The 68,089-nt window shown below is 45.7% G+C and overlaps 3 protein-coding genes across 3 annotated transcripts in view; all 3 read right to left on the bottom strand.

The window, feature by feature from the left end:
* P3H3 (prolyl 3-hydroxylase 3) overlaps window positions 1-4,152 on the bottom strand; it is a 25,804-nt gene extending 21,652 nt beyond the window's left edge. The window contains exons 1-3 of the mRNA XM_033173166.1: window positions 3,583-4,152; window positions 1,031-1,183; window positions 275-461 (exon numbers count right to left, since the gene is read on the bottom strand). Of these exons, the coding sequence (XP_033029057.1) occupies window positions 275-461; window positions 1,031-1,183; window positions 3,583-4,080 (838 nt within the window). The 5' untranslated portion in view covers window positions 4,081-4,152. The remainder of the gene's footprint in view (window positions 1-274; window positions 462-1,030; window positions 1,184-3,582) is intronic.
* A 4,056-nt stretch (window positions 4,153-8,208) lies between these two features.
* On the bottom strand, window positions 8,209-24,670 carry GPR162 (G protein-coupled receptor 162). Its single transcript, XM_033173167.1, has 4 exons — window positions 23,530-24,670; window positions 13,970-14,159; window positions 10,673-10,824; window positions 8,209-9,151 (listed from the first exon to the last, which is right to left on the bottom strand). Exons 1-4 carry the CDS (start codon window positions 24,439-24,441, stop codon window positions 8,606-8,608), a joined length of 1,800 nt encoding a protein of 599 aa, XP_033029058.1. The 5' UTR covers window positions 24,442-24,670; the 3' UTR covers window positions 8,209-8,605.
* A 14,853-nt stretch (window positions 24,671-39,523) lies between these two features.
* Window positions 39,524-47,419, bottom strand: LOC117061220 (T-cell surface glycoprotein CD4-like). Its single transcript, XM_033173920.1, has 7 exons — window positions 47,310-47,419; window positions 46,900-47,157; window positions 45,259-45,558; window positions 44,198-44,431; window positions 43,738-43,868; window positions 43,557-43,624; window positions 39,524-40,250 (listed from the first exon to the last, which is right to left on the bottom strand). Exons 1-7 carry the CDS (start codon window positions 47,386-47,388, stop codon window positions 40,220-40,222), a joined length of 1,101 nt encoding a protein of 366 aa, XP_033029811.1. The 5' UTR covers window positions 47,389-47,419; the 3' UTR covers window positions 39,524-40,219.
* Window positions 47,420-68,089: the final 20,670 nt, after the last annotated feature.

Raw genomic sequence — 68,089 nt, 5'->3', positions numbered from 1 at the left:
GCTGAGGGGCTCGGCGGCAACGGATAGGGGCTGATGCAGGGGGAGGAATACACCCCCCTGTGAGACCGGGAAACGGCTCCCACTTGCTTTGAGGGCTGAGGCTTTTCTCTCCAAGTAGGCGAGGTCTTCCCACCCAGTCCCTGACCAGCAGGGGAGGAGCTGCTTCCATTAAAAACGGGAAATTTAAGGGAAATAAAAAATAAGGGAGAGCAGCGGGAAACTGCTTGAAATAAGGGAGAATCCCGGGGAAAACGGGATACTTGACAGCACTGACCTGCAATGGCTTCGTAGAGGCCAAGCTGCGTCTCTTCCTCCTTTTCCTCATCCTCCTGAGGCCCTTCGCAAAGGGCTCTGCAGTCCTCCAGCGCCAGCAGCCCTTCTTTGAGCGATTCCTCCAGCTTTGTCACCGCCTGCTGGTAGTCATCCGTCTTGTAATGTTGAATTCCAGCTTCGTAGGCCACCTGCAGGTCACAGACCCATCAGTCTCCTCTCCCAGGACAGCCCAGGTTGTGACTCTCTCATAGGGCAGTGATGGGGGGGGCTGTGGTAGCAGGCCTTTGCAACCAGAGGCTAAGCCCTCAGGGCCAAACCACACGAGGCATGGGAGTCTATGGCTAGATGTATCTTCTAAATCCTAAAAGCAGCATGTAGGGGTGACAAGAGTTGTCTAATGGGTCTTTAACCCTTCCTTTGTCAGTTTGCATTTCTTAGTGCAGAAAGTATTGATGTAGAGATCTTTCCTAGTCTAATTAATTCAAGAGGGTTCTGGAAGCTTCTCTGTGTGAAAGAAACAAGGAGCACCTCTACCTTCAATCCTTGGGAGGTTTTTAAGCAGAGTTGGATGGCCATATGTCACTTAAGATCTAGCTGAGATTCCTGCATTGCAAGGGGGTTGGGCTAGATAACCCTGGCGGTCCCTTCCAACTCTATGATTCTGTGAATTCTTTACCACCCACAGGCCCCAGTAGGCTTCACAAAGCAGCCCTTCTAAATCCGCCAAGTAACATCCAGTTTCCCAGAAGTGTCTTACCCAGTGTGGCATGGCTTCAAGATCCCGAAAGCTTTCCGCTTTCACCCCTGCCATGCGCCGGTATTTCTCCATGTCCTCGCGCATTTGTAGGTGCTGTGGATTGGCCACGAAGAACGTGTGAGCTGAGGAAACGGCTTCATCGAGTTTCTTTAGCTGCAGCAACAAAACAATACCATTTAGAAATAAAATGAGGGCCACAAGGGCACCATTCTCAGACTGAAGTGGCAGAGAGCGTGGACAAGCCCGCTCTTGGATTTAATTGCACGCACACAAACATACCCGCAAAGCAGTGCAAGTTAAAAACATTTGTTACAGATTTTTTAATACCTCATAGTATTAGGCCTTGTTATTATCAGATGTCAAAACAGATGTCATAGAATTGTAGAGTTGGAAGGGACCCCCGAGGGTCATCTAGCCCAACCCCCTGCAATTTCGGAATCTCAGCTAAAGCTTCCCCAACAGATGGACATCCAGACGCTGCTTAAAAACCTCCAGTGAAGGAGAGTCTCTTGAGGGAGCCCATTCCACTATCAAACACTTTTTGTTTGTTGTTAAAAGCAAAAGGGATTTTTGCTTTAAAAACAAAGCTACTCAGCATGTAGACTATGGAAATGTAGGTACCCGAAGGAACGTCTCCACCCTCACCATTCTGCCCGGACAGAGGTCCAGCTCTGAGGGCCTTCTGGCGGTTCCCTCACTGCGAGAAGCGAAGTTACAGGGAACCAGGCAGAGGGCCTTCTCGGTAGTGGCACCCGTCCTGTGGAACGCCCTCCCATCAGATGTCAAGGAAATAAACAACTATCTGACTTTTAGAAGACATCTGAAGGCAGCCCTGTTTAGGGAAGTTTTTAATGTTTGATGTTTTATTCCATTTTTAATCTGTTGGGAGCCGCCCAGAGTGACTGGGGAAACCCAGCCGGATAGGCGGGGTATAAATATTATTATTATTAATTATTGTAGGTAGCCCTGTCAAATAAACACTTGCCCTCTGTAACACAGGATATGTGTGTCTGTGGCTACTTTCCCTCTCATAATGGTTCCTGACAGAACACCATTTCCCCTGTTTTAAAGCTCTTGTCAACCTCTGTACACAAACAACTTCAAGATTTGGACAAAGGCCTACTTCAGATTACAAATGATTGGAGTCTGTGAGGGAAAATATGAGCAGGGGCAGACTTTGCTTGTACGGCTCCCTGAGCGAGGCCAACATTTGATGCCCCCAAATGAATCTTCTCAATTTTGCACCCTCTTGGATCAGCACCCTCTGCGGGGCAACCGTCCGCAATATCCTAAATCCGGCACAGATGCAAGCACCGCCAGCCCAAGGCATTTTGTTGCTGGAGGTGCATATGCAGCCCAGTCCATATGCAGAACCCTGCAGAGTCAGCAGCATCATTCTCATGCTAGCGACTGCCCAGCATCCTCCACCATCACACCTGAGGGAAGAAGGTGAGTTGAGGCAGCGAAGGGCAGGCTGTTTGGCACACCAAGCTCTGCCAGCTGAAGAGAAGAAAGCATCCATTTCCCAAGGGAAATCACCTCACTGTGGCTCATGGCAGGGCCTGCCCTGAAGGCACGAGGCACCCATCACCACTCACTTGGTACAGCATAAGACTCTTAATCTCAGGGCCGCAGGTTCGAGCACCACATTGGGCAAAAGGTTTCTGCATTGCAGGAGGTTGCACTATGATTCTATGATTCTAAAGTGTGTTGCAAGGGGAGGGGGAAATCCTGAGTTTTGTGCGCATAACCCTGTTTTAGAAATGCTTGTGTGTGGCAGCTAACTCTGCTCTAAAGCAGCCCAGGCATGGAATGGGAAGGCAGGAGACGTAGTAGAACAACAAAATGGATAAACAAGGACTTCTGAACTGAGTGCCAAGGACCTGCCAGTTTCACTTGCTTTTGTCCATTCTGCACTTTTTTTTTGCTGAGTAACTTTGCACGGCCTGAATGTTTCTTAACTGCACTCTTCTGCTTAGGCATTTTTTCTGCCCATAGAACAAGGCACATGGTTACTTTTAATGTAAAGACCACAAGGTATGATGGAGGGTGGGACTCGAACCAATGGCTTCAAGTTACAAGAAAGTATGGTAGATTCTGACTAAACATCAGGAAAACTTTCTGCCAGTGATAGTTCAATAGTGGAACAGTCCCCCTCGGGCGGTTGCGGACTCTCCTTCCTTGGAGGTTTTCAAGCAGAGGTATCATCTGCCATGGATGATAGCTGTCAACTTTTCCCTTTTCTTGCGAGGAATCCTATTCAGAATAAGGGAATTTCCCTTTAAAAAGGGGGAAAGTTGACAGCTATGCCATGGATGCTTTATCTGAGATTCCTTCATTGCAACTCTACAATTCTATGAATTCCCATCATCCCTGACCACTGATCCTGCTAGCTAGGGATGATGGGAGTTGTAGTCCCAAAACAGTGGGAGACCCAAGTTTGGGAAAGTGAAAAACAAAGTTTGCCAAGTTTTTATTTTTAAAGGCAGGCAAGAGAGGCAGCCACACGTCAGCAGCTGCGGGCGCCTCTTCCTCGCCGTCCTGCCCCTCACCTTGAAGAAGGCGATTTGCAGGTAGTTGTAGGGCTCCCTCTCCTCGAAGTCCTGCCGGATCTGCGCGCTGGCCCGGTGGAGGGACGGCTGCCCGCCCAGCCGGCGCCCCAGGCACTCATCCAGGCACTCGGCCCGCTGCAGCACCCGGTCGAAGAAGCCCGTCTCCCAGGGCCGCGAAGGCGGGCGGCCCGCCGCGAAGCCGGCCTGGGACTGGCACGCGCCCTGGCACTCCCGGCGCACGCCCTGCAGCCGAGAGTAGCTGTGCAGGCAGCGCTGCAGCAGCTCGGCCGCCCGAGGCCAGTCCTGGGCGAAGTAGGCGCGCACCCCGTCGGCGTAGAGCGCGTCGTAAGGCGCCAGATGGCCGGAGGATGGCGAGAAGAAGAGGCAGCTGCCGAGAGCGGGGAGGAGGAAGAGGAGGACGGAGGAGAGGAGGGGGACCGGGAAGCGGAGCGAAGGGGCGACGGGAGAGGAGGAAGGATGCCGCGAGCGGAGAGCCATGGCAGAGGGCAAAGGAGAAGCAGAAGCAGCAGCGAAGGGGAGAAATTGCAGGCGTCGCCTGAGGAGTTTGGGGGAAAGGGGCGGGCAGGAGGCGGCTGGAAAAGGGGCCTCCGCTGCTGGCGGAGCGGGAGAGAAAGGCGGGGAGAAGGGAGGCGTAATCCAGAACTGCTGCCCGAGGCTGGAAATTCCTGCCAGGGTCAGAGGAGGCCCAAACAAGCCGGGGAAGGACGTGGTGGCGGCGGGGAAGGAAGGTGGGGTGAGCGGTAGTGGAAGGACGCGCTGGCTCTGCCCTAGCCTGGAGCTAATAAAGTACGTTTTGCTGCTTAATTCCTGTGCTTTAAGTAGGGTTGCCACCTTTGGTTGGGCAAAATAGAGGACAGGTGTGTGTGTGTGGGGGGGGTAATTGGGGGGCTAAAAAATCCCTTTACACTTAGCAATCCATCACAAGGATCCAATGGAAGCTCTCAGTCACTGCAATCGTTCCAGCAGCACTATTGAAAGGAAATCCTCCCCACCTGCTGGATTTCTGCCTGCCAGAAGGATGGTAGATGTAGAAACACAGCCAAAAAAGAAAGAGAGGAAGGGAGAAACAAATTCTGCTTCTTTTCCTTAAAGAGCTTTGCCTCCAACATCCTAACAGGATTCGCAGAACCCCAGGGCACCTTAACACAACACATTTTTCGGTCATGGTAGGAGTGCCTGTACATTAAGGAATGCAGTCAACAGGTCTGCCAGCCAGCCATGATTGACTGCATAAGAGCCAACTCCTAGGGCCAAGTCTCTTTGGCTCCCCCCATAAAATATTTGAGAGGGCTGGCCTCCCCCACAAGTTAATGGGCATTGCCATTCAAATGGTGTGTGCACACTGAGTCTTGTGATCAGTTTTGCAGGGCAGGGTTTACCTGGGTCCATGGGCATAGTTGCCAATGGGGGGCAGCTGCCCCCCATGAAGTAAATAATAAAATAAAATAAATACTTAACTAACTGAGATCCTGCTTCCCTAACATAAATCTTGGCTACGTCCATGCATGCCCCCCAATATATTATTCAAGTTGGCACCCGATTGTAGTTCCCTGTGCTGTTCCCTGCTGCTATGATTATGATTATTTATTAAATTAGTATCCCGCCCTACATCCAAAGATCACAGGGCAGTTCACAACATAAAAATGCAAAATGAGAACACAAAATGCATAATAGAACAAAGACAAACCAATGATCTCTCCTCCCACTAACTTATTTAAAAGACCATAGAATGTTAACCAGCCAAAGGCCTGGTTAAAGAGAAACATTTTTGCCTGGCATCTAAAGATATTTAAGGAAAGCACCAGGCAAGCCTCCCTGGGGAGAGCATCCCACAAATGGGGAGCCACTGCAGAAAAGGTTCGTTCTCATGTTGCCACCATCCGGACCATACAAAGAAGGGCCTCTGATGATGCTCGCAAGGCCCGGGTTGGTTCATATGGGGAGAGGTGATCCTTGAAGTACTGGGCCATTTAAGGCTTTAGAGGTCAAAACCTCAGGGGGCCTTGGGTACTATGCACCTTGGCTTGGGGGAAGCAAAATGTCTTCTGTTGGAGTGCTGACAGGAGCGAGCCAACAGTAAATCACACCAAGCACACAAAAACTCTTTATTAGCAAAACATGAGTGTTAGGCCAGATGAGCACAGCAACTCGGGTCTTGCCCCCATGAAGCAGTTGCCAAGGCTAAAGGTCCCTGCCTCCCCACAGCTGGTGCTGTTCCCTCCTCTCCAGGGTGTTTTTCAAGCAATCGGAAACTGCGTCTGCCACTGTTCTGCCCTTTTCACGCCTCTCCTGGTTCTAGGAGACCAGGGGGTAGGGGAGCTTGTTGCAGCAGGAAGAGGAGACCCCCATGCCTCTTCCCAAGCCAGACCTATCTCTGCCCCTTGGCCTCTTTCGCCCCTGCTTCTCTGATTCTGCACTTGTCCCTGCAAAGAGTCTCCCCACTCCCTAAGCCCTGTTACCAATTCAGCTTCCGACACCTCCTCCTCCCGGTCTTCCTCTGACCAATCATTGTCCCACCACCACTCCTTGGGATCTGAGCCTTCTTCCCTTGGGGGTATGACCTTCAACTGGTTCCTCCCATTATTCCTCTGTGTCCAACCAGTCCGTGCTAGCCTAGGGCTATGATGAGGAGGAAACCCAGGTTGGTTTAGTTAATTTATACATTGATCTCCCCCAACAAAAATGGGGCCCAATGTTCAAATTCCGTTAGGATTGCAAGGCTTCTGTTTCAGATTCCCAGGAGCCCTGGTGTATCCTTTATTTATTGCATTTGCATTCCACTTTTCCTCCAAGAAGCTTGAGGTGGTATGCATTGGCTCTCCCTGCCTTCATTTTATTCCCACAACAATCCTGTGAGTCAGGTTAAGGGGATGCAGTGACTGGTCCAAGGTCACCCAGTGAGCTCAATGGCTGAGTAGGGATTTGAACCCGGGCCTCCCAGGTTCTAGCCCGTCACTCTAACCACTGTGCATGTATAGATGTACATACATATGTATATGTTGAAAATAATTTAAATCCCGCTCTTCCTAAGGAGATCGGCATACATTAAAAATAATAAAATGGGATGAACAAATTTTTCTTCCCTTAAGACGGCGGGGCTACATTTCGACAATGTGTATTATAGGTCTTATTTTTTAAAAAAACATATACGACCCTCCTGAAATTTTGAGATGGCCTGAAAGTTCAGTGAAATAAATGAGTTGTGTGATGTGATTATGGGTGGATATCTTTTTATATCTCCAAAAAGATATGCGTGAGATCCAGTACAAACTCAAAACACTTGAGAATAAAAAAAATTAAGTAGCCAGCTATGGAAATCAGCTTCAAATAAATGGCCTGAGGTCTTAAAGAACTCCAATGGCTCACACTTTGATAGAATACATACCTTTGGAATTTCAGTTCTTCCCAAGAATTCTGGCTTCAGTGCAGGGATGGCTGAGTGAATTTCTGTGGTCTGGGTTACGTAAGAGGGCAGACTACATCAGACTAATGGTTCCCTCTGGCTTTAAAATCAATGAGAATTGGACATTACTAGCACAAAATAATCTGATGTTACATTAAGGATTAAAAGAGGGCATGAGCTCTCATATATTCTAAGGTGTTTGAGCTAAAGTACAGCTTGTCTTATCTCAATTAAGTTTTGGCTGAGGTGATGATTATTATTTATTTGTTAACTACTCTCCCCTCCAAATGAAGCTCAAAACAACTTACAAAAAGCAAACATTAAAAAGGGGTAAGGAACAAGGGCAAAGCAGCCTAAAATACACAAATTTTATATATATATATATATATATATATATATATATATATATATACACACACACACACACACACACACACACACACACACACACACACAGATCCAACTCTGCCTTACCCCACTAAAATTAAGACCCAAAATCCTGGGTGAACAAGAATGTGTTTGCCTAGACAGTTAGCAATGGCACCAGACATGCCTCCCTGGAAAACACTGCATAAATGGGGGGGCCACCCACTGCATCACTCTGAGGGGGCACGTGCAGAAGGGCCTCGTGGAGAATGCGGGGTCTAGTTTGGTTCATGTGGGGAGAGGCAGTTCTTGAGGTATTGGGGTCCAAAACTGCATAAGGCTGCCCAGTCTACCCAAAGGGTGCAATATTTTCCTTGCCCTGGGCACCAGCAACCTTCGCTACACCACTGCAAAGGCTGCATATGGAGAAATCGTGCTTTCCTTATGGCTAGAAGATTTCCATCTTTCTACCTGACAACCTCTGTTAAGACAGCCAAACTCATCTGTATCATGGGGGTGATGTTACCAGCCCACCACAGCATGCCTGCTGCAAGTAGGACTGAAATAGCATGTGTGGAGCATTTTGAAATTGAGCGCTGCATGCTCAATATTACATGCATGTGTCATCTCTTGGCACTGGGACACTCCGTCTTGAAATCCTCTCTTCTCAGTTGGCTGTTGAGTCTCTTTACGTAGTACCTACTCAGAAGAAGGTCTCAATTGTTTTCAGTGGGGCTTATTCCTAGATAAATGCATGCCCAAATCACTTAAAAACAAAACCCACAAACATTGTGAACACACTTTAGAAAGAGAAAGAAGAGAAAGCCAGGCACATGTGACACTCCAAATATAGATTTCTTTTTAATACCTTCCTGTCCCACACTTGGCAACCGACGACAAGCGTTTCTCATAATGGGTGGAGCTAAGAAAAGGGAGGGGCTTGTGGCACTAACAATGCTACTGAGGGGGTGGAACTGGAGAAAAAAGTGCCCTCCGATGAACTGTGGTGGTCTGTGCTCACATTTTGCCACCTGGATGCAGGGCTCCGTGGCTCCTTCGAACAAAGCCGGTTCTCCTTCCCCACCACATCAGGACCCCGCCGTGGGCACCACCCCCCTCCTCTGCCAACATGGTGAGAAACACAAGGACCTAAAAACACCCCCTTGGGTCCTGGGGAGACACGTCGAGTTTTGCTTAAAAATCCAGAGCCCAGCAAATGCTTCCGCTGCCGTTTCATAGGCCGAGCTCCTGGAAACCCTGCGCTTCTTGAGCTGCCAAGGTCCGTCTCCCGGGCTCCTGTTCTCCGCTGTAGAGGTATAGGTTTTCCCCACCAGTCAGTGAACACCGCCGATCCCTCTCGGGGCCGCCTTCCTGCTCGGTGTCATCCAGAGAGTGGCGCCTCTCCCTCTGAGCCACGAGCGGCAGGCGCGAGTGGCGCGGGCTGCTGTGCGGGGAGGGCACCGGCGTCTCGTCAATGAAGGTGGTGATCTCGTCGCGAAAGAAGCAGGCGGTAGACCCCGAGGCAGGTCCCCGGGACACCAGCCCAGCTTCCAGGAACTGCCGGAGCGTGGCGAACTCGTCCTCGGGAGGCCGGTGGCGGCGGTGGTGGTGGTGGTAGCTGCGGAGCTCCGGGAGGAGGAAGCTGGGGACGCCTCCGTGTTTGTGAGGGGTAGGCACGCGGATGTCGTCGGATGAGGACCACTTGTGGAGGAAGGAAGGCGAGGAGCGGTGGGAGAAGATGTTGGTTTCGTCGTGGGACATCCTCCGGGACAGAGGGACCTGGAAGGAAAGAAGGAGGTGAGAACCAGGGGGCAAGGAGGTTGGACGGCATGCAATGTATAGGAATTTTTTTTCTCCTCAGGTGGGTGCTATTGCCATTATAAGAGAACAAGGGAGGTGCTCATACTGAGTTCCAGCACCTCTTTTCTAGAAAAATAGCACTGTGTAGGTGCAATGCCTGAGAGAGAGACAGAAAACACTTGCCAGAATTGCTTATGCCAGGGGTACACTGGGTTGCTAAGGTATCGGTGTTTCCCCAGTTCTCAAAAGGGAATTCCAGGCAGCTGGGAAAACTCAGCTGTCCCAACAGGTAATGCCACTATTTCTGATGCATTTGCCTCGAGTACTGCGGCTATGCAAATTTCATAGAAATATTCTGGGTATGTGAGTCTTGGCGAGCAACACACACCTGCCCTGTAACACCACTTTGTAAAGAAAATGTGAAACACACCCCTCCCTCTGGCTTTTTCTGGTTTTGTTTTACTTTATGTGCTTTTTGGGCTACAAAACTTCCAAAACAAAGAAAACCCAAGTGTTCTACCTACTAACACAGATTTGTGGTCCTGAACTGTGTTAGTGAGGGAGTCTGGAGTACCTTTTGGCTGCTCGGTTCTTCCTTGCTCGGTTTTTCTTTTTTTAAAATAATTTTTGTTAAAGATCTTCTTGATTTACAAAAAGCACGTGCATTGTCTCTTTTTTTTCATGCTGTGAAGTCTTTTCTACAGATCAGTTACATTGCTCTGTTTTTCTAAGGAGAGAAGGGGTCAATAAGGCCGCCCTCACACTCCTAAAGCAAAGCAATCTGTCAGCTCTCCCTCAAATGTTCACCCCTACATAAATCTCCGCGTTGGGTTTTTTCCCCCTGTGGCGCACCCAGAAATAATGGTATCCCCACCATTTGTGTGTATAAACACAGACCAGGTAATGTGTGGACTGCACACTATTATGACCTGAAGTTGATAGTACAGTTGACCGTTTGACCCACTATGGATATTGTCCGCTTAATATGCCAGCGCCTGTCTTTGCATGCAGGGGAAGTCCCTAACTCACCTGCTTTAGCCAGTCAGTCAAAGCCATTTCCCGGGGTGTGGCTGCTGTTTCATGCTGACAGCTTCCAGGAGCCACTTCTAGGAGGGCTGAATGCAGGGTGAGGACCAAAGGTGGGCAAACTACCCCAGAAGGAGCATGGTGTGTCCCCCACCGGAGGTACTGCCCCTTCCCTAACACCCCTTGGGTAAGTCCAAACTTTCTCCCTTTTCAATTCTGGATGGAAGTCTGCTTGCATGTGGATCTTCTGTTCCCTAGCATCTCAGGGAAGAGGGCTAAGGAAACCATCTGCCTCTGCTAGGTGGATCCGGTTCAAGGCAACACCATGCATAGAGGAAGTTTTCAGTGAGCAATATATAAATGTGTTAAATAAACAGAACGTTGGTTTGTACATTTCAATGTTGGCAGGAGTGATCTGGTCATGCCCCAGACCGACAGCCAAACCCTCACACCAAGAAAAAGAGGACTGCCTACCTGCAGGTAGTGCACCCTGTCATGGGGCAACAGCATGTGATGCACTGGCAGCAGCTTAGCATCCCTGGGGTCCCGTTTCATAGATGCAGCACCATTGGCATCGAATCGCACTTTGCAGATCCTCCCGTCACCGTAATCGTCACCAGTGCCATCTAGAGGACGACAAGAATGTCTTTGCCACATTTTCGCTCCTCCTCCTCGTTCCCCACCTCAAACAGACGGAGGGGCAGACCTATGCAGGCGCGGAACATCTGGATTCTTGCGCTTTGAGGAGGCTATAGCGCTCATTTGTGGCGAGCTGGTTTTCTAAGCGGTTCGTCACGACTGTGGCGTCTATTGCCGCAAGCCTGTAATGAGCTGGGCTTGCATGTCAAGTTCCCCACAATGCAGCCTTGCTTGCAATCTGTGCTTATGGGAAATAGCTTGCAATTTCTAGTTGACTATGTGCACAAGGAAAACCCGTGTGGATTTGACCGTGCCACAGTGATGGCATGAATCTGCTGTCACTTTTATTGGTGCTTTTAAAGGAAACACCACCTGGATTTTGGACCGGGATGCCATATTCATTGGGTAAGTTACCTAGGAGCACTGGGATGGGCAATGTAGCGTATCTGATTCCCCTCCCCCTCCCATTTTTTTTTAGGAATCACTGTTTAAGGAAGAGGAAATGGACCGTCTTACGGTTAAAGGCAGAGCCAACATTTTTAGTACAGTGGGGGGAGTTTAAAAGTGGCCTTATCATATTAAGTTTAAATGCACACATTTCTCTACTGGAATAAGCTCTGAAAGCACTTTTCTACAAAGGTGGTGAAAGTGACTGAAGTAACATCCAGCTAGCATCATGAAAGTTCCAATCTGAACGTACAATTCAGCAATGTTGCAACGGGTTGTTTGTTTGTTTTTTTAAAAAAAGAAATGCGATTGTTTTCCTAAGATGATGGAGATATAAACAAACCAATGTACATGTGCTACTTTAAAACAAAAACCTGATGCGTGAGAGTAAGGGCAAAAGTGATGGCTGATCCGTTATGCAGCTTGTTGGGAGTGTATGTCTATAATGAAAAACCAGGCTTACACCTGTGGCCACTGGCGGACGAAGGCGGCGGCGTGGGGGGCAATCTGCCCCGGGTGCCATTGGGGGAGTGTGACATCGTGGCCACCCCAGCCCCCGGGACACTCGGCACTCGCCGCGCACCCCCGGGACGCTCGCCGCTCGTGGCCTGGGATGCATGCCGCTTGCCGCGCACCCCACCGATGTGTGCCACGCCTCCCACGGGCGGCGCACCACACCCTCTGGGATGCGTACCAGCCACACGGCTGGATGTTCACCGCTCCCGGTACCGAAGCAAGTAGCTTCGCCACTGCCTGTGGCTGTTGTTAAGACTCTTACATGAGTCTTCACTTTTATATTCATTTTAAATAATGAAGACAGGTTCAAAGCCTTTATCTCCTAGTTGGTTCATTGAGAGGTCAAGTGATATAATCTGACCCATGGTTTTAAAGATAATAAACTCTGGGTTGGGAGAGCAGCAGACAGAGCAGGGACACAGCTTACCTGCTCACAGCCTTCCCTACCATGCATCACACTGTATTTCTATTCGAATTATAGTAACTACTTCCAAATTTGCATCAATCCATGTAAGCTAATATACAAAAAATAACAGTGCAAATCTGTGTCCTCTTTTGCCTCTTTTTGTGATGCATTTCCCCTTTTTGATGATATGGTAGTAGCCCCTCAAGAAGAAAACCTCTGCAAACACAATTTTTTTCTTTGCCTCGATACATTCAGTTTTATCTGCCGATACCTACTGCTATTTAAACTGCCTGATGCTTTTAATGCTGTTTTTCTGGTATTGCAACAGCAACTGATGCAATCACCATGAACGAACACCAATTTAACTACGATTCTGGCTCGTCTGCAAGATGAACCCATTTTGTTCCAACCATCTTCCATTAGCTAGGGACTAGACTGGCTGCGATGCTGGATGATCTGCGATCAGATTTATGCTGTTTTCAAAAAGGTAGATGCAGCTGGAGGGGGGGGCGGTGGCGGCAATATGGTATCTGTATGTTTTCCACTGTATGGATTTACAGGTGAAACTCAAAAAATTAGAATACTGTGGAAAAGTCCATTTATGTAAGCAATTGTTTTCATTAGCTACTGGAGTTTAATATATGAGATAGACTCATGACATGTAAAGCGAGATGTGTCAAGCCTTTGCTTGTTATAATTGTGATGATTATGGCGTACAGCTGATGAAAACGCCAAAGTTGAGATTGTTAATTTGGGGTTCTCATCAGCTGTACGCCATAATCATCACAATAATAACAAATAAAGGCTTGACATATCTCACTTTGCATGTCGTGAGTCTATCTCGTACATTAGTTTCACCTTTTAAGTTGAATTACTGAAAGAAATGAACCTTTCCACGATATTCTAATTTTTCGAGTTTCACCTGTATATTGGGGAGAATGTGCAGGGGGGGGTGATGAACCCCTGAACCCTCAGTTCTGCAGCCACACACATGCCTGTGTTTATTTTTCAAAATGCAAACAAATATGGGAAGTTCATTCATGGATCTCCTAACTAGTTTGCCCCCAATTCCAGCTGCAGATCCCACAAAGTGTTGCCCGTTGTTCTTTTTCCATCCCCACCCGCTCCAGAGTTTTGCCACTTCCTCCAGCTATAGAGAGAGAATGCAGAAAGAAAGAACACAAAAGGTATTTAAGGAGATAACAGAAATCACTGGGTTAAAGCTGACCAAAAGCCCTGAGGTAGCATTATTATCAATTTACGATGGGGTGGAACGTTCACAGGCTATGAAGGACTTGCTCACAAATTTACTGACCGCTGCACAAATTATTATAGCCAGGAAGTGGAAGGGGCAAGCAGAATATAAAATGGAAGAATGGTATAAAGAGGTGTGGGATATAGCTATTAATGATAAATTAACATGTGCTATTAAGGCAAGACAGGGAATATGCAGGAGAAATTATTTGTAGAATTTGTACTGTTAAAATGGAAAGGGCTCAAACCATTGCAAGAGGTGTTGAAATTTGGGGATACTTACAATGGAATGGTCTCGGGGGGTGGGGTGCACATTTTTATTCTTATTTATTTATTATTATTACTTTGTCAATAACAATATATTTTAAAGAATGTATAAAATGTAAATAAAAGAATGAAATGTAAATAAAAGCCATAGCTGCACATGAAAGAAAGAAAGAAAGAAAGAAAGAAAGAAAGAACACAGAGCATCCTCTAGTGTGAGAGAACACGGGATTGGAGCAGCTCACCGTCTTCCCCGTCTTCCTCTGACATTATTGCCACGCATTGCTCCCACACAGTACGGACGTCAGCCCGGTAGCGTTCGCAGGACCAGATGAAGGATGGCAACAGCAGTGTCTGCACCATGGAGCACCAGAGCACAGCCAGCACCATCCAGGTGGGAGCCGTGTCGTAGCGTAGGCTGAAGAAGCTCACCACCTGAAAACAGAGAGGAAAGGGGGATGGGGACATTGTGAGTAACATTCCACAATCAGGCTCCCTCTTCACAGCTAAGTCTGGAGATGTGGGTCCCCACCACCCAATACACACAGGAGAAAAGCTGAAAGAGCGATCGCAGCTCATTTGCCCAAGCAGCAACACTGCTGCACTGTAGCATTTAATGCCCAACGTTACCTACCAGCAAGTGGCCCCTTATAATACTTGATATGGCCCCCGCCCCGCCTCAAAGTTAGTGTAGTATACAGGTATTTTCTATACATGCCCCAACTGTGCCCAGAAATGGCACATCACCTAAATAATGTGATATAAAGCAAAATGTCTTGCTCAGGGCCAGCCCACTCATGAGACAAGGTGAGGTGACCGCCTCAGGCGGCAAGATCCACTGGGGCAGCAGATCCTGGTGTAAATCTTCATCCCCCCCCCCTGTTCCTGATACAGATCTTCATTCATCCCTTCTTCCCCGGCGGGGCACCATTTTGCAGTTCACCTCAGGTGGCAAAATGTTTTCAGCCGGCCCTGTTATTGCTGCTTAACCCTCTCTCCCCCACACACTCATCAAATAACTCAGCTTCATATGTGCATTAGGCTCGTGCTCCATGTTCCTCACCATCGTCCACATAAGTGATTTACACGACTTGACATTTCCACACATATTCGCTTCCTTTCTTCCACACCTTCGCAAAGTGTTTTAAGCATCTGTCTTTTTAGGCATGGGAAAGAAAACTACATAGGAGAAATGGTTGCCCTCTTGAGTCTTTGGCTTCTGTGTATTTTGTACATTCATACATTTGTTTGTTTGATTGCATACATATAACAAGCAGTGATCATTTTTTAGAGGCAATAGAAGTGGAAAGTCACTCACTCTGTTTAAAAAATCTTGACTTGTATTTTGAATGTGCTTATAAATAATGGCATTATAAATAAGAAACCATTGCTTGCATAATCTTACTCATTTATGCATTCCATTACGTTAAATCATGTGAACTATGTTACAGAATGTACCAGACAAAGCTAATATTCATAATAATATTTGAGTTAATTGATGGTGGTTTGTAAAGGTAAAGGGACCCCTGACCATTAGGTCCAGTCGCGGACGACTCTGGGGTTGCGGCACTCATCTCGCTTTACTGGCTGAGGGAGCCGGCGTACGGCTTCTGGGTCATGTGGCCAGCATGACTAAGCCGCTTCTGGCGAACCAGAGCAGTGCACGGAAACACCGTTTACCTTTCCTCTGGAGCGGTACCTATTTATCTACTTACACTGGCATGCTTTCAAACTGCTAGGTTGGCAGTAGCAGGGACCGAGCAACGGGAGCTCACCCCGTCACGGGGATTCGAACCGCTGACCTTCTGATTGGCAAGCCCTAGGCTCTGTGGTTTAACCCACAGCGCCACCCGCTGTGGTGGTTTAGGAGCGGATTAAAGAGAGGGTTGTTTTGCTTCATGGTATATCCTTTAGTCAGTTTTACTTTTGTTACCGTTTTATGCTTCTTGGCATATAAATTACTGTACACTGAAATCAGGGCCGGTTCAATAAATTTTCACACCTGAGTTAAACCACAAAATGTTGGGGAGGGGCGTGGAAGAAGGGTGAGTAAAGATCTACATCAGGAACCTGGGAACCAGCAGCAGCAGGTAATGCATTCCTTGGAGGCCAGATCTGCTGCCACTATAGTTCCTGCCACCTGAGCCAGCCTTGCCTCATGGGCGGACTGGCCCTGATGAGAATTCTATACAGTCATGTCTCTTCTTGTGAACGCTTCATGTTGCGTTTTTTCGGGTTAAGAACGCAGCAAACCCGGAAGTGTTTACTTCCAGGTTTCGCCGTGCGCACACATGCAGAAGCATTCTGTGCAGTTTGCACATGCGCAGAAGTGTTCTATCGCGCTTCGCGCATGCGCAGAAATGCCACTCTGGTTACAGACTTTTCAGGATGCGAACGGCACCCCTGAATGGAACGTGTCCGCAACCAGAGGTACCACTGTATGTTCTAAAGTAAACTGGAAAAATCCATTTTGGGGTTTACTGGGGATGCTGAAAAGATGATGGATTCTCCCACCTAACAGATCAGCATTTAAACACTAATTTCCCATGGCCATTATTGAGAATTTCCCTTAACTTCTATTTGGGCTGTGTGGGAGGGTGTCTCTAGGACGTGAGAGGTGTCTGCAAAATGCAGTTGGTAGCTGAAAAGTGAAATATTTTTGGCAAAGCTCCTGCATTAACATGGGAGTCATTCCTAACATTAATGGGAGCATTGTAACTTGTGAGCTAGTTCACATATCTGCCCCACTCACAGCAGAGACTTTATTCTGTGCCTGGCGCTCACTGCAAAAAGCTCATTCAACTAGTTCACTACAGGAAGAACTGAATTTGCGCACCTCGGTGCAATCAGATCAATGAGTTGAATGCTGTCTCGCAGCATTTCAGCTTCTGCACGTGGCAAGAGTCAGGCAACTTGATTCGTTGCAAAAAAGCACTACTTTAAAAACAGACAAACGCTAATCATTTCTAGAATAATGTAAAGAGCAATGGCTGATCAAAACCTTGTCTTTGGGCATGGGTAGGCAAGCTAAGGTCCAGGGTCCGGATCCGGCCCAATCGCCTTCTAAATCCGCCCCGCAGATGGTCCGGGAATCAGCGTGTTTTTACATGAGTAGAATGCGTCCTTTTATTTAAAATGCATCTCAGGGTTATTTGTGGGGCATAGGAATTTGTTCATTTTTCCCCCTCCAAAATATTGTCCGGCCCCCCGCAAGGTCTGAGGGACAGTGGACCTGCCCCCTGCTGGAAAAGTTTGCTGACCCCTGTCTTTGGGAAACGACGATTTTCAGCAACTCCACCATTCTAAATCACAAACTAGGTGTGGAATGTGGTTACACAAATGTTACCAAAGTAGTGCATCAAAATTCATGTCCCCAGACATTTGTGGTATTTTTATTTGAAATGTACGTGTGTGTGTGTGTGTGTGTGTGTGTGTGTGTGTGTGTGTTAATTTGCAGTCCATATATTCTGCTGATGTGCCAGACAATTGTAGATATTCTAATTGCTAAGCCCTGGTTACCACGTGCCCCAGGAGTGCTCTTACGTTTGCTAAGTTTCTGCTACTTAAGAGAGAGAGAAAACAGTACGTTTCCTAGCACAATTCAAAGTGTTGGTGCTGACCTTTAAAGCCCTAAACAGCCTCGGTCCTGTATACCTGAAGGAGTGTCTCCACCCCCATCATTCAGCCCGGACACTGAGATCCAGCGCCAAGGGCCTTCTGTCGGTTCCCTCACTGCGAGAAGCAAAACTACAGGGAACCAGGCAGGGGGCCTTCTCGGTAGTGGCGCCCGCCCTGTGGAACGCCCTCCCATCACAGGTCAGGGAAATAAACAACTACCTGACATTCAGAAAATACCTGAAGGCAGCCCTGTTTAGGGAAGTTTTTAAACTGTGATATTTTAAATGTATTTTAATGTTTGGTGGAAGCCGCTCAGAGTGGCTGGGAAGACCCAGCCAGATGGGCGGAGCACAGATAATAAATAATAATAATAATAATAATAATAATAATAATAATTATTATTATTATTATTATTATTATTATCATCATCATCATCATCATTAGAAGCTCTGTCTTCCCCTCTCCATTGCTGGAATGTACATCCATGGGTGGGAAAACATAACTCCAGGGGCATGAACTGTGCCTGAAACTGACAGGGATTCTAGGGACCTTTGCTGAAACTAACAACTGCAGTCCTGTCTCTTCCTGCCACTCTCATGAACAGTCATACTCCACCTACAGTGGTACTTCGGGTTACAGACGCTTCAGGTTACAGACGCTTCAGGTTACAGACGCTTCAGGTTACAGGCTCCACTAACCCAGAAATAGTACCTCGGGTTAAGAACTTTGCTTAAGGATGAGAACAGAAATTGTGCTCCAGTGGCGTGGCGGCAGCGGGAGGCCCCATTAGCTAAAGTGGTACCTCAGGTTAAGAACAGTTTCAGCTTAAGAACGGACCTCCAGAACGAATTAAGTTCTTAACCCGAGGTACCACTGTATTCCTTGTTGCCCCCAGAACACCGGCTAGAGAAGCAGTTCTGGGCTTTATACCGACTCAACAGGGACCCGAGAGAACATTTTATGACAAGGAAAATCCAATTCCGGTTTGCTCTGAAAGGTCAGGACTTCTGAAAAAGTATCTGAGGGCAAACGTTGCAAAACTGATTTTCTACCTTGATGCTTGTTTTATTTATTAATGGTATTTATTTATTTATTTATTTATTATTTTCACGTTGGAAGCATTATTGCAATGCATGTTTGTATCTCAGAAACACATACACACAAGTTTTGATCACACTCCCCAGGAAAAAAAGCCAAACTCATAATGGAGCTGTACCTATGAAGGCCATCGGGCAATGCAAGTAAGTGAGGCTCGGCCTGCAATGCGATATATATGAGAACACGTCGAACCCGCCTCTTGCCCAGATTACTAGGGTCACCAAGGCAAGTTTAGCACCCACCCAGGGGTGCCCCATGGGATACACCTCTTTACTTTTTTCTGAACAATAGTTCCCATTCACTTATATAGAGGAAAGTGCTGCTCACGGGCAGGGGCGTCGCTAGGGGGGGCGGTGGGGGCAGTACGCCCCGGGTGCCAGGGAGGGGGGGGTGACAAGCGGCGGTCCCTCCCACCACTCCCCAAGGGGAGCCCCGCCGCCCAGCACCATGCCTGTGCAGCGCTGCTGCTTCCGGGGCGACGGAGCGAGCGGTGGCGCGTGGAGAGTGGCGGGAGGGGCCGCCGCTTGTCACCCCCACGTGCCGCCGCTCACTTCATCGCCCCGGGTGCAGCAGCGCCCGGCCCAACGACGGAGTGTGCCGGAGCGACATTTTGCGTAGGTGCACTCCGTCGTCGGACCGCCGCTTCCGCAGCCCCCTTTTAAGCCGCAGAGCGAAAAGGCGGCTCCTGGGGCTGCTGTGCACGATCGGTGGGGAGCTGCCGATAGTGCTAAGCAGCCCTACGAGCTGCCTTTTCTCTCTGCGGGTTAAAAGGGGGCTGCGGAAGCAGCGGTGGCCCCCTGATGGAGTGTGCCTGCACGACATTTCGCGCAGGCGTACTCCGCCGTGACGTCACAATGTGACGTCATGGCGCCCCTCCCCTGGGGCGTTTCCTTTTGCTGCCCTGGGTAGCGCAGAGCCTTCCTCCGCCACTGCTCACAGGGTCACAGCAAAGGTTAGGGCACCCTCTAATTCTAGTACACGCTGACCTATATTCCACTAGACAAGGATCCTGCAGAATCTCTCACCCCAGTTGCCTGTCCTTGCATCCCCAGTGCTCCTTGTACTTTAAAGGGCTTCCCTCCACACCCACCATGCCTTTTGTCAGGCCTGGTGCCAAAGGTTCAGCTTCAGGTGGCTTGGGCGTTGGCTAAGGGCCCCAGGAGCTCCAAAGGGCCCTGCTGTGCTGCTACTTAGCATCCTTCCGAGGGCCGGATTTAGGTTTGATGAGGCCCTAAGCTACTGAAAGTAATGGGGCCCTTTATATGTCCAGCTGTCCTTTTGTCAACAACAAATTGCCGCTGTTTTTTGTGTTGAATATATGCTATATGGAAATTTATGGACCTAATAGGTATCTCAAGCCATTTGCACATGCCGTTTACCTTTCCGCCACAGTGGAACCTATTTATCTTCTTGCACTGGCGTGCTTTCAAACTGCTAGGTTGCCAGGAGCTGGGACAGAGCAACAGGAGCTCACAACCTTCTGATCGGCAAGCCCAAGAGGCTCAGTGGTTTAGACCACAGCGCCACCTGCGTCGCTTTGCAGAATGTAGGCACCCTATATATAGAAATGAGCAAACCAGTGATATTTTAGGGAGCAGACTAGCAGGTGGGGCCCATTACAGTTCTTACATCACAAAAGCCTACACAACACAAAACACTGTTGCTTTTATGTAGGTTTTAATTTTATTTGTTTTTTATCTTATATTTTGGAAATGTACATCCAGGGTTTTTTTCCCTTTAAATTTTTTTGGGGGGCCCGAAGACAGTGGGGCCCTAAGCTATAGCTTGTTTAGCTTATACGTAAATCCGGCACTGATCCTTCCCACAAGGCCCCCCAGAGGTGATTTCGGTGCAGGGCAGGCAGCGCTGCCACTTTCAAATGGAAGCCCATCCTTGGTGGCTGCTCAACATATTTAATTATTTAATTTTACCAGAAATTCAGTAGCCCAGCCTATACAGCCATAACATCTATATATATTTATGGAACCACAGTTCCAGTAGGACCAAGATTACAGATGGATCTTTCCCTAGTTGGGAGGCCTATTGACAACCCCTGTGCCAAAAGCCCCCTAAAGTCTAGCACCAGCTTTGCATTTTGCTAATGTATAGCAGCTCCTTCATGGATCACTGCCTTGTCGTGGCGAAGGGGCTTGAATAACTCAGGGAAGCTATGAGCTATGCCATGAAGGGCCACCCAAGATGGACAGGTCATTGTTGTTGTTGTTGTTCAGTCGTGTCCGACTCTTCGTGACCCCATGGACCAGAGCACACCAGGCACGCCTATCCTTCACTGCCTCTCGCAGTTTGGCTTCCAGCGTCATGACTTTTATATGCCTGTTGTCTTTGTCCATGGAGTTTTCTTGGCAGGGATACTGGAGTGGCTTGCCAGTTCCTTCTCCAGGTGGATCACGTTTGGTCCAAACTCTCCACTATGACCTGTCCATCTTGACCTGTCCATAGCTTCCCTGAGTAATTCAAGCCCCTTCGCCACGACAAGGCAGTGATCCATGAAGGGGTGGACAGGTCATAGTGGAGAGTTTAGACTAAATGTGATCCACCTGGAGGAGGAACCAGCAAGCCACTCCAGTATCCCTGCCAAGAAAACTCCATGGACAAAGACAACAGGCGGAGTGCCTGGCGTGCTCTGGTCCATGGGGTCACGAAGAGTCGGACACGACTGAACGACAACAATAATAATGTATAGCAGGCTCCTTCTGCAGCAGAAGTATGACACTTGGTGCCTGCTTGGTACACTTTGCAGGTCCAGCAGATGGGGCCTGAGGACAGAGACTGCATGGCTGTGTGTGATGTGTGTGCAGTCACCGAAGCATGTAAGTTAATTTGTCAAGGGGTGCCAAAAGAGATGGACATCAAAGCATAGAGAAGCTGAACAGGTTGCGGGGGGTGGGGGGGGAATAGCTTAGGTACCTATGATATAATCCACAAGTCCTTTAGGCTGCCTGTTGTTTCAAGATAACGTTATTTCAAAATATCAAAGGCCGGCGTTTCAGAAAATAGCATCTCTTTATGTGTATGTGTTTGCTCCTTTCTTAAAAGTTCTTTTGATCTGCCAATCCTAACAGGAACTGGGGAGCCAGGACAGAGATTATGCCCTCTAGAGGCTAGTTGGAGGAGTATATAAATAGTTTTAAAAGCAACACAACACATGTACTGTGCCTCGTGGTGTACGCATCTCACTCTTGTCTTTGGTAAGCAGTTTTTGTAAATTTCTTCAGTTCTTCAAAATCCCCCTAAACCTGTTTGATCAGAGGCAATGGCGGGACACAATAATTGTGTGCGTACATCAAGGTCTAAACCACAGAGCCTAGGGCTTGCCGATCAGAAGGTCGGCGGTTCGAATCCCCGCGATGGGGTGAGCTCCCATTGCTCGGTCCCTGCTCCTGCCAACCTAGCAGTTCGAAAGCATGTCAAAGAAGAAGAAGAAGAAGAAGAAGAAGAAGAAGAAGAAGAAGAAGAAGAAGAGTTTGGATTTGATATCCCACTTTATCACTACCTGAAGGAGTCTCAATGCGGCTAACATTCTCCTTTCCCTTCCTCCCCCACAACAGACACTCTGTGAAGTGAGTGGGGCTGAGAGACTTCAGAGAAGTGTGACTAGCCCAAGGTCACCCAGCAGCTGCATGTGGAGGAGTGGAGACGCGAACCCGATTCCCCAGATTACGGGTCTACCGCTCTTAACCACTACAGCACACTGGCTCTGCAAGTGCAAGTGGATTAATAGGTACCACTCCGGCGGAAGGTAAATGGCGTTTCCGTGCGCTGCTCTGGTTCGCCAGAAGCGGCTTAGTCATGCTGGCCACGTGACCCAGAACCTGTACACCGGCTCCCTTGGCCAATAAAGCGAGATGAGCACCGTAACCCCAGAGTTGTCCGCGACTGGACCTAACGGTCAGGGGTCCCTTTACCTTTACATCAAGGCCAACAATGCCTCTGTCGTACTATGCTCATTTTTCTCTCTAAAACGAGGCAGGGAGGTTGTTGACTTTCTAAAACTGTGGTTTTCAAGCTATGTTTCAGGGAACATTGGTGTTCCTTGGAAGCTAACTGGGGATTCCTCAGTGGGATGATCAATAATGGCAATCACGGTTCTCTGAACACACCCTGTGCACCACTACTGATCTTCCCCTGAGATGCATGGATGCAGTGGAGTGTTTTGGGGTGAATTCTAGCGGACACATTGCAATGGGGAGGGCTAAGATACTTGGCCACATGCCCTACATGAGTTATGTCCCCAAATCCTCTGCAAAATACAGGGAGCCCATTTTGGAGTCTCAAAGGTCCACTGCATACATGTCAGTGCAGAAAGTGTTTCCTAAAGGTTCAAAGTCAGGAAACTGATGTTAGAATCTGTCTGTCTCAAGAGACAATGGAGTGCACCTCCAGGGGTGAAGTGACCTCCAAGGGGTGCAAGCTTGGGTGGTGCATATGGAGGTCCTGGGATACCCATATGGCAAGACCCCCCCCCCTCAGACTCACTTATGTGGTCAAAGAAAAGCAGAGCAATAGGTTTGGCACTAGCTTGTCTGCAGGAGTTGCCAGAAAGAGGCATGCAAGGTGCCATCCCACTGGCTTAGGGGATCCACTCCGGATTTGTGTAGGGTTTACTCCTTAGCCTTTTCTTCAGCCAAAGATATTCCCCCAAAGCAGTGAAGGTTTAGGATCAGAGTTTCCTTCTCCTAAACGGGCTACCTTTCCAGGTTGACGAGCCCCATCCGCCCCTCATTTCCTTTTATAGTACAGTAACCGCTTTCTTGACCGTTGGACCCACTATTGTTCTCATCCACTCAATCTGCTGAAACCTGTCTTCGCATGCAGGGGAAGTCCCTAACTCACTAAGGGTTTGAGACCCACTGGCTACCCTCAACTGGTTTAGGCGGCCAGTCGAAGCCGTTCCTGGGGTGTGGCCGCTGTCGCATGCTGGCAGCTTCTAGGAGCCACAGGTGAGAGAGTGCAGAGTGGGACCAAAGGTGGACAAGCTACCCCAGAAGGAGCATGTACTACCCCTCCCCTAACACCCCTTAGCGCTGCTCTAGGACAATGGAAAAGAGGAGGGAGGGGTATTTCTTACCAAAATGGGCACCCCGGTCAGTGTGTCATAGAGGAAAACGATGGCGCTGATGAGATTGGTCATCTGCATGGAAGTCTTGGCAGATTCAGATCCATCCAGCGACGACCGCCGTTTGCCCCTGACGTCCTCCACCACGATAGTTGGCACGTTGAAGGTGCTGTGAGCTGAAGACGGGCAAGCAGAGGAGGCTTCCTCCGCTCTCAGGTGGTGGCATCTGTGGTGCCTCCGGTGAGCCCACAAGGTCTGGTAGAAAGTGATGCCCACGCAAACCAAGCCCATGACGATGCCTCCGAGGAGGAGCAGGCTGAAGCACACGCCGAAGCCCAGGCCTATCTTGCTGACGATGAACTGGCATCCGCTGGCGTAGTACCGCTCCCCGTTGTTGTGCCAGCCGATGGAAGGCAGCGTGGAGAGGATGAAGGACACCATCCAGATCCCCATCACGGCGTGCAGGGCCTGCTTCTTGGCGTTGCTCAGGCGGTAGTTGACAGGCCACCTCACCATCCACATGCGGTGGTAAGACAAGGAGGCGACGGTGAAGCACGTGGCCAAGGCCAAGGTGTAATAGGTGGAGACAAAGACCTTGCAGATGCTCTCGTTCCAGTCGTAGTCGGAGGACTCGCGGCGCAGCTGCACCACCGCGTAGGTGGTGAGCGGCACGGCAGCCATGAGGATGTGAGTCCCTGCCAGGAAGCACAGCAGAAGCTCCAGGGGTTTGTGCTTCTGCTGCTTGGCTGTGATGCTCAGGATTATCCAGGAGTTGGCCAGCAGGGCCAGGAGCCCGCAAGCCAGCCACCACAGCGAGTTATTGTGCAGGGTAGCCTTTGAGAGTTCCTCCATGGGGCTGCTGCCTCCGCCGCGATTCATTGTGCCTCCTCCACCTTGGGATCTGGAGGCAGTACGGAGGAGCATGCACAAGGCCGCTGCAGAGGAGCCAAGGTGGTGCCTGTCTCATCTACTTCCGGGAGGAAATAGGAGAGAACTGTAGAAGGAACGTCCAGAAGGTACTGCCATGAGGAGGGTCCACTCTCCAAATCCTATTCCTTATTATTCCTTCCTCCTCTGCTCTTTCTGCATTCTTTGTTTTTCACTCTTTTGATCCATACCCCTTCTTCAATTTTTGTCTTGCTTTTCCTCTTATATATCTATATCTATCTATCTATCTATCTATCTATCCATCTATCTATCTATCTATCCTACAGAACACACAGAAACTAGCAAAACAAGACAGAAGGCTGTCCTTCTGCTGCAACCTGTATGTGCCCCACCCGGCTGCCTTTTAAAGTTATGTACTAACGCCCTGCTTTGTCTGTACAGAAAGCTAGTGCACGTATAGGATCCTTATAACTCTTTGCAACTGTACGCCGGATAATATTGAGCCACCTCTTTGGGGGTGTCAACCTATGCCCATTCCTCCTGGATTTTGTGAGGAAATGTAAGACACATTTCTTTAGAGCCTCTAGTCAGCAAAAGTTGCTTTCCTGAATTGCTGGCGTATGTAATTACTGATTTACTGCTGGTTTTAGTGATCGCGGTTTGGCATTTTGTCTATTTCAGCTGCTTTTCTTCGAGAGGCTCTGTATATTTGTGCGACTGGTTCCCTTGTTGCGTTTTAAACCAGTGTTGTAACTGGGTTTTTAATTTTTACACAGCATCAAGTACAGAGGCAGAGGATATATGTTGAAAATAAGTAATAAAATTTAAGGAGGTTAGATAAGCAAGTAGCATTTTTATTTACTGGTACTACTTCGGTTGCTTGCTTGCTTTCTGTCTCTCTCGAGAAAAAGAAATGAAAAGAAGATAACCTTCTCTTAACCCCACACTGCTCCGACTCTCCTGGATGAATAAAGGGAAAATGGGGAAATGGAATGGTGCACAGAATGGAAGCCCTGGTTCTCACAGGGAGCAATACCAGACTTCTGTCACCAAACACCTGAGCTGCAGGCCACTGAGTGCTCTCTCTCTCTCTCTTACTCTCCCTCTCTCTCCTTCTCTTTCTTCAGTGCCCACAGGACACCAACATCCTCTGCCCCAGGCTCAGTATCGCCCAGATCCTTCTCCTCTTGTTTGGAATCTGTAGGCAGCCAATCAACAACTGCAGGAGGGAATACTGCAATCGTTACCCCAGAGTTCCTTGGTAACTCAAGAGTTTAGAGAAACCTTACTGTAGAAAGAAAGAAAAAGGAAAGCGTAAGAAAACAGCTCCATCTCTTCCAGCCTTCTTCCCCACCCCACCCCCCACCTCGCAGAAATCATTCCCAATTCACCAGCCCACGCAATGATTTTGTAAAGCCTAGTGTGCCAAATTGCTGGATCAGTAGAACAATGAAATTATATGTCAGGAGTTCAACCACATGGCAGCCACATGTGCCTCATGTTACCTGCTCTTTTGTACCCCAGGAAAGTCCAGGCCGGAATAATTTCATGAAATATGAAAGTATCTGCTGGGAGGCAGGTGGGAAGGGGGGGTCCTAGTTTTCCCACTGCCTCTTACAACTCCTCTGTGCTCTGCAGGAGGCAAGCTGAGCCAGTGCCACAGACAGTGGATTTCATGCACTGCTAAAGGTGGCCGTGTGGGACTTACACCTGACCCATGAGGCACAACTCACTGGGGAAGTTCTTCTGTGCAAGTCCCGCTGACAGAATTGGGAACAGAGCTCCCACTGCTTTCATCTACGTTTAGGCAGGAGAACTTTCTTGGTGAGGTGCACCCCCATGTCCATTAGATTATTAGTGGGTGGCTGTGCCAATTGGATATTCTGCCTTGGGCATCAAAATGTCTTGGGCTGTATCTGAACAGCCAGTACTTTACAGTGGTGGTTCACAAAGCACTGCTGAGCAGGCCCTCATTTCCCTGTGCTTTTCCTTCTTTGCTTTTCCTGTGACCTGACCGACTGGCAGCCCTGCCTACTTGCTTTTCTCTCGAAGAGCAGGAAGTCTGTGCTGTTGCCACGATTCCCTTCCATCGGTCCTCAGTCCCCACATGCTGTTTCATTCCTGAGCTCCCACTATAGTCCTGCTCCTCCTCCTCCTCAGTCCTGCCGCACACCCCCATTCTTCTCTTGCCATCAGTTATTTCCCACAGCTCTCTGCCGGTGACCCCCTGACCTCATAACCATCATCCACTGCAGTCCTGTCTCTCTACACGCAGCTCAGCTGATAAACCTCAATCCATCCTGACCCATGTCTCCTCAATTTGCCCAGAGTCATGCATTTGGCCTATTTGTTCTTTCTACATGATTGGCTGTAAAATATTCTTCAGTTGCACAGCCTCTCCCTGCCAGTAAGTTTGTTTTTTTGTTTTTTGCTGCACACATGCAGCCTTTCTGGAATAGTTCCAGAGCAAAGGACCACCCAGGAGACTACAGCCTTGAGGGGCATCCTTAGAGCTATCACTTAGCTTGACCTTTAAAAACCAAACAAAAAAAAGCAAATTGCTTCAATGTCAATTTGTTTCCTCTGAGATAGCTGGAAATTCCATTAACAGTCTATCCATGCACAAATCCTGGGAATCACATCATGAACACCTTGTGAACAAAGACTGGTAAAAAGATCTACTACCTTATATCGGTGTTACTGACCCTGATTGCTAGCCCGGCCTGGAACCCTGTTTTGCTTGCTTGGTGATGAGCTTTTTGTACAAGCAATGTCGTCCGTCCCCTCCCCCCCAAAAAAAACTTGCAGGTGATGTGACAGAACCATTACTGCCCATCATACAGGCGTTGTTTTTTTTCTTCCCATGCTACGGTTTCTGGCTGGGTAGCTTCTGCAGGTTTTTATGATGCTTCAGCATCCGACCATATTTGGGCATCTCGGAAAACTGGCAGGACCCAGCATGGGTGTCAGGTGTGTCGGCTCACTGTGCCTGTCACTCGCGATTCACATTCGGCCATGCTGATGACAGCACCGGCCACTGCTAATCTGAATGGCATACGGAGGTCTAGCCGGTCAGCTCAGCCCAGAATGACAACGGATCCCCTAAATGCAACACGAGCGACACAACACCTTTCCCATAACTTCTGGTCAAGCCTCGCAATACTAAGCTGGTTGGCTAAGACCTCACCCCGCTGTTATCTCCTCCTGCCTTTTCTTACCCTGGGATGTGGGCCTGCCTGGTACAGTGGCTGGTTCTCAGCAAGCCTTATGCTGGCGGATTTCCACCCCACACGGCGCTTCCTGTTAAATGCCAGCTCCCACCATCCTAGCCGTCTTTCCATATGGGAAGTTCTGCCTGACTACGGAAACAAGTTAACTCACAAGCTCGTGACTGACGGGGAAGAGGCAGAAAAGGAGGGACTCAGAGGGAGAGCAAGATGACCCAGAAATGAAAAGAAACAATAGGTGGGCATGAGAGAGGAAACCTGGCAGAGGTTGGGCCCGGAAGAGCCCCTGCTGTTGCCCTGTGGGGCTCAGGGGGAAACCAGGAATAATAAAGGTGGGGGGAGATATTCCACAATGATACATCCTCCCCCCCCCCACCACCACCACCACCAGTCCAACGCTATATATTATTTGGTCCTAGGCAGACATTGGCCTCAACTAAGTTACCATGGTTATTGCTGATGAGGGTAGGCCTGGGGTGGGCAAGGGTGCCAACTTGAATAAAATAGGGGGGGGGACGAAACACACACACACACAGGTAAACCTCGTCCTCCAAAATTGATTACAAGGTGGACACATACCATTTGGATGGCAGTGTCTATCAATTTGGGGGGCTGCCCCCTCAAATATTATCTGGGGGGAGTGCGAAGAGACTTCGGCTCCTAAGAGTTGGCTCCTATGGGGGTGAGGATGTTGGGGTGGTGGGCAGGCAGTAAAGGGGATAGTGGCATAGGCCTCCCTTGCCCTTTCCTGCAGAGGTGAGGATAAGAGATCTGGCTGAGAGGTGTGGGGAAATCACCCAGCCAAGACAGATCCGTGCCCACCAGTGGCCATGTCAAAGTAATGAGGAGGGAGATCGTGGAAGTCGGGTCCTTGCAGCCTCAGGCAGGCAGGCAGGCAGGGGCCTCCATCCTGGGCAGAAGAGGGTCCCTCTGGCCGGGGTCAAGAGCTGCCCGATCTCCAGCGAAGGCGAAGCGCGCCGACCATCTCCCGAAGGCGCGAAAGGACTCCGAGGCGCACCTAGGGCAGGCTGGGGACCGCCGCGCGAGCCCAGGCCGCCCCTTCCCCGCCGCCCCTGCCCGCGCTTCTTGGCCGCCGCGGCCCCGGCAGGGAGGCAGCTAGCTGCGCGAGCTGGTCCATCTTACCTCTTGCCGCTTCTGCTGCCATGGCGACCGGAGCATCCTTTGCTGCTGCTGCTGCTGCCGCCGCCGCCGGATGCGTGCGTGTCTGCCCGCGGGAGCGGCTCCCTCGCTCGCCAGCCACGCCGCTCGCTCCTTCCCGCATCTCGCCTGGAAGTGGCGGCGGCGGCGGCGGCGACCGCCGAGGCAGCGCTGGCGAGGGGGAGAGAGGGCGCGCGGGGGAAGGCGGGCGGAGGAGAGATCCTCGGGCGAAGGAGGAGGGAGATAGCAGGCAGGCAGGCAGGCAAGCAAGCAGGCGGCCACCTACCTACCTTAGCTACCCACCCACCCACCCACCCACCGGCGGGCGGCGATTCCCGCTTGTGCTTCTTCTAATGGCCGCGGCCCCGGCTCGGCCGCCTGGGCTGGTGCGCGCGTGTCTGTCCCCTCGGCGCGCTCGCTCCCTCCCTCCGTGTCCCCGAGGGAGGTGGCGGCATTATTACGGCTCAGGGCTTCTCGGGGATTGGAGTCCCTCTCGGGGGAAGAGAAGCAGGAGGAGGAGAAAGAGGAGGAGACGCGCCGTCCGTGCGCGGAGCCGGAGGGCGTCGAGCGCCTCCCATCGCCGCACCGGCGGAGGGGATCGAAGGCGGCCTCGGCCCGAGCTGGATGCGCGGGGACGGGCCCGGGGTAACAGGTGTGACGGCGGCAAGCGGGAGGCGGCGTGTGTGTGGTGGTGGGAGGACTACAAGGGACGGAAACAGGCCCGCTAGAGCGCGCGTCACGTCTGAACGGGAGCATAACAGCAGGGGGGGGTGTTGTGTAAGGCAGAGGAAAACGAATCGGCCACAGGCGGGAAGAGACGTGCACCGCCACCAGGGGCCTGGGGTTGAAATTTGGGGTGTGCGGTCTTGGGGGGTGGGGGTGGATCCGGGGACACGTGTCGGGCTGCTTCGCACGTGCCGCACCTTATCGGCAGGCGCAGGCGGTGATGCAAGTGCGCGCTGGCGTCGCCAGAGGAAATGCGGCCCCTGGTGTATCCCCGAGGAGAGAAAAGCACTTGGGGCAGGGAAGCAGCGCAATTTGGAATGGGAAAATGGTCTGGCACCCTCGTTTATGTACTTTTGGTGCTCGGAGGAGGCTTTTAAAAAACAAACAAACCAAAAAACCCGGTCCTTTTCCAGGGCTTTTAATCTGCACTAGCTTTAATCTCGTTTATCGTTGCCATATATATTTCATGCTGCTTTTGTGCTTTGCTGTTGTCTTCTTTTATGGTATTAATGTTTAATCTGCTCTTAACATAGTGGTTAGCCCCCCCTGGGAACCCAGTTATATACTGGCAATAAATAAATCAAGTGTGGACATCATCCTACTTTCTCCTCTCTTCTGTGTAAAAAAAACAACAGCCAGACAGAGTCAAACTTGCTATAGTTCTGTAATCTTGCAGCAGTTGCAGAGGCCACCAAACCCAAAGGCAGCCCAAATCAAATTAGGTTTTTATTCCTTTTACTGTATTTGGGTTGGGGAACAGCATTCTATACTGCCGTTGTCTCACCAAAGCTAGCCCAAGACATATTGCTGCCTGAAGCAAAGGAAAGGATAGATGCAGAAGATAACTGTTGACAGGACAGCATCCGAGGGAAGCACTTGAAATTAGGTGCCACAGGATAGGCTAAGAGGCTGTTGGGTGGATTTAGATGAGTAAAGGAGTATATTTTATTAATTATCCTCCCTCTTTTTCTCACTTGTGTGAGATTGCAGATACGTATTTCAGCGGAGAAAATTACCATCCGTGCACATCTTATCTTTAGAAGTCTTTTTGGACAAGGTTGCATAACCATCCAGAACAATTATTATATCTAATAATGGTTCGGGAAGACTTGGATCCTCTCCTTTTATATGTTTCCCTCTTAACAAAGAAATCACTCTCAGACAGTTTAAGTAAACAAGAAAAATAGGAGGTTTACTCACCTTACATGTATTGCCAGGTTTCAACAGATGAAAACCAGACAGGTGATAATCCTTAGAAGTTACAAAGGTTCATAGTCCAGTTCAAAATGGAGTGCACTTCCTGGAGAGCTCACAGGTAACCTACCTCATCATAGGTAAGAAGAAGAGTGTGAAGTGACAGGAAGGGATAGAGATTAACCCATTGTCTTTTTCCCGCCACCAGGTTTGGGGATATGACATCATAGAGTCCTCTATACAGTACAGGTTTTGAAACTCCCTGGTGTCATTGCTCCTGTTTGTGACTGTCTACAAAATAATGCCTTTGTGATATGGCTGCAGATCCTTCCACAGTGGCCACAGATCCTTCAACGTCCCTCTGTTATTCCCCACCTCCCAGCATCTGCCACTTGAGGCAGTCATCCCACTCCTAATGATAGGGCTGGCCAAGTGCCATCACTGAAAAACCCCTTTCCCTGCTACATCTCTTTCAAAAGGAAAAAGGCTAGGAAAAGGTCGCTGGGAGATCATCCTTCATTAGGCTAATGGCTTTCTAATAGTTCCAGAATGGTCGACTGATGGTTTCATCAATTAAAGCTAATGACAGGAGAGTTCAGAAGGTAACCCTCCCCAGCTGCTATTTGCCCCAAGGGAGTATGTGTAGGATGTACAAGTACCTGAATTATACTTGTATGTCTTGAAGTGCAGGTCAAATAATAGGAAGTGTGTGTGTGTGTGTGTGTGATTTTCACTTTGCAGGGGGAAAGGTCTCTCGGTACTGCTGCTCTGATAAAATGCAGGGCAGCTGCTATCAAGTAAAATCAAGATGGGAGATCCTCTCACCCATTTCCCTGAGTCCTGAGGAATACCTACCAAGGCAACAGGTCCCAGAGAGTTTTTACTCCCATTGCTTCAAAGCAGTGGGTTGTACTATGTGTAAAATTCATACTTTAATAAACTCAATATTTATTCTGTAGTTGACCTCCTTTGTAGTGTTTTATTCTGAAATCTTATAAGATAATATTTTAGTTTTCTGTTATGTTGTTTTGACTGTATGCTCTATATTTGACTTTCTTCAGATTGTTTTATGTTTTATTGATTTAATATGCTGTAAGGGACGCGGGTGGCGCTGTGGGTTAAACCACAGAGCCTAGGGCTTACTGATCAGAAGGTTGGCGGTTCGAATCCCCGCGACAGGGTGAGCTCCCGTTGCTTGGTCCCAGCTGCTGCCCACCTAGCAGTTCGAAAGCACTTCAAAAGTGCAAGTAGATAAATAGGTACCGCTCCGGCGGGAAGGTAAACGGCGTTTCCGTGCGCTGCTCTGGTTCGCCAGAAGCGGCTTTGTCATGCTGGCCACATGACCCGGAAGCTGTACGCCGGCTCCCTCGGCCAGTAACACAAGATGAGCACCGCAACCCCAGAGTCGGACACGACTGGACCTAATGGTCAGGGGTCCCTTTACATTTTAAACAGCTTTGAGATTTTTCTTAAAAATATAAAGTGGTATAGAAATAGAAAAATACAATGGTTATTAGAGGTTTTTATGTAAAGCTAGGTTTTGAATACAACCCTTGGTCTTTGGGAGCAGATAGAAATTCTTATTAAAGCACAGGTAGGCAGAGGTAGGTAGACTTGAATTTTCCTTGTGTTTGCATTCCCCAAGATCCACCAAGTAGATCTTGGTCCAAAAGACCTAATTTGGAATTAAAGAATTCTGACCACAGGAGTCCATTTTGAATACTAAAACTGAATGGAATTCACAGATCTCTCTCTCTCTCTCTCTCTCTCTCTCTCTCTCTGTGTGTGTGTGTGTGTGTGTTGTTACCACCCTGCCCTACTTCTTTTTCATTTCAGCAACATAATTTAGGCTATGGGTGATATTGTTAAACAATGGGGAGTCAAAAACCCTAGCCACTGAACTGCAAATCACCCAGAAATCCTGGTTGAAATCAGAAATCAAGATAACAAACTTTTTATAAAAGAATGGAAATGGTTTATTGAATATTTACAAATAAACTGTAAACAGATAAGAACATTGGCGGGATGATTGTAATAACCTTGGAAGGTTGGCGGTTCGAATCCCCAAGACGAGGTGAGCTCCAGTTGCTCTGTCCCAGCTCCTGCCAACCTAGCAGTTCGAAAGCACGCCAATGCAAGTAGATAAATAGGTGCTGCGACGGGGAGGTAAACTGCGTTTTCCATGTGCTCTGGCATTTGTCACAGTCCTCCATGCGCCAGAAGCGGTTTAGCCATGCTGGCCACATTTGCTGGCCACATTTGTCTGTGGACAAATGCTGACTCCCTTGGCCTGAAAGCAAGATGACCGCCGCAACCCCATAGTCGCCTTTGACTGGACTTAACCGTCCAGGGGTCCTTTACCTTTACGTATAAGAGTATATATTTAAAGTAGATGAATAAATGAGTAATTAAATTTGGAATATGTAGAAAATATATATATTAAAAAAAAATTAAGGGACTGCAGAAAGGGGGAATGAAGTCGAGTTCTGAAATGTTAACATGATTGTAAAATTATTGAAATGTATAAAACTGAAAATCATTAACTAATCACCCAGAAATCCAGTGCTATTTTTCTAGAAAAAGAGGTGCTGGAACTTACCACAAACACCTCCCTTGTTCTCTTATAATGGCAATGGCGCCCACCTTAGAGGTGCTGGAACAGAGTTCTGGTGAGTTCTGGCTGGAAGAAAAAGCCCTGTAGAAATCTACCAATAAACCACAAATAAATAAATAAATAAATAAATAAAACACTATCTACCTTGTGCCCACCAATGAGTTGAAGGCACTGTAGAATCTAGCAGACTCCATCCACCCTTCTGCTATTCTTTGCACATAAAAAGATATTCAGCTTCATTTTCTCCTTCCCTCAATGCAGGAAATGCATTTTCTATAAGAAGCTGTCAGGGTAAACAAACCTAGTCTGGAAAGTGAGGTGCTTCTTAAGATCACCAACTGAGAACTGCAAACAAGTGGAGCAAATAGCCTTAAATGAAAGGCACTTAAAATGCTAGACAAGAAATATAAATAGCCGTATACATGAGTCATTGAGAGACAAGCACAAAAGAATGTGTGAGATGTCTCTCCATCACAGGCAGCCAGACATTCTCTCCATACTGAATCGTGGAAAACTAAGGTGGATTTCTAGCAGTCACTGTTTACAACCCCTGGTGTTGGGAAGATGGCAAATGATGGTTCCTGTACCCATAGTAGATTCTACTGTTCCTGAGAGACTGAGGTTTAGATCTTAGTTGAGCTATGAACTTGCTGCTTGGCCCTGTGCAAAAATCTCTCTCAGTCTCGATTCAACCTTTGTTGAATAAGCATTCTAATGACTCATCTTGCAAGTTTTTCTGGTTGAATGAGAGGAGCATTGCAAAGTACTTTTCACAAAAAAGGTGCTACCAAAATGAGTAATAATATTCTGACTGCCCTTAAAAACTTACTCCTTGTACTTAAATAGCAAATATGTGTCACAGGCTGTTTTCTCGTTGCTTGTTTTCAACCAAGAAAAATGAGAAAAATAAAATTCTGGGAATTTATCACTCACTTCCTTCCCATATGTCACATTGACATGGAGAGCCAGAGAATAACTCCTTACAGAAGCAAGTATGCAGGAGATCTGTCATCAGATGAATTTAGTAAGAGATTCTGGAGGGCCATAATTGGATCTCCTGACATTTTTTTTATTTTTACTTTAAAGTAGCTGCAGGGGATTCCCAATTTGATTGGCGCAACAGCACCAGATGAGGTTTTTGCATGTTGGCGCTATTTTAAATATTTGGAACCAAGTTAGATAAACAATAGAAATGTTCAGTTTTATTTTCCTTTTTGTCCTTGGCTGTTTCCCATTCAGATAATCCCTGTCCCTCATTTTAGGGTCTGCAAACTATGATGTATGCTTCTGGGACACCCAAAGATAATTCTCCTGGATAGCTCAGTTGGTTAGGGCGTGGTGCTGAAAACTAAGGATGCAGGTTCGATCCCTGTGTGGGACAGCTGGCCTGGATATTCTTGCATTGCAGGCGGTTGGACTAGATGAACCTCAGGGTCCCTTCCAACTCGACAGTTCCAGAATTCAGTGGGCTTGTTTGCATTACAGGAAGAAGTCCCAGACTTTAACCAGCAAAGGGAGTATTCTCCCTTTGGTTTGTCAGCCCTGTCTGACTTTGGAACTAGGGCAATGAGAGCAATACAGTACCTATACCTAGCCAAGCTCCATTAGATTAAAGGAACGTTGAGGTATGGAGAGGGAAAGGAGGTTCATGTTACCAATGTCTCATCTACAACGTGTAAATTCCACTCAACCATACGGGACAGCAGCATTCAAAGGGTGCCTACCATTGAAGAAGTGGCATAGAAGCCTAAACTCTTCTTTCTGGTAGAGTTGGCTGGACCCTTTCAAATGGTGAGGGCAGCCCAGAGCCCTTGAAAACACAAGGATGCTCTGCATTGCTTGTGGAGGGCAATTGTTTTTGAGCCAGCCCTAAACACATGAAGCCACAGTCCAGTCCAGGCAGTGAAAGACAAAGGAGAAAATGTTGGCACACATTTCCCCCTCTCTCAGGGTTGTGTGAGACACTTTGGTAGCTGACAGGGCAGCAAGCGAGGAGGAGTTTAGGAAGGCACAGTCAGGAGTCGGAGGAAGAGGTGTTGTGGGACTGACACAGTCCTAACGGAATATATTGATGTGTGCTGCCGAAAGCACAGGGCACTTGTCTGCAGTCAAGCAAGGAGCAGATATTGTCCTTTCTGGATAAGCACTCTCAATAAATCTCCTGAAGTCCCCAAGCTGCGTTAGTGCTGGCACATTTCATGGTCACCCAAAGAAGTCGCAGCAAAAATTCACAAGGTAGGTATCAAAATTCTTTATTACGGAAGTGTGATAGAAGTGGCTCTGCACTTTAAAAGGGGAGCGACAACTATGACCTAAATAAACAGCAAGAGGGAGAAGAGCAGTTTCTCTGAGCATAAAAGAATACTGAAAAGGTAGGGATGGGATCTGAAACCAGGTACTGCAATGTTACTTTTGTTAATTAAACAATCCATGGCCTTATAAACCTGGGGTGGGGGGGAGCAGTTATTGTTTTTGTTCGTGACTATGCTATATATTTTTGTGTTTTTATATTGTAAACTGTCCTGTGATCCTTGGACGAAGGGCAGTATAGAAATTTTAATAATAATAATAATAATAATAATAATAATAATAATAATAATAATCAACCTGCTTCTAAGAGTCTAGATCAGTGTTTCCCAAACTTGGGCTTCCATCTGTTTTGGGACTACAATTCCCATCAACCCTGACCATTGGTCCTGCTTGCAAGGGAACAGCTTGGATTGGCTGGCTAAACCAGGTGAGGGCAACCGATGGGTCTGAAATCCTAGGTAAATTAGGGACATGGCCTGCATGCAAAGACAGGATCCAGAGGATTGAGCGGGCAAGACCAATAGTGGGTCCAATGGTCACGAAGGCAGTTTCTATATGTACTGTAGAGTGAAGTGGGGCTCATCAACCTGGGAAGGTAGCCCACCTAGGAGAAGGAAAACTCTGGTCCTAAACTTCTGCTGCCTTGCAGGATATCTTCAGGAGGGGAAAGGGTTGAGGAGTGAATCCTTCACAAATCTGGAGTGGAGTCTTGTACACCTCCTTCCAGCAACTCCTGCAGCCAAGCTGGTGCCAAACATACTTTCCTTTGGACCCCATCAGTGAGGCTGGGGGGGGGGGTGTTCTTGTCATCTAGGCAGCCCAGGACCTCCATACACACCGCCCAGGCCTGTGCCCTGTTTTGACTTTACCCCTGCAGATGCACTCCATCAAGACAGAAGGATGCCGACAACATATATTTGTGAGTGAAGTTGGGATCTACATTGCTTAGTAGTGCAAGACGTGTGTGATAACACAAGTAAATTAAAAAGACTAAGCTGCAGACACTTTTCCTGCAGAATGAGGAAGAGAAGAAGCATTCAGCCCGCCCTCTTGCTCCCCACCCCCATCTCCCCAAGGCCTTGAAAATATAAGGGGGGAAATCCACTTCATGGTCATTCAGACATCGCTGATTCAGAGGGACAACATGAAGCTCTCTCCCCTTGAGGAAGATGAGTCACATGGGGGGGGGGAGAGACGGAGTGGATTGGATTGGGACATCACAGCTTCATGCTTAGTAGCAGAAATAAACTATACCTTAGAAGGGACCCTTTCACTACGTAGCCCCGCCACATGAACAGTTTTGGACCATATTTGCAAGCTTTCTGGAGTCTTTTTATCTGACCCAATGCTAATTTAAATTGCCATTCTACTGCTTTCATCCTCCCCACCTTCAACTCATGCTCGGTATTACGAAATGCACAATTAGTATAATAATTAGAAAATGCAAATCGGTATTAGAATCTGCACACTGACTGCCGTTTGTATTTAAAGTACATGTGCGAGCTCTGCGTGCCAGTACTAAGCCAATGTTATATTTCAGTTCATGCTTGCCCATCATTACTTATCTCGTCCTGCAAATATGCAGCCACGGGATGAGTTCTAGGTCTCAGTTCACACAGAGCTTAATCCTGAAAAAGAGAAATGTTACCAGTATATTTTATTCTTGTGAAAGCTGTCCCATTTGTGCTTTTCAAGCTGGTCTTTGACCATAATAAAATTATGAAATGAAGCTCACACCTCTCATTGAGTTTACGTATTGAAGGTACACATGCAAGAGGCTCATTTATCATTATATTTTAGGGAAGGATTCATGTTCTCATTCCTTTATATTTTCTGGATGTCCCAGGGCCATATTATAAAGTAGTTGTGTTCTGTGTTACAAATCAAGCACTGCTAGTTGTTTCTTCTTGTTTTCCAATGTATTTCTTATCAATAAAAAAATTGTGTGGCGTGAACAAATTTTTATTCTGAAAGTGTGGTCCAGAGAAAACAGTTTGAGAGCCACCATGTTAGCATGTGCTAGTGTTTACTTCTTGGTTCCATCTTGGCCACATGTAAAATCTTTACAGTACTTAAAATGGCTTTGTTTGCTGTGACTAATAAGCCTTAAGGTTTCTCCCAATCAGCAGTCTTTCCAGGCTGATTCTTTCTGCATGTATGCAGAAGGATATCTATCTATCTGTCTGTCTGTCTGTCTATCTATCTATCTATCTATCTATCTATCTATCTATCTATCTATCTAACTTTTGGTACAAGATATGTACCAAAGTCCAATAAAGGTAAAATCTTCTCTAGGTAAACTGAGGTGAGGGGATGAAGGTGTGGAAAGGGGTGGCAAGAAACCAGTAACGCTTTTGGGGAGGGGTTGAAAAGGGGACAATTGGAAGGAGAGCCTACCGGTAATGGTACTGAACCTTTGTTTTCCAGAGCAGTTAATTGATGGAAATACCAGGCTTGGCATCATCCCTCTAAATAAACATGTACCAGGAGGTTGTTGGTTTTGTGACAAATGCTATTGTTGGAAAAGCCATAAAAGGGGGGATGCGTGTGGTCTGTAAGGAGAGAAAGTGGGACGCCTGGGAGCAATGTGAGGTAGAGAAGGAATAAGGATTTTGCGGGGGGAAGAAACAATTACATCAAAGTACTGGAGACAGTAATATCCAAAATACACTGTGAGGATGAGCTCCAAATGAATATCTCCATACTGGATGACTGAGAAACAAGATGACAGATGAAACCCAGCAAATTAAAGCATGCTGGGACAAATACAGTGTAATGCTGCCAACTATACACATGTATTCTGATGGGTTCTGAGCTGGGTTTTACAATTTAGGAAATAAATCCTGGGGTCAAACCGGAAAGCTCACTGAAAATGTCAAGTTGGTGTTCGGCGGCACTGAAAAAGGCCGTGTTTGGGATTATTAAGAAGGGGACAGGATATAAAAAGCAAACACGATAATACTATATTATATAAGGCCACAGTGCTTCCATATTTAGAATATTCTGTTGTCCTGTTTCCATCAGGATGGTGGTTGGTGGAGAATCATTTACCTTATCGGCAGGATTCTAAGAAGTTGAAGCTGTACAGCTTAAGGATAAATGATGACTACAGGGAGACACAATTAAGTTTAAAACAATCACACAACAGTATATTGATACATGAATAGCCAGTATACTGTAAATATACAGAATAAGTGAGATAAGAGTTTTATTCAACAGAGGGTTGGTGTCACCATATGTTTGTAAACTTCCCTGTAACTGATCCTGGTGCACCAGTGTGTGGCTGATCTACTCTGATATAAAAAAAATACTTCTTGAGCAGGTAGCCTTCTCATAGCCCTTCCAGCTGCCATTGGTTTAGCTGCTCTGAAGTTACAGAGCACCTTGGCAGTGTAGGGTTTGGCAGCTTTGTTTTCGTTTTGGTAAGCCTACCAAGACATTTCATTTACCTCCTTATACCCTTTTTTTTTTTAAGTATCTGTTCATGTTTGTAAAGGACCCCTGACAGTTAAGTCCAGTCGCGAATAACTCTGCGATTGCGGTGCTCATCTCACTTTACTGGCCGAGGGAGCCGACGTTTGTCCACAGACAGTTTTTCCAGGTCACGTGGCCAGCATGACTAAGCCGCTTCTGGCGAACCAGAGCAGCGCACGGAAACGCCGTTAACCTTCCCACCAGAGTGGTACCTATTTATCCACTTGCACTTTGACGTGCTTTCGAACTGCTAGGTTGGCAGGAGCTAGGACAGAGCAACGGGAGCTCACCCCGTCGCAGGGATTCAAACCACCGACCTTCCGATCGGCAAGCCCAAGGCTCAGTGGTTTGTATATTATTGATCATTGTTATATATTGCATACAAATAAACCACTTAGGGGATTATTTAATTAAGCAGTTCATGATTTTTTTCTTAACAAAATTAGGGGGGGGGTGAAACTCCAAGATTTGTGAGCAATTCTAACTAATATGTATAATGTTTGCCTGCACACACCTAGGAATTTTGAATGGCAGTGTTGGTGAGGATCAGCTGAACATATCTGAAGCCTTTCACTTTATGTATCTGTCTGTGATGTTAATAATCATTTAGGAGAACATTACAACAAGTTAATCTAAACATGACATTTGGCATGTGTGTCTTGGACCTGGAGCTGTGGCAGGAGTGCATGCTGAGATATGGAACAAAGGAGAAAAAGAACAAAGCAAGGCATTGAAAAACAACAACCCAATGAAGGCAATAGCACTCTAGCATGGAATGGGTGTCAATGGCACATTTGCCTTTCTTGTTGCTTCCAGATGAAATGTTTCCACCCAGATTTGGTTGCATGGTGTTGGCAATTTTTTCCAGTATTCATTCTGATCGGTTTGCACGGGGGCTATACAATTTCAAGCCAAGCAATTGTTACCCTATACATTCCAGTGTGTCGCATTCCAGTGCATCACTTTCCTTTCTGCAAAAAGTCCAAATTTTTAAAAAGAGGATTTGTTGCACAAAGGCCCAAATCCACTTTTAACTGGGCAACCTAAATTTTCTGGTATGCCACTGAATCCCACCTGCAAAACAGTGACAGCCTACAAGCGCCCTCTTGTCTCAAGCATGGTAGTAATCATTTGTCAGCTCCCTGTAAGAGAAAAAATAAATAGTTCCCTGAGATTTACAGCAGGATATAGCAGGGGGGGGAAACATAGCATGCTGTTAAGACTAGGAAAATGGGGAGGCACATTTGTTTGAGATTTCATGTGGATAAATGCACTTGGTTTTGCAATGTGAGGTGCACAATTTGTATAATGCAGTTCAAAAAAGAGTAAAAGTGAATTGCTAGGTGGTTGATCACCTAGCCTCTGATGGAAGTGCCTTGCATTGTTTTCTAATTGTAGCCTATGTGGACATAAATGACTAAAGGCTTCTCCACAATGGAGTTCACTGTGTTTTTGCAGCTGTTTGCCTTCCCATTTAATCTGTGTAGCTCACATAATCTTACTCTGAAACAACACCAAATTTGATGCTTGCCCCTTGTAAATTCAGATGGATAATCTGATAAATTGGGGGAAATTGGGGTATAAACCACTCCAATTGTGGTCACAGACAATTTTGTTCTGGGGTGGAAGGATCACTTGCCACTTTCTGCTACTCCTCTTTCCATGCGCACAACTTCCCTCAATGCTTTCATTTCTTTTCTGAGCATGCTTGTAACTATTTCCAGCACTCTTCTGAACCATATTCCCCCCTTTGACACCCCCCCAGATTTGCACAAAACCAGAAAAATGCATAAGCAAACAACATAAAAAATTTCTACACCAGACTTCCGGCGAGGACGCCATTGCGGGCAGTCGAGGGTCGTTTCGGCAGCGAGACGACCCTGGCCTGTCCCGGGGGTAGGAGCTCCGCTACCGCACAGCGGGCTCCGCCGAACCGCGGGTCGAGCGTCCCGCGGCACGGGCACTCCAGCGGGCCCACTATGGCGCTGAACCCTTCTCCCGTTCCCCTTGTAAAAGGGGCATGGGAGTGAAGGGACAACGGCGCCGGGCTGTGGGGGCTATGCCCAACCAGGCAGGCGAAGTGGCGGCTGCCGCCTGCAATGAGCGTGTCGTTCTTACCTGATCTGAAAGGAAAAAAAAGAAGAACCCCGTAAGCTGTAAGTACAGAGTTAATTGGATTTTAAAATTTTGCAATTGGCACCCCGGGAGGAATGTAAAAAGGAAGCCCGTTCCTCTCTTTGCTGAAGGAAGAAAATAACAATGTTTCTAGCTGCTGCACTAGTGGATACAATGTCTCTATGGAGCTTTTTGACAAGTGAGATCGGCTGAATCCCTGTTAGGGGAACTAAGATGTTGGAAATATTTCTTCTTTGAAGTTGTTGGATTATAATCTTTTCACCCTGACTTGGGGGAAAATGGCGACTGAAACTTGTGGCTAAAGATGGAAAAGTACTGAAACTTGATACCCTCTGCCTACTTCTACCATGCTTGGTTTCGTTTTTAAACTGGCTTTAGATCCGGGCTTGACCCATGAACAAAGGATAATTCTTTTGAAGTTAGAACTGCTAAACCAGAAACTAATTTTGTTGAAGCAGAATATTGAGGAAAAGTTTTATGCAACAGGAAAGACTCTTGAGAACTTTGCTAAACTGGAAGAAAACCTTGCTAGGGAACTTAAGGAAATATTTGAGGAACAAAATATAGTGACTATGCAACTCCAAGAAGATGGAAAATCCTGTTGGTGTGAGAGACCCAGGGTTGAAAGACAATTTATATCCGATTTCTGGGGTGAGAGCCTAGAAATGAAGGGAAAACGACTTTTGAAATTGCAATTTGAAGATGACTGGAACTTTGGAATGGAGATGCTGGAAGGTGATGCTTTGTGTTCCCTGGAGTTCTCTGCAAGGATGTTTATGGACTGTGGTCTGACTTTTGGCTATAAAGAAGAAGAGGACATTCTGGACAATGATGTTGGAGGGAGGTGGAGAGATGTCTGGTGGGTGATCCCGAGATGGCGAAGGAAAATGGTTAGAAGGGGGATAGGGTGAAAATATTTAAAATATAATTAGGACGGCTCATCATGGTACCCTGAAGTCAGTGTGTTAAGAATTTATGATTTTGAACTAGTGAAGAGATATGTGAATTGATTTATTAGCAGCAGTCTAAGTAAAATAAGATGTAGGATTTGATCTAAGAAGTAATATGTTGTATTGTGAAGTAAAAATAAATATTAAGAAGTTATATCTGGATATTTTGATGGTGATAGATTTAAATTTCAGAGATGAGAAGTTATTAAAGTAAATTAGAATTGGAAGCAAAGGAGAGAAAACGGGGGAAGTCCCCCAAGTAGATTCGAAACAAGATTTTTTTATTAGTAAAAGGAATGTTGGTATTCCAGTCTAGGTTGGTATCTTTGTTTATTTCTGTTTTGGCTGTTGTATTTGTTGATGTTGTATTTGTTTTACTATATTGTTTTTTGTTTGTGTGGAAAACCAATAAAATCTTTGTAAAAAAAAAAAATTCTACACCAGATACTGCAAATTGATCTGAAGTGTGCTAAAAATCTGCAATTGCTTCCATTTCTTTTATGGCTATGCTCACAACTATTTCCAGCACTCCTGAAAGGAGGAGCACATGGGGATAGCCGGGGGGGGGCAGCTGCTTCCCACATCATTAAAAATCAATACAGATCTTAGGTTCTGCCCCCCACCGAAAAGTCTGCCCTCCCTAACAAAAATCCTTGCTACAAACATGGAGGAGCATACCGTTTTTCACTGTTTTGATCCCTAGGATTTGCACCAAACCAGAAAAGTCAAGGAAATTGTATCAAATTTTTAAGGTGGTTTGCTTGAGCCATTTTCTAGTTTTGTGCAAAACCAAGATATCAAAAGGGGAAAAAATACCAGATATTGCACTGTGCACAGATATCTGTGCACATGCCCTATTGATACTTAATCATCATAGCAGATTTAACAAATTAGAAGGCAGACACAAACGCAAAAAGGAGATGCTACTGGAATGAACAGGATTCAAGTATGTAATTTGAATGAGGGGGAAAGTGGATATACAGCTAAATAATGCTTGCATGTGGTTCATGCAAGCTTTACTTGGTTTAACTGGTAGACTATTCAAGTAGAACTTCAGTTGATTAACGGGGTAGAGGACAAATTTTAACTGGTGATGCTGAGAGCATGTTTATCATTTTTTAGGCTATTTTCATTTTGGTCCATTACTGCAAAATGAAACCGCTAAAGGTGGTATTAAAAGAGAAACAACCCTGTTCTCTTTAATCTGTCTTGTCTCTTGGTAGAGAATGATAACAAGTGTCATCAGCTGGTCTTGTTGACTCCTAGTCCCCTTTCCCTGAGGAAGACCTGGAAAAATAAGTGACAAAGGGTCCTCCTTTAAGTCAATGCAGTGTATCTGCTGAGTGCAGCTCTGGTACGTACTTATGACACTGACAAGTCTTCTTTTCAAGCAAGTGCTGCCTGGCCTGAGCCATCCTCCTTGCTCTTTGCTGCCAAAAAATAAAGCAGAGTTTTATGTTCTTCCAAGTTCTCTTCCATGGACTTCTATATGTACAAGTATTTCCCCCCTCCCCTTTCCATTTATAAGCACATATCCACTCACCCTTTTCTGTTTAACTGTTTTGGAACTGAACACACACACGCCTATGATGATCAACAGCAGCAACATCACACCAGCTCCAATGGCTATGTAAGTCAGTGGGAATGAATTCAGCATAGCAGCTGAGCCATCATCTGTGGCAAAAAGGGAGAGTTGAGATGAGAGGAGGATACACATATGAAATGGAAATAAATAATGTAGGATGGAAACAAATGATACAGGGTGGTAGTCAACAAAGTTTTGCCCAGAGTAGAAATCAATGGACCTAAGTTCATCAATTTAAATGGGTCTACCATGAGTAAAACTCACTGTGCTGAAAATTACCAAAGCCACAGGCATCTGATGAAGTATGCTTTGGCCCACGAAAACAAATGCCATTCTAAATATGTTACATCATTAAAGTGAAAAGACCTTGTGGTTTTTGCTGCAATGGGCTGCCATGGCTACCACTTCTGGAACATACCCACAAAGTAGATCATACTGAGCTTCTCTTTGTCCTGCACCATGAGGCTGCACTTCCACTCCCCTGCACTTCTAGTCCCATAACAAAATTTGCCCTCTGGAAGGTGAGTTTCACATTTGGGTGAGCCATGCTTATTATTCCAGCACAACTGAGACTTAGAAAGATCAGGAGCAGAGACATGACAGCAGAGGGTCACATTTTCTTTGGAATCAAGTCTAGGGCGGTCAGCAGAAACTGCAGGGAAGACAAGAAAGGAACATTCATGGGGGTCCCATTTCCACAAAGCTCAGGAGAGAATGCCAAGCATCCATGCTGGAGATGCTCATTGCTACAAGAGACACACTCATCTTATGATCTAAGGTTCTGGGTTGCCTGACCCACAAGAAAGGCTTCCTCCCAATAGAAAGGTAGAAACACTTGGATCGACACACAGACTTGAGGTGGTACAGCTCAATCGGCTTTATTCAGAGGGTCACAATGCAGAGGAAGTCAGTGAATGCTGTCCATGTTTTGGGCACCAGCTTATATCCTGGGTTTGGCATATTGCCCTGGGTCCTTTCGCCACCCTCCAAACACACAAGCGGAGGCACTTTTAAGTGTGGCACAAAACGGTACCAAAGCAGCACTCTACTTTGGCAGTGGTTTGGAATCAATCAGATGAGGTTGTGTTTCTGGCCCATTTACTTATGACCCCGGTTTGAGTGTCAATTACTCAGTTGGGGGGGGCAGCAGGGAAAGCGGGGTCTGCAGCACAAAACTGCACCAAACCAATCAGGCAGCAAACTGTCTTGGGCTGGGCTGACCAAACCATCAAAACACCCTCTCTACCAGTGCCGATTTCCAATCCAAATCAGAGCACCCTTTAGTTGCTTCAGAGTTTTTGTTTGTTTCGACCTCGCATCTATTTTTGCCCAAAGTTTTAGGAGTTCCCGGGAATTGTTTCTGTTTTTCAACCAGAAGTTTCACCAGGTCTAGATGGGATAGTTTTTGCAAGTGTGATATAAGCAGTGTTATGATAATTGTTTACAACATAACACAAAGTGATCAAGACTTATTCTTACCTTTCATCACTACCAAGTGGATGGTCTTACTCAAATTCCTCCATGTAAATTCAATACTGCACTTGTGCTCTCCAGCATGCTCAAACTGGACCTTGTCTATCTTTTGCTGAAGCAAGGAACTGTTGAAATTGTTTAAGTCAACCTCCATAATGGTCTTGTTATCATTCATCCACCTCAAAACTGGGCTTCTTAGGATGTTCTTTGGAATCTCTTGGAAGTTAATGTTCAATTCACATGACAGGACAACTGTGCTATTAACAGCCGCATACCTTGTATCTACATCCAGTGAATTAACAAAACCTGATTTTAAGACAGAAAAAACAGGAATAAATAATTTCAATTTTCCTCAGTAAAGAGTAGGGAGAAACTCTCTTCCCCCTACAGAATTCTAGAGAGGCATTACTTGTGTCATTTCCACCTATTTCTGGATTCCCTAAACCAAGTAAAAGGTAAAGGGACCCATGACCATTAGGTCCAGTCGTGTCGAACTCGGGTTGCGGCACTCATCTTGTGTTACTGGCCGAGGGAGCTTCCAGGTCAGGTAGCCAGCATGACTAAGCCGCTTCTGGTGAACCACAGCAGTGCACGGAAACACCATTTACCTTCCCACTGGAGAGGTACCTATTTATCTACTTGCACTTTGACGTGCTTTCGAACTGCTTGGTGGGCAGGAGCTGGGAGCGAGCAACGGGAGCTCACCCCGTCGCAGGGATTTGAACCGCCGACCTTCTGATCAGCAAGCCCTAGGCTTTGTGGTTTAACCCACAGCGCCACCCGCATCTCCCTAAACCAAGTAGACTCTGCAAATAAAAAGCTATGAAAATGAAAAAAGTGGCTGCATCATCACCATCAAGTACTCAAAGATCTCATCTCCAAAGTTTGGCAAATGCACCATTTAAAGGCATGGGGGGCAGATGGTAACAGAAACTGGCACTGGAGTAATTAAGATAGACTATTCAAGGGACAATTAAAGTGCTGTTCAACCCCCCACCTAGTATTAATCAGTCAACAAGAAGCAAGGAACATGCAGGACCAACTTTTCATTAAAGGTACAAGTTTCCTGAAAGGCCTTAAAAACATTTTACTTGTCTACAGCGGAAAGAGAGGTTATGCAACTGAGTTTTATTGCAAAAAAACTGACAAAAGAGAAGAAGTGGGGTGTGCACAGAAAATGATCTGGCAACAATGTCCTCTGGATTATCCATAAAAATAAGTGATTGAACAAATGATGGCGATTCCAGCCTTTAACTCGGATGGCCTGGAAGCATCACACAGTCACTACAATATCTTTTTACGGTTCCCTTTATAAAGTTGTACAACTTGGCAGAATTAACCATGATGCATAAGACCTCTTCAGGCTGCCCCCATCACTGCGAGCCGGATGGTGACTGTCTGCAGTGGGGAGCAGGTTTGATTTTTTGGGGGGGTAGGCTACTGATGCATTTTATAACCCTGATTTTCTGCTCACGTAGACTCCCTGCTGCAGATGGTCACCTTCCAACTTGTGGAAGGAAACAAATGAGATAGGGATGGGGCACGCTCCTCCCGCTTCCTCCTCCACATAACATTAATATACTGGTAGTTGTTAGTGTTGGTTCTTCTGCAAGGAAAAGAACCGACGAGGTCAGTGATTTTTCCTACCTATCACTTTGACATCATGGGTGATGCGAAGCCCACTACGACTAATGATACATTCCCAGGTCCCTTGGTCCTCCTGAGCGTTAAGGTCCTTTATCTGCAGCCTCCGATCTTTATTTTGTAGAGTCCATCGCGCTTTTTTATCGGTTATTTTTGACTTGTTGGGGCCAAACCACTCAACCGGGGTAGACATGTCCAAGGAAGACAGTTCCAGTTGTGTAATGTCACCCTCCAGGAGGTATTCATCTGAAGGTCCTTTTACTATGAAGGGGGGGGGGGAAGCCTTATTAGGTTAATTGCTTTTACCTAGAGCTCTCCCCTGTCCTTCTCCCCCAAGCAAGTGCAGGAAGATGGGACAGGGAAAAAGGAGCTAACATTTAATTTTTCTTCTTTCTCCATATCACATCACTCACCACTCCACAAGTTAAGATTAGTAGTTTTTATTTTCCCATGTGCTTCACATGTATACTGTCCTTCTTTTCCATTTCTCATAATTAAAGAGTAATCCCCTTTCTCTGGATCCTTTAACCGGTCTGATGCTGATGCTGATGATGAGGGAACTTTGAAAGAAGAGGAGTCACAGAGAGTTAAAGCTTTTTTTTTTTATCAGAGAGCAAAGGTTCTGCCTTCCCTCTTTTAAACTCATGGTGAATGGTACAACTGGATTTTTACCTCTTAAAAGGTATCCACGCTGATATTTAACCATTTCTTGTGATTTATATTTCCAGATCACTGGGACGCTTGGGTTAACTACCCGCATATCAACTTGGCAAGGAAGGGTAACCTCTTGCCCATAAGTAGCATCTATGACATTCACTTCACTCACATGAAGCATCACACCTGAAAGATACGCAGGCTCAAAAAACACAAAAACAAAACCACATGGAAAAACAAAAACAGGTCAACAGAATTCCCCCCTCCACACTGAATTCTGGGGTTTCCCGGCCCAAAGCTTACAATCTTAACTACTGCACTACAGCATCTTTGGCATTTATACTACCTTCATTTTCGTATATGCTTGCATTTATGTACTATTTTTCTTAATATCTTTTATTTAAGTGTTTCTTTATGTCACTCAAGTGTCACTGGAAAATGCATCAATTTGGATTTAATACTGAGAATTTGATCAGCCCCCAGAGTAAATAGTACAAAGGACTGCCACAGTAATTCTTCTAATTTCTGCAGGAGCTCTTACGCCTGGTTTCAAACCAAAGGATTGACCAGATTTGCAGCCAGCATGAAAACTTGCTTTTGAGTGCTGAAGTCAGCATTACAGTAGTTCAATGACTGTCAACCATATGGGTCACCCCAAGTCTCTGGAACCACAACAACTACTAAATCTGTTCCTGAAAATCTCTGCTATATACGCCCCCCCCCATTTGTTACCAAGAGAAGACAGCCTTCTGTGAGCAGGAGATATTGATCCCAGCAATCCAGTGCAGGTCTTTTTTGTAGTAACAATGGAGAGCAACAGTAAGAACACAGTATGGGCCATGGCAAGGGGGAAAATGGGTCATATGGAAATGGTTCCTATGTGGACCAACACAACTAGCTCACTTTGCTTTTTCAGCTTTCATTATATTTCTAGTCAAAGCAAAACATCTGTGTTGGTGACTCTGGCACTATGTGTGCCTACTGAAGAGAACTTACCCAGGTGAAGGACAAAGGAAACAAGAATGCATCTCAAGATCATATCCATCGGTAGAGCTTTTCCCCTGTGCGTACTGGAGACTTGGTATTCTGTCTAAGGGATCCTAGCAGGGAAAGGTCAAAAATCTTGTATCAGTGAAGTCAGCAGTGGTTTCTTCCCTGAATATATCATACACAATATATAGACACAAAATAGGCAACTGATTGATAATATGCCCTGGTGTGCAGTTAGCCATTTGGAAGCTGCTCCTCTCTATCAGGTAGTCATTATGGGAGATGTATGGCTGCCACTGATATCTGTTCAGCAAAGTAACTAGGGTGGTGCAACTGGTGTCCCAACACCAGGTGCAAGATTGTGGTGGAGGTGCAAGATTTGCTGCTACCAACCGAATAAATTATAATTTAAATACAATTTTCATATTTATTTCATTATGGGGGGGAACCCCAGAATTACCCACATGTAATTAATAAAATCATTCCATATAGTGAAACCAGATGGAGGGCCTTCTTGGTAGTGGCACCCGCCCTGTGGAATGCCCTCCCATCAGATGTCAAGGAAATAAGCAGCTATCCTATTTTTAAAAGACAACTGAAGGCAGCTCTGTTTAGGGAAGTTTTTAATATTTAATGTTGTACTGGTTTTTGATAATGAAATAAATATGAATGGAACCTTTAAATGTATGAAATTTGTTCACAGTTCCAATGGGACCCCTTTTTTGCTTCCCATTGTTCCAAATTATCATCCCTACACTTCACTGGACCACAGATGCAAGGATGGTTGTGAGACTCTGTTGTCTTGCTGCCATATTTCATATTGAGGGCTATTTTGTCTTATTTTTTAAAAACCAAGATACTTGGAAAATGAACTGATCAGATTGTGTATAGTGGAACAGTCTTGCTCATCCTCCCAAAACTCCTCGATAAGCTAATAGTAAATTATTATTGAGAAAATGTGGACCTGATCCAGAAGCCTTTTTGCTGCCAAAATCCAACTTAACCATTGAAATATTAAAGCGTAGCTCTAAAATCTGCTTTCAGAAGAGGACCTGGATGCCATTACTTTCTTCAGTTGTTCCAATACATTCCCCACCTTAAAATCATACCATGGGGAAGAGAAATACTTAGCAGAGCTAACTTCATCTTTTTCTTTGCACAGCTCTTACAGCACTGTATTTTCAGACTATGAAATCTAATTTTCTGGAAGGGAGATTTAAGAAAATCCCTAGAGATCAGCACTTTTGCATATGCAGCAACCCCTGGGTAGAGGACACGACACACAATATGTTATATGGTAAACTGTATATGTAATACCAGTTGTGAGCTGGTTGTCTGCAATCTGTAGCAGGTGACATTGAGTGGAGGAAGGCACTCCCCTGAGCTAGAATCATAGAATAATAAAAATGTAGAGTTGGAAGGGACCCAAGGGTCATCTAGTCCATCCCCCTGCAATACAGGAATCATTTACCCAACATGTGGCTTGAACTCACAACCCTGAGATTAAGAGTCTCATGCTCAACCCACTGAGCTATCCTACAAATAAATGAAAATTCACGAATAACCTCCTCCCCCCATCTAAAAAAAAAAAGAGAAAACTAACTTTTAACTTGCTTTTAAAATTTCTGATTTGGCACTACTTGGTTACTTTAAAACAGATACAGTGGTACCTTGGGTTACAAACATCTTGGGTTACAAACACTTTGAGTTACAGACTCCGCTAACCTGGAAGTAGTACCGTGGGTTAAGAACTTTACCTCAGGATGAGAACAGAAATTGCGCGGCGACGGCGCGGTGGCAGTGGGAGGCCCCATTAGATAAAGTGGTACCTCAGGTTAAGAAGGGTTTCAGATTAAGAACGGACCTCCGGAACGAATTAAGTTCATAACCAGAGGTACCACTGTATATAGGTCTGTTAACATTCTTGCTTCCAACATAATAGCATCTGTTCTCTCACTCACAATGTATGGTGTGGAAGGCGCAGTATAGCTGCCTCTCAAAGCTCTTGCCCAGCATGAAGGCACACTCCTTGCTGTTGAAGAAATTGTTTTTGCTGCTTTTTCTTCAGATTTTCAGATTCTAAGATTTCTAAACCGGGTCCTTCTGCAAGCAGAACAGATGCTTGACCACTGAGCCACACTCCTTCCCAGTAAAACTCATATTCACCAGGTCAGGCAACTTTTCTGCCTAGTCCAGTACTCTACTCCAACTGGCAGTGGATATCTAGGGTCTACAGCAGAGGCCTTCTATACCACCTGCTTGCCTGTTGCTTTTAAGTAGAGATACTAAAGATTAAATCTGGTAAACCTTTGCTTGCATAACACGTCCTCTGTCACTTAGCTATGGTTCATCTCCAAAGGAATGCAGTGACTATACCACTATGCATTTTGTAAAACAAACAAATAAACAAACAAAACAAAGCAAAACCAAAAACCAACCAGGTGTGCTGGTGAAATTAAAGAAGACAACAGGAGCTGTTAGCAAAAAGTGTAGGAAATAATAGTGTCATGTGTAGGTGCAGTACAAGGAAACTATGCAACCTTGAAGTCACAGAGCTCAATCATGCTGAATTGCTGATGATTGTTAAGATCTCAGCAAGACAGACCATCCAAAGCTTCCTTAGTTGGATAAATAACTTATCATTCTGAAAATTTAGAATAGGTCTTCCTGCCCTTCATCCTTTGTCCAGATAGTAAAATTGCCTTTGAGTGATACTCTGCTGCATGGCAGGCTGTGCCGACAGTCTCTTTGAAAGGTGAAAGTTAGCTTTTAAAAGCTTCTTTTGATTTTCCTTGATTATAGCATAAAAAGTTTGGCACATTTCCCCAGAGGAAGTATTATGCACAATTTTGAAAGTTCAATATGTGAGAAACCAGCATGGGTGAGGAGTAAAACATGACTGACAGCAAGGGAGTTAGGGTGTTGAAAAAGAAAGTCACATGTACTTTGTGTGTACCGGTATTTCCCCCCTATGAGGAAATGCTGCCACATAAGGAGATTTTTAGTTTAGAAGATAGGTAGAGGACATGGCAAGAGATTATGCATGGGTGGAGAAGGGGAATAGAGAAAACTGTTTTCCCCTCTCCCATAATACTAGCACCATCCAACAAAGGTGGATGTTGGAAGACTCTGGACAGAGAAAAGGAAGTACTTCTATATACAGCATGTTAAACTATGGAATTCACTCTCACAAGAGTCAGTAATAGCCTTCAATGTGGGCAGCTTTAAAAGAGGATTAGACAAATTCCAGAAAAAGAAGAAGAAGAAGAAGAAGAAGAAGAAGAAGAAGAAGAAGAAGAGGAGGAGGAGGAGGAGTTTGGATTTGATATCACGCTTCATCACTACCCGAAGGAGTCTCAAAGCGGCTAACATTCTCCTTTCCCTTCCTCACCCACAACAAACACTCTGTGAGGTGAGTGGGGCTGAGAGACTTCAAAGAAGTGTGACTAGCCCAAGGTCACCCAGCAGCTGCATGTGGAGGAGCGGAGAGGCGAACCCAGTTCACCAGATTATGAGTCTACAGCTCTTAACCACTACACCACACTGGCTCACTCCAGTGGATAAGACTATCAATGGCTACTAGCCACGCTGGCTATGTTCTGTCCCCACTGTTGGAAGCACGTTTCCAAGCACAATTCAAAGGGTTGGGGCTGACCTTTAAAGCCCTAAATGGCCTCGGCCCTGTATACCTGAAGGAGTGTCTCCACCCCCATCATTCAGCTTGGACACAGGTCCAGCTCCAAGGACCTTCTGGCAGTTCCCTCACTGCGAGAAGTGAGGTTACAGGGAACCACACAGAGGACCTTCTTAGTAGTTGCACCCGTCCTGCAGAATGCTCTCCCATCAGATGTTAAGGAGATAAAGAACTACACAACTTTTAGAAGACATCTGGAGGCATCCCTGTATAGGAAAGTTTTTAATGTTTGATTTTTTTTTTTACTGTGCTTAATGTTTTTAATTTGTTGGAAGCTGTCCAGAGTGGCTGGGGCAACCCAGCCAGATAGGCGTCAAACAAACAAACAAACAAACAAATACCCGTTGCTGGGAAGCACAAGCAGGGAGAGTGCTGTTGCACTCAGGTCCAGCTTGCAGGCTTCCCATCAGCATCTGGTTGACCACTGTGAGAAGAGGATGTTGGACCAGATGGGCCTTTAGTATCATCCAACAGGGCTCTTAATATAATATTGTCAAATCAAAATAATGGAAAGGAGGTATGCGAGTTTATCTCAAAGCTGTCTAGTTCCCTGCATGAGAATTGGGAGCATAAGCAAGGCTAATGGTACTGCTGTTTTTGCTGAAACAAACTGGAACACAGGTCAGTGGATCACAGGAGATGCTTGTTGCAGTTTTGGCTCAGAGCCTATGCTACCTGAAGGATGTTCTCTGAGTAAAGGTTTAAATGCTCTGGTAGAGTGATTGGTTTTGGGTGACATTATACAATGTGCTGGTCACAGTCAAAGAATTTAGTGGCTCCTTCGGAACACAAGGCAGATTCATACAAAGAAGGTGGATGCTGAGAAGCTGAGCTGTGGTCTCTGGAGGAGCTACCATGGTGAAGTGGTTGCAAGAGGTTGCATCAGGTCGATGTGACAGCAGATGCAACAGTATTGATGCTGCAGTCATAGCATATATTAACTGGGACCACAGTTGGAGAGACTGCCAGAGGTGGCCACAATATGGTGGATAGTTGTGATGAAGCCAATGTTGACAGTGTAGGATGCTAAGGTGGGGCCAACAATGTCACAAAGAAGATGACAAAGGTTACTGCCAAATTGATGCTGCCAAGCCTATCTAGTGGTTGAGGTAGGGGTATCCTTTCTGGATCAATCAGAAAGGTGAACTCACTAAGGAGTATCTAATGTACATGTACATGTGTGTGTGAATGAGAGACAGAGAGGCAGACAGAAATCCCACCTGTCTGTTAATCTAAACAAAATAAGTTGTTGTTTTTTGTCCTGAATCCTAAGGATAGTATTTGATATAAAAGCGCAAAAGGGACGTATATCTTGGTGTGCCTTCCTCACAGGAGAAACATCCTGAATTTTAGGAGAAAGCAAGCCTACCATTGCAAGTTATCTCACTCCAACATGGAACCCAAAATCTAGCCAGCATAGTAATGCTGCCAGAGGTTGCAAATGAACACTAAATGAAAGGCATATAAAAACCTCTGGAGCACATACTCTGGTTGAGACAGCAGCATTGGCATCTAGGTCATCAACCTATGCAGTGGTGTTAGTGAAGGGTCCAAGAAAGGAACTGGGATAAATAGTACCATTAGATGGAGTAGAGGAACAGTTCTTTCCACTCCTCTTCCCCAGAGCTTAGGCTCCGCTGAGACCGATGCAGAATGCCTGTGTGTGTGCTGGGATCTTATACTGTTTAAGTTATTTAGAAGCTCACTTGCCGGCTAGTTTGGCACATATAGTTGGTGGCACTGAACCTTCAGAAGCCACATGGGCACTGAGGTTTAAATCCAAGGTGGTGTTGGGCACTTATAAAACTGAAGCTGGTCTCTCAGTGGAATGACAAGACAGGCTGTATAGCCTCTTCAGAGCCTGTTTCATACAATAACGCCTAGAGAGGAGAAGAGCAATTTCCACGGGGTTGCTGGTATATCACTGACAGCAGGGACAAGGCTCTATGCTGTGTTCCTCTCTCCTAAGCAGAGAAGGCAAAGCATGACCTATAAAGCCGCAGGTATGCAACCTGCTTTTTATTTTGTGGAGAAATACAATACAGGACTCTTAACTGCTCCTTTGTGTGTGCAAGGGTTACATAAACAAGGTCTTTTGTCATGTGTTTGTGTGCTCATGCACAACCCTTCCTCTGTTTTTCTCAGCCCGCCCCCATGGCCTTGTGGTTTTTTCTTGCTCTGCTCTTGTTTGTGGCTGAGGTTTTTGTTCAGGAACCTGCTGAGAAATGATAAGAGGCTCTGCTTGCGGGGCTCTTTCTGTGGGTTTCTGTTTCTTCCACACCACCCTCCAGGACGAAAACAATATATTTGCCATTTCCAGCCTGCAACATTAATCTGAAGCCTGGAGCCCAGTAGACCTTACGGCCAAAATAAAATGAGGCCTGGGGGGAACCTTGGTTATATCTCCTGACATTTTCATTTCTACCTAGAGGCAACTGCCAGGGACTTCAACAGTGTGGGGAACAAAGCAAGGCACACAGGTGACATGTGTGCCTGTTTCATCTGCTGCCCAGGTGTTAACTGCTGGTGGACAACTGTGAGGCTCCTGATCCCCTTCTTAGCATTCATTATCTTTAAACCAGACCTGGCTTAGGACAACAACTCCCATCAGGCTCAGCCAACATGGCTCTAGGGGAGGGCAACTGGTTGAGGAAGGCTGATTTAAATAATCATCAATCATTTGCCTGCCATAATCTTCCTGCGTGGCTGTGCTGGTGGCTGGGATGGATTAGCATCTGGAGGGCACCAGGTTGGTGAAGGCCGAACCAGAAGACTCCCCTCAAGAGGGAATTGTCCACAATCCTTCCAGCAAATGTCTGTCCTCTGATTCGGCACTTCCCTCTGGTCCTTTGATGCTGGTCTGCCTAAACAGGTTCTTGGCCTTCAGCCTCTCATGTCTATTGCCCTTTTGATCCTCAGTTGCCTGAACAACTCTGGTAAAAGCTTTCTGATACGCCATTATTATGGAATGCAACTGATATTTTTTATATTGATGCTGATGCTTTGCTTTTGCCTTCAATTTTTATGTTCTTGAGGATCTGCGAACCATTATGTCTGTTTGTGCTCCTACATCCAAGATTCTTTATTTAAAGAAATTTTGGTGTCATTTCCCCATGGATTCAATGCCTGTACAAAAAATCCAAAGTTTGGAAGTAGTTTTGAAAAATTTTGTAACCCAAAGTTTCCTCGAGCAGATGTCCTCTGCTTTTCTAGACAGATCTTAAGAAGCCTGTCTTTCATCATCTGGCTTAGTCTGCACTAATAATTAGCCATCTTAACATATATTAAACCAGAAATAATTTCCATACCCAACTCTCAGCTGATTAGATACAGTGGGGTAAATTTAGAAACTCTGAAAAGCATACTGAAAAAGTGGCTTTGAACTCTTAACATTTCAGGAAGATCAGCAAAGCCCCAGATTTCCACACCAAAAATTTGTTTTGCTTTGAAAATATTTAAAATGGGGTGTACTGACCCTGGGTATCTAAAATTTATCAGTGTGTTGACAATCAACTGCTTTCAGTTCATTTTTCTTAATTTGCAAAGCCCAGAATAATGAAACTGAGAAAGTTCTGCTAATATAACAGTAAGGTTTTACCTGCTCTAGCTCTTTAGCATTTATAAGCCACCCATGCTGTGTTTTTGTTTTCTTTTACTGAAGTCTATTACTTTGGATTTGACATTATTGATGACTAGATTATTATTATGAGCGTATATATATATGGGTGTATATATATGGGTGAATGATATAAATAAGCATATGCAAATTTTATAAAAGTCTGTGTTTTCTGTTGCCTTCATTTTTGGTGATGCATTTTCCATTTTCTTTACTTTTTTGGTGATGCAAAAGTAGCCACCCTCTTGAAATGATTATTAAGGAATGAGACAAATACCAAGCACATACCATGCATATAGACACACTTTAAGCACTGGCAGGGGGAGGAATTATATATTATTTGGAGTCCAAATTTAAAACTACATTGTGGAACATTTTGTTCAGTGTTTTATTTTTTTATTTTTAAAAATATTTAGTTAGTCACCTGGGGCAATGAGGCTCATCAACCTGGGAAGGTAGCCCATCTAGGAAAAGGAAAACTCTGATCCTAATCATCCACTGCCTTGTGGGATATCTTTGGGAGAAGAAAAAGCTAAGGAGTAAACCCTACACAAATCCGGAGTGGAGTCCTAAGGCAGTTGGGTGGCGCCTTGTTCGCCTCCTTCCCACAACTCCTGCAGCCAAGCTGGTGCCAAACATATTGCTCTGCTTTCCGTTGGACCACATCAGTGAGGCCAGTGTGGGGTGTCATGTCAACTGAGCAGCCCAGGACCCCCATACGCACTGCTCAGGCTTGTGCCCCGGGGAGGTCACTTGGGTGCTCCTAACTCAGCAGTTTGACTTCACCTCTGGAAAAGCATGCCATTGTTTCTTGAATCAGACGGATGCCAACAACAGTCAGCAAAGCAAACAGTCAGCAAAGCAAACAAAACTAATACTGGCCACCGTGTGTACTGTTTCTATTCCACATCAACCCATTCCACATTAAAATTCACATGCGACAGAAACAAGGAGGAAAGAAGTTCAGAAAAATGTGTTGTCTTGTGGGAATGTCTCGCACTGATAATATGGCAAGACCTTAAGCATCCCTATATTCCTGAAGTTGAGGCTCCAGTACTTTGGCCACCTCATGAGAAGAGAAGACTCCCTAGAAAAGACCCTGATGTTGGGAAAGATGGAGGGCACAAGGAGAAGGGGACGACAGAGGATGAGATGGTTGGACAGTGTTCTCGAAGCTACTAACATGAGTTTGGTCAAACTGCGAGAGGCAGTGAAGGATAGGCGTGCCTGACGTGCTCTGGTCCATGGGGTCACGAAGAGTCGGACATGACTGAACGACTGAACAACAACATATTCCTTTTTCCCTTTGTGCTCTGTCTACCTTACCAACTGAAGTGGCTTAAAAGCTGCCTTCTCCAGCCACATGTCTCAAACTACAATTCCCATCATAAGCCTCAGACAGCATGTGCTGATGGGGATTGTAGTTCAAAACATCTGGAGGGTACTAGGTTGAGGAAGGCGGCTTTAAAGGGTACAGTTTCTATTATATATCTATTGCATTTTATAAATGTTGCAAATTGCTTTTGGACTGCAGCCAAAATGTGGGAAGTAATTAAATACCTCTCCTCCCCCCCCCCCCAAAAAAAAAAATCACCGGAAAAATAAGACGTCCAAGAACTGTGGGGAAATCTGTTAATGCCAATAAAACCCACATCATTATCTGACTGTTAAACAGAGTGTGAGTGTGTTAAGGTACTTATGACTTTATGAAGTCAACAGAAATGGGGGGGGGGGATGAAAAAAATACAGTGATAATGAAACTTGTTGTTGATGTCCTATACATTTCCATAAGATAAAGATCTTGATTTTTAATATGCAAGTTTCCATTGTAATTTGAATGCTGAAGCAATCAAGTTTTTCTCTTTGACATCTTCCTAACCTTTACATATTTACTGACATTAGTTCTCCAAGTCTTTGCCACCAAAAGCAATACTACGGCCAGAAATGTGATTGTAAATTAAGGCCACACTCCTATGAATACTTATTTGGGATTGGGAGTACATCCCATTGAACTAAATGGGACTTTCCTCTGAGTAAACTGCTAGCACCTTAAAGACTAATAAATGCATTATAGCAAAGACTTTCACATCTCCTCCAATGTTTCTCAGATGAAAATAGGGACATCCTAGTCCATCCCCTCCAACATTTTCACTGATGAAAATAGTGACGGCTTCTGCCATTCTGGGACTGTTCCTGGAAAATCAGGACATTTGGAGGGTATGCTTTCATTGACTCAAGTCTATTTCATCAAATACATGAAATGTTATCCTCATTTGACTGGTATGGGGGATCTACATGGGCCGTAGAGAGAGAAATGAAAACTGTGAGAATAAATGAAAACAGTTACTGCCAACTGGATAAAACATGTGATGAAATATACTCAAGCTCATGAAAGTATGCCGTAATAAATTTGTTAGCATTTAAGATTAACTAATTTATCCTGTTGTATGTTTACTCAAACTTTAAATGGTACCAAATTTATTATGGCACAAGCTTTTGAGAGTTAAAGTCCATTTCATGTTTTTATTGTAATTATTGATATGTTTTGATTATTGATTTTATATATGTAAATTGTTTTAATTCTATCAATGTTTAATTGTATTTTAATGATCAATTTTTTTCTATGTGTTCTTGTTTTATCTGTAAGCCGTCTTGAGTCCCATCAGGGGAAAAGGTGGGTTATAAATATATACAAATAGTAATAAAAATAATAAATGACTGGGGGGGGGATCAGCAGAAGTTTCAGAAGACTCTTCACTGATTTTTTTGATTTTTTTTACAAAGTGATTCATCACATGCTTACTACCGGTAAATAAATCCCACTGAGTTCAATGGCTCTTGTAAGTGTGTTTAGGATTTTCAGCCTTGAGACCATATTTGGTAACATTCTTCAAAACACCAGCTGGAAAACATGCACAGAATACAGCTTTTGTGAATTTTTAAAAATGTAGTCATTCTAACGGTACAGATGTCAAGTGCTTTAACAGTCAGTGCTGGTACTTCTGTTGTGGTGTATGGAACTAAGGACTTTTCTTGAAGAATACTCTCCACCTTCATTCCCATGGCAAGCCCTGACAATTAAAATTCACTTTATACCACTTAAGTCTGTAGTATACATCTACCACTGCAGTTTCACTCCATGAAAGTACAGGGGAGATATTACCAGTATCACCTGCCTGGCCAAAATGCTCAGGAAGAGCTTGAGATAAAAAATGAAATTAGGCACCCAAAAGAGAAGGTGCTGTAGTACAGGCAACTGGGCTTTTTCAGAAAATATCAAGTAGCTTTTCAGACCAGCCCTGCATGAAAAATCACTTTGGTTCTATGCTCAATGTCTATAGCATTAAGTACTAAGAGCACTAGTAAAAAGGTAGTACTTTTGGTGGGGGACACATCATGCTCCTTCTGGGGTAGTTCGTCCACCTTTGGTCCCACCCTGCACTCTCTCACCTGTGGTTCCTAGAAGCTGCTAGCATGCTAGAGTGGCCACAACTCAGGAATGGCTTTGACTGGCTGGCTAAACCAGCGGAGGGTAGGTCGGTGAGTTAAGGACTTCCCCTGCATAAGTGTCAACTCCCTGGGGTCCTGGGTGCCTGAGCACCCACAAAATTTCCCAAGAAGGGGCCGGGCACCCCCACAAATTTCAGTGCCAGGGACACACATGCTGCATTGCGCCCACAGTCCCAGGCACCCACAGTTGCGGGGCCAAGCTAACACTCCTGTTCCCCTGAATGCGAAGATAGGCTCCCGTACGAGACCAATAGTTGATCCAATGGTCAAGAAGAAGAAGAAGAAGAAGAGTTTGGATTTGATATCCCGCTTTTCACTACCCGAAGGAGTCTCAAAGCGGCTCACATTCTCCTTTCCCTTCCTCCCCCACAACAAACACTCTGTGAGGTGAGTGGGGCTGAGAGACTTCAAAGAAGTGTGACTAGCCCAAGGTCACCCAGCAGCTGCATGTGGAGGAGCGGAGACGCGAACCCGGTTCCCCAGATTACAAGTCTACCACTCTTAACCACTACACCACACTGGCTCGACATTTCCTGTGGCTTGACATCTGCAGGCTATTTGGATGGGTGTGGGAGTTATATGAAGCAGGTGGTTTCTGCATGTGCTGTAGAGGGAGGTGACGGGCAAATGGGGCTTATCAACCTGGAAAGGTAGCCCATCTAGAAGAAGGAGAACTCTGAACCCAAACCTCCACTGCCTTGTGGGGTATCTTCGAGAGAAGAAAAGGCTAAGGGCTGAATCCTACAGAAATCCGGAGAGGTGTCCCTAAGACGGTTGGAAGTGCGTTGTACACCTCCTTCTGGCAACTCCTGCAGCCAAGCTGGTACCAAACATATTGCTCTGCTTTCCTTTGGACCCCATCAGTGAGGCCAAGAGGAGGGTCTTGTCACCTGGGCAGCCCAGGACCTCCATACGCACTGCCTAGGCTTGCACTCCAAGGAGGTCACTTCTGAGCTACTAATGCAGTGGTTTGACTTCACCCTGCCGAGGCACACTCCATTGTCTCTTGAGACAGATGGATGCCAATATCAACATTCCTCCCTATAGCGGCCCTGCCAGAGAGGCCCTGCTTCTTATTCTACACTATAGCCAGATAAAGATTGTGAAGCTACGGAGCAGCCTCTTCTTTGTCGTGGTGCTCACTTTGTAGTATTCACTCCCCAGGGAGATCTGTTTGATGTCCTACAAGCTTTGCCAGTGAGCTAAAGTTCTTCCTAAATCAGAAGGATTTTCCTTTGTGGCTTGACATCTGCAGGCTATTTGGATGGGTGTGGGAGTTATATGAAGATAAAAAATGTTACCGCTCCCTAGCTTTTAGGCTGCACTGGTTGTCTCATTAGGCAGAGTGAGTCAACAGCCTCAGGTGGCAGATGCTGCAGGGCAGCAGTGGCAGCTGTCCTGGCTGTTTCTTCTCAATCCGTGAGCTGTTCCTCTCCACTGGTGGACAGAGCTATGAATGCTGCAAAGCCTGTGCTGGACCCTTTTAGTTGCCTCAGGTGCAATACTGGCAATCCCATCGCCAGTGCTGGAGCTGGAGTAGGATTGTGCTGCCCACCCAGTCAGGTTCTGAATATGGACTGGGGAGGGGTGCCATCTTGTCCTTTACCTCAGGTAGCAACATGTATTGGGCTGGCTCTTGGTTTTAAGTTCTATTGCTTTTCATCTATTGTGCTAAGCGTACAATTGGGATATATATTATAGTGTTTTTTTTTAAAATGCTTAAGTGTTACTTTTGGTATTTTTAACATTTATACTGTATATCCCTTTACTAGCAAGTGAGACCAGAAGCAACAAAATGTTGCTGTGTATCCCTATTCCTAGGACAAGTCCTCCTGTTCAGGGCTCCTGCAGGCCTTGTAGTCCTGCTCAGACCTCACAGGACGGGGTGTGAAGTTTCAGGTGGAAGGAAAGGGGGAAAAGTCACCCCAAACGTCATTTTCATTTACAAAAAGCAGCTGCTGGGTTTTGTGTGTGTGGTGGAGGTCAGGACTGTAGTGTGAGGTAGGGACTTGAACCCATTCCTCCCCAGGCTGTTTTCCCACTGATAATCTCCCTCCCAATCTGAAGCTACTATTTGCATGCATTAATAAAATTTAGGAGGACACAGTATTCCCCCCCCACCTGCAGGTGTTTTTTGAAAAATAAAAACACGAGATTTCTGTCACAGAACTGCCAATATCATGGCAGTTTGACTCTACATCAGTGGTTCTCAAAGGATGTGGCAGGAGAGGATAGCAAGTGTGGCCAGAAGGACAATCAAATAAACATTTGAACATTTCTGTACAGTACAGTACAGTATAAAAATGGGGGGGGGGGGCGCAGGGGAATGCAACCAGAAACAGTATCCATGCCTCTGTTCAAGAGCATTGGCTGTTCTTATATAGTTCTCTATGGCATATTGTTGTGAACAGCGATTTTACACTGACAAATATGAAACATCAGAAACGAGAAAGGCCTCTTTGTATTGATGAGGAGATGAGAGTTTGTCTCAAATCAAACCTCATATAAATGAAACTTCCTGGCAAAAGCAAGCTCACACCTCTCATTGAGCTTGCATACATACTAGGTACATATGCAAGAGGCACGTTTATATTTTGGGAATGATTCAAGTTATTTATGTAACTGCATTGTTTTATACTTTCTGTATGTCCCATGATCATATTATAAAGTAGTTGTGTTTTGTGTTATAAATCAAGCACTACCAGGAGTTGTTTCCTTTTGTTTTCCAATGTATTTCCTATTAAACAAAAAACAAAAAAAAACTGGTGTGGCGCTAGAAAATTTTTATTTTAAAAGTGTGGCCCACAGAAAAAAAGCTTGAGAACCAATACTCTATACATTCACTCAGAAATAAATCTCACTGATCTCAGTGGGATCCAATCCCACTTCCAAACGACCTGTTTATGCAACATTTTTCTGAATTGTTTCCACAGTTTGTAGCTAAATACCAGTATACTAATCCTGCCCCCAGCAGGAGGTGGCAAGGCCAGAGCAGTACATGTAGATATGCAATGGAGATACCAAGACGCATCTCTTGGCTGCGATCACATGAGGCCTTTCACTATTTAATTAGTTTTTTCTCATGCCGCACTGCGTGAGATTGAAAAGCACAGGCAGATGCCCTACGGTAGGTTATTTGTTATTAGAAAGCCATTTAATGGATCTCCTTGCATGAAAAGGTTTCATTTCTCCTTTAATGCTGGTGTGTTGTGTTAGCGGCCAGTTCCCTGATTAACCACCCGCCTGCATCACAGCAGCCAAAGAACCTAGGCTACCAGACATATGCCTCTACAGATGATGATGATGATGGCCGAGAAACCTGAACACAGTGAATACATTTCTGTCATGCTGAGAGAAAGCACTGTCTGCACTCGCAGATCTTACTCGCTGAGAAAAAGCCTGAGGCGGGGAATCCTGTTTCTCATAAACCAGAGAGTCCTATAAAAGTTAATATGTTCCTCTGGAGTGTTGGAGAAGCCTACAGTGCTTCGTTCTATGTGTGGTAAAAAAAAATCGAGCCATGAAGGACCGGAGCAGAAATGGAAAAGCTTTATTTCTTCGCCCTCAATTTTCTCTTGACCCTATTTGGGGCCAGAGATTGAAACATGGTGGGAAATTTGAAGAAAACTAAACTATTTTAAAAAAAATATCAGGATGATGAGTAAAGTTACATTTGTAAGGATTTCATTCCTGAGCTTTTTCTCAAGAAATGTGAGCTCCTGCTTGTTTCTTTTATTTATTTCTTTTTATATTTATACAGTTTTGAAGTCTGATATTAGCACTGTCCAAATTATGAATCCGCTTGCCACAGTGCTGGCTGTTTACTTTCTAAATTTTTGCCCCTTTCCCCATGTGCAGGTTTTAGTACGGCATTAGCTTTCATGAATTACATCCCACTTCATCAAATGCATGGTAGGTAGGTCTTGTACAGTGCAAACCTCTACATTCCTACTCAGAAGTAAGCCCTATTGAGATAGGTGTGTTTAGGTCTGCAATTGGGCAGAGCAATCCTAATGTGAGGATGGGACTGGAGACAAGCAGCAGTGGATTCATTGCTGCATTTGCATCTCTGCTGGCCAGGGTGCTTCACTGGAGAATTCCCCACCTCCCCACCCCCACCAATCTGAGGAGCTTTAAATTGGATCCAGCAGATGCAAAGCTGGCAACCTGTTTGGGGACAATACTCTGTTTGAGGGCTATTAGTTACTGCTCTTGAGAGAACCATGGTAGTAGCTTCCTACTTGCCAGAGGCTAGTTAAGAGGGAACTATGCACCATCCTAGCATCTCTCTCTCTCTCTCTCTCTCTCTCTCTCTCTGTGTGTGTGTGTGTGTGTGTGTGTTTAAGAATTCAGCCTGGTAGTTTGTCCATACAAAAACCAAATAGGCACAGCATAATTAAATGCAAATCCATAACTGATTTATTAAAAGTCAGGTGTGCATAAAGCAATCTTATCACATGAATGTTCCTTAAAAATTGCCTTCCTGCTGCTAATAATAAAAGAGACCACTTTTCACATGAGCAGCCTAGCTTTACTTGCCAGTTAAAAACCAGAAACTTTTTGCAGATCGGATTAGGGTTCAAAAGAAACTAAGAGGGGAAGGAAGAAAATCCCCGAGTCTAATAGCTTTATGAATGGAGCAATCAGACAGAGAATGAGGAACAACATCTACTACCTGAGTTCTTCCAAATACAATGCCTCTGAGCATACAGAATGTTCTTGTAATGGCCAAGGGCATTTGCTAAAATCTCCAGAGTAAAAGCATGCCTTTTGATAATAGGGCAAAGTCCATCTTCAATTTGATTTATGTACAGCACAGAGTTATGTTATGTGCTTTAGAATCAATATACTCATCTACAAGTAAACATAATGTCCCAATGCATTTTTTATTTTGCCTTAGGTTTTCCCTTTTCTTTCGTCTTGTCTCTTTCTTTGCACTGCATTTCTGTTTTATTATGCTGTTATACCAGTCAACATTTTCCTGATTAAAATAGGGACGTTCCATTCCATAATGATAATTGTACTATGTTTACCCCACACTGCCCCAGCCACTTTGGGCAGCTTCCAACATATATAAAAACATAATAAAACATTTCAGAAAGACCCTTCCCTGTACAGGATTGCCTTCAGGCTGCTTGGGGGTCAGATAACTCCATACCCTCCAACATTTCTCCAATGAAAATAGGGACATCCTAAGGAAAAGCGGGACATTCTGGGATGAAATCAGAAACTGGGACGGCTTCTCTAAATCAGAGACGTCCCTGGAAAATAGGGACACTTGGAGGGTCTGTGTGCTGTTAACTCCTTGCTTCCACTTTAGTGGTTCAACTAGCAGGACATCACTGAAGTATTTGTGAAGCAAAATCCATCTGGACTTAGAAGGGGTTCTATGAGTGATGCAGTAAGAAAGCATTTTCAAACACGCTGCCATATGTCCCTGCCAGCCTCTGGCTCAGACCAAGCGGGGGCGAGAGGGTGTGTGTGCTCTAGGCAACAGGTCAGAAGCAGTGTCAAAATAGCATCCTATGTGGGGGGTGGGGGGTGGCAGCAGTGTCCCCCTATGGGAAAATGTGTAGATTTGTCACTGGCCAGCCTCTGTTGTACTTTTTTGTGCACATATGAATGATGAAAAGGGTTTCCAATAAACCAGAATCCAGATTTAAATTTGATTAAGGTGTATGTGAAAATGATAGCTTTTTAAATCATTTAACACATGTTTATCTCACTTGCTTCTGAAGTTAGCTGTAATATGAGACAAGGTGAAGCGACCATTTCAGATATCTTTAAAAGCAGAAGAGTCGGCGACCGAAACAATTGATCTACAAGGCAAAATCCACCAAGACAGTCTTATCCCTGATTCATAGTCATGGATGGAAATGGAACTCCTCTACCTATTCTATAGGGAACTCCCATTCTTCCTGAAGAAGCTAAAAGTGTCACAAATTTCCAATCTTTAGTTGTGCTGGGGCAAACCAGTGAGATGGGCAGCATATAAATAATTAAATTATAATAATAATATTATTGTTGTTGTTGTTCAGTCGTTCAGTCATGTCCGACTCTTCGTGACCCCATGGACCAGAGCACGCCAGGCACGCCTATCCTTCACTGCCTCCCGCAGTTTGGCCAAACTCATGTTAGTAGCCTCGAGAACACTGTCCAACCATCTCATCCTCTGTCGTCCCCTTCTCCTTGTGCCCTCCATCTTTCCCAACATCAGGGTCTTTTCTTCTTGCAGTCCATGGGACTCTCAAGAGTCTCCTCCAGCACCATAATTCAAAAGCATCAATTCTTCGGCGATCAGCCTTCTTTATGGTCCAGCTCTCACTTCCGTACATTACTACTGGAAAAACCATAGCTTTAACTATACGGACCTTTGTCGGCAAGGTGATGTCTTTGCTTTTTAAGATGCTGTCTAGGTTTGTCATTGCTTTTCTCCCAAGAAGCAGGCGTCTTCTAATTTCGTGACTGCTGTCACCATCTGCAGTGATCATGGAACCCAAGAAAGTGAAATCTCTCACTGCCTCCATTTCTTCCCCTTCTATTTGCCAGGAGGTGATGGGACCAGTGGCCATGATCTTAGTTTTTTTGATGTTGAGCTTCAGACCGTATTTTGCGCTCTCCTCTTTCACCCTCATTAAAAATATTATTAATATTATGCAAAAGGCCCACTGAAATTAAGGGCTAAGTCACAATAACATACCCTTGCACATTCTCCCCTCATTTCAATGAAGCATGCAAAGGAGAACATCTTCATGTTTGTCCTCCATGTTAAATTGTGTGTTCTATAAGTATACCATTTGGATTCTCTACTTGAGGCACCAACATGTCCTGGATGGATCCTGTGTTCTGGTTAGGGCTATAGAATTTCAGGTTATTCTCTCACTAGCTGCAAGAGATGGTTGGGATCCCTACTGGGGGAAAACTTTGCTTAAAATTGAAGAAAATGTGAGTGTGCTAAAGCAGCAATTTCTGTCTTGGCTGATGATGATTAAAGCAATTTTCAAGGCAAGAGGAAACAAATGCCTTGAAAAAAATTCAGTCAGACATGTCAGAGACCACGGTGCGTTGAGGGGGATTGCATAAAGACACACACAAAAAGATGATTAGGTGAAATGAGGGATAAAATAGGGAGCAGCTCAGGAAAAGCAAAGCTAGAAAAACGCTGCACAGATTACAAATTACACAGCAGAAGCCAGAGCAAGGATACGGAGAGACACACAGCGGCTCTATTCGTAAAAATATTCATTGAACGGGTAGAGAGATGGGGAATGAAGAACACACCTGATGTCCCTGTTCCCAAACTCCATGTGTTCACTCAGAGGTGCAAATAAAGTTGGTGCATTGGCTCTGCACCCTTTTGCAAAGCCCTGCCAATTGCACAGAGAGGGCCTTCAGATGAATGCTTGGAGTGGAGAAGGCGAGCACAATCCTCGCACCACCACCGCCTTCAATACCAATCACATAATATGCAAAAAGAACTAAGAAATGTGAACAGATTATATGTTTATAAAGAGAACCTTCAATAAAAAGATGAACATGAAACCCCTCAAAGAAGAGAAGCAAAAGGTTAGAGACCTTGCCGACAAGCTAATGCTAGCACCAGTGTGTGTGATGTTTGTATCGCTGGAGAGAAAATGGTGTACTGTATTGTCTAAAATGCAGAAGACAACCTATCTTCTATCTATAAGCAAGAGGGAGAATGTTCTTTTTTTTTTTTACCTCCCTAGAAAATAAACTTGCATAGGGGCTAGCCAGGGATGGGGTGAATGTGTCAGATTATCAAGTCACTTGGCCAAAAATATCCTGCTACCACTGATTTATTATAGGACTGGTTTATAAAACAGGGAAATTGTGTCCTTACCTCTTTCTTTCTTTCTTTCTTTCTTTCTTTCTTTCTTTCTTTCTTTCTTTCTCTGTCTGTATTTCTCTTCTGTTCTTTCTCTCTGAAAGATGAGTTCCTCGCCAGGTGTTAACGCAATGAAGAGCTGAAGGAAGAAGGGGGGGAAACCCTCCCTCTTACTCTAAAAATATTGAAAAAAGCCAGTGAAGTTCAGAAAGCCACTCAGCATTTGTAGTTTCTCCATCCCCTCCCTTCCCCTTGCACCCGAAAACAACAAAAAGGGGGGAGGGGAAACCCAGCTGGTTCTGGGTTGGACTTCAGAGACTTTCAAGAGACCCGCAATTGGGGTCATTTGGGGCACTCTGTGGGGATCTAGTTGCTTTTGGTGCTAGTTAGAAAACTACAGGCAGAAGTTATAATGAATCTTTCTAATGAATTTCCAGTTTCTCGGTTTAATTTTCAACGCATGTCAGCTTGCTTTCTCTCTCGGACTGGCCAGAAATCACGGTCAAATAATTAAATAATCTATTTCCTCCAACTGATTTCCTTCATCCTCTACAGTACACAGTTCTCTTTTCATTTTTGGTAAACTGTCTCCTTCTTGGAAGAAAAGAACCGAAATGTGTGTGTGTGTGTCTATATTTTGTTGACTATCTGTTTTGTATGTTTCCGTACGTTATTATGTATCATTTGTCTTTGTTTCCCCCCCTTTTGATTGTGTATTATTATTTTCATGTGCAGTTTTACACATGTGTGTGTGTGTTGTAAATAAACTCGATAAAAATAAAAATAAATAAATAATCTATTTCCTCATGCATCAACAAAAACACGCAGATTCTATTCAAGTAAAGGGGTTTGCTGCATCTGTGAGGGGTAGGCCTCATTTTGT

The sequence above is a fragment of the Lacerta agilis genome, chromosome 16, assembly GCF_009819535.1.
Source record: "Lacerta agilis isolate rLacAgi1 chromosome 16, rLacAgi1.pri, whole genome shotgun sequence".
Lineage (NCBI taxonomy): Eukaryota > Metazoa > Chordata > Lepidosauria > Squamata > Lacertidae > Lacerta > Lacerta agilis.
The sequence above is the reverse complement of the archived record's forward strand: the minus strand, read 5'-3'. Positions and strand labels throughout refer to the sequence as shown.

Coding starts and splice junctions, on each gene's coding strand:
- GPR162 (XM_033173167.1), bottom strand. CDS start 24,441: ATGCTCCTCCGTACTGCCTCCAGATCCCAAGGTGGAGGAGGCACAATG. Junction 14,160..23,529: donor TGACCGGGGTGCCCATTTTG/GTAAGAAATACC, acceptor CTCTGTTTTCAG/GTGGTGAGCTTCTTCAGCCT. Junction 9,152..10,672: donor ACAGGGTGCACTACCTGCAG/GTAGGCAGTCCT, acceptor CTTTCCTTCCAG/GTCCCTCTGTCCCGGAGGAT.
- LOC117061220 (XM_033173920.1), bottom strand. CDS start 47,388: ATGAGAAATGGAAAAGAAGGACAGTATACATGTGAAGCACATGGGAAA. Junction 45,559..46,899: donor CCATGATGTCAAAGTGATAG/GTAGGAAAAATC, acceptor TCTTAAAATCAG/GTTTTGTTAATTCACTGGAT. Junction 43,625..43,737: donor AAACAGTTAAACAGAAAAGG/GTGAGTGGATAT, acceptor ATTTTTTGGCAG/CAAAGAGCAAGGAGGATGGC.